The 72,089-nt window shown below is 39.5% G+C and overlaps 1 protein-coding gene across 1 annotated transcript; it reads right to left on the bottom strand.

Annotated features, from left to right (window-relative positions):
- Positions 1-7,601: 7,601 nt before the first annotated feature.
- LOC111548793 (cytochrome P450 4X1) lies at positions 7,602-35,347 on the bottom strand. The gene is made up of 12 exons (XM_023221537.2): positions 34,923-35,347; positions 28,763-28,904; positions 27,218-27,262; positions 25,328-25,455; positions 22,753-22,880; positions 22,515-22,669; positions 19,925-20,031; positions 19,162-19,352; positions 11,753-11,886; positions 9,724-9,788; positions 8,852-8,934; positions 7,602-8,356 (listed from the first exon to the last, which is right to left on the bottom strand). The coding sequence occupies exons 1-12, from the start codon at positions 35,097-35,099 to the stop codon at positions 8,182-8,184; spliced, it is 1,530 nt and encodes a 509-aa protein (XP_023077305.1). The 5' UTR covers positions 35,100-35,347; the 3' UTR covers positions 7,602-8,181.
- Positions 35,348-72,089: the final 36,742 nt, after the last annotated feature.

Here is a 72,089-nt window from a genome sequence, read left to right on the forward strand (position 1 = left end):
CGTCTTTGTCATGAAGTCTTTGCCCATGCCTAGGTCCTGAATGGTATTGCCTAGATTTTTGTCTGGGGTTTTTATAGTTTTGGGTTTTACATTTAGGTCTTTAATCCATCTTGAGTTGATTTTTGCACATAATGTAAGGAAGTTTCAATTTTTTCCACATGACTAGTCAGTTCTCCCGGCATGATTTGTTACATAGGGAATCCTTTTTCCATTGCTTGTTATTGTTGACTTGGCTGAAGATCAGATGATTGTAGGCATGCAGGCTTATTTCTGGGTTCCCTATTCTGTTCCATTGGTCTCTGTGTCTGTTCTTGCACCAGTACCATGTTTTTTAGTTACTGTAGTCTTGTGGTATAACTTGAAGAGGCCTGCAGCTTTGTTTTGTTTGTTTGTTTTCTTAGGATTGTCTTGGCTATTCCGGCTCTTTTTGGTTCCATATGAATTTTTTTTTCTTTTTTCTTTTTTCTTTTTTTTTCTTTGAGACTGACTGTCACTCTGTCGCCCAGGCTGGAGTGCAGTGGTGTGCTCCCGGCTCACTGCAATCTCCACCTCCCAGGTTCAGGTGATTCTTGTGTCTCAGCCTCCTGAGTAGCTGGGATTACAGAAGCCAGTCATCATGCCTGGCTAATTTTTGTATTTTTAGTAGAGGTGGGGTTTCATCATGTTGGCCAGGCTGGTCTTGAACTCCTGACCTCAAGTGATCCTCCCGCCTCGGCCTTCCAAAGTGCTGGGATTACAGGTGTGAGCCACTGCACCCAGTCCTATATGAATTTTAAAAGATTTTCTAATTCTATGAAGAATCTCAATAGTACTTTAAGGGGAATAGCATTGAATCTATAAATTGCTTTGGGCAATATGGCCATTTTCATGATATTGATTCTTCTTACTCAAGAGCATGGAATGTTTTCCCACTTGTTTGTGTCATCCCAGATTTCTTTGAGCAGTGGTTTGTAGTTCTTCTCGAAAAGGTCCTTCACTTCCCCTGTTAGATATATTCCTAGATATTTTATTCTTTTGTAGCAGTTTTGAATGGGAGCTCATTCATGATTTGGCTCTTGGCTTGCCTGTTGTTGGTGGAAAAATAGTACACATTAATTGTTAAACAAAATTAAACAGACAGTAAAGGAAATTAAAACTGCCTGCAATCCCATTTGGTAATACTACTATTTTCCTTCAATATTTTGTCTATTCAACTTGTATATTTTTAAATTACTATTATCTCACATATACCTATGTAACACATTTCTAATACTTCTCTTTTCACCTAATATTAAATCATGAGCTTTTCCCTTATCATTAAGAAGTTATTCAAAGACATAATTTTAGTTACCACATAATGTCCCATTTTATGGGTGGTCCATACTTTATTTTACCTTTCCCTATTTTTGGCCACTTACAGTCTTCCCTTCTTTTGACTATGGTATTAAACATTCTTGTACATAAATCTCTTGTGCAATTTTTAAACATTTTCTTAGAGTTTATTCCTTTAAGTAGAATTAATAAATCAAAAAATATGAATGTCAGTGGGACTCTTGATTTATTCTGGCCAGTGGAATTCTGTTCAGTCATTTCTTTTTACATCGCCTGGTGTTCTGTTAAGGTTTGAAAAAAAGTAAAATAGAAAAATATATTCCAAATTAGTTGTATTAATTTTGAATTTAAAACACTTTTTGTATCATCATTGCTACAATTGAAAAAGATAACAATCCATAGCCAGCTTTGGATAAAGATCATCACTATAATTTTTTAGAGCGAAAACACCAAAGACTTCTCTGAAGTTGGATCTCCAGGCTGAAGTGAAAACGTTCACGATTGCAGGACATGACACCACATCCAGTGCTATCTCCTGGATCCTTTACTGCTTGGCAAAGTACCTGAGCATCAGCAGAGATGCCGAGATGAAATCAGGGAACTCCTAGGGGATAGATCTTCTATTACCTGGTAAGATCCGTATGCCTATTTCATCCTGAATTTTCTCCTTATACATTTGATTATTTCTCTCTTCTGGTATCAGTGAGTTATTGTGCATTGAGATAGTCTGTATGCATTTGGAAGGGTAAGGGTGCAGGCTAGAGTCCTATGTTATTTAAAGATTATCACTAGTTTTTATATAGAAAAACATTGTGTCAATCACACAGTATTCAGTATGCCCTATTTTATTCCTTTCCTCACTTCAGGCAATGGTACAATTGCAGAAGGAATAGTCTGCCTGCCTTCATTATGTCACGGAAGGCAGGAATATAACAAACCCCTCTTTCTCCAAGATGCAAATGGACTTCTTAGGACTCCAGCTTTTACCACCTTAGATTGCAAGTAAGATGTTCAACCACTTGACATGAAAGAGAATTCACACCCCTCTTCCTTATCACCATCTCTGAACCTTAAACACTGCCACCCCACAATTATGATTATCCTTGAGCTGCTGTGTATTTCATGGTGTTAATAAAACCAAACTGATCATGTTTTAAAAACTTTTAAAATGGTGAAACATAGAACACATTCAAAAAGTACAGGGAACAGATGTACAGCTTAAAATGTTGTCTAACAAACAGCCATATAGTTGCAACCCTGGTTTAAAAGAAAAATTGCATATTACCGGCACTGCTAAAAACCTCATGCCTGCCTTCCCATCACAAACCCCCTCTTTTTCCAAGATGTGAATGTTTCCCTGACTTTAATAACATTCATTCTTTGTTTTTGTTTATGGTTTTGTTGCTGCCATGCAGGGTGCCCTCCTTAGATAGCTGAGCACAGTTGCTTTTTTTTTTTTTTCTTTTTCAGTCTTCCAACACTTACAGAAACAATTCCTTGTGTTATATTCCTGTGTTTGAACTACCTACTGCAGTTTCCATTTTCCTCATTGATCCTTAAATGTAAGAGTTGCATTCATATAAATTACCACTACAGACCCTACAGTGAATGTCATGTAAAGAAGACAAAACTCATCTTCTTTTAAAAAATACATAAAATAACCTGTGCCTACCAATCACTAGCAGCTCGTCCTGTTCTTTCCCCATCCCAGCCCTGCATTTCGGAAATGCACATGAATGAAATCTTTGAAAATTAAATATTGATTTCCCATTTACTGACACACTTTCTAGATTATTTTATATTCCTATTGAATGATTTCCATTAAAATGTTTTATAATATTATGTTAAGCATTCAAATGTATGCTAATCCAGAGACTTAAAATTTCTTTAAGGAATTGAAAAAAATAGGTAGACTGGACAAAAGATTGCATCAAGGCAATGCCTTCTGGTAAGGGATACCGTCTTGCCTCTGTGGATGCAGAAAAGAGCACAGTTGTCCATGATACCTTCTAAACCAATAGAAAGATAAATGATATCTTCTAAACCAATAGAAAGATAAATTTCCCTGGCCCCCAAAGATATCAGAACAGTAAAGATGCTGTTTTCAAATAGCAAACAACACAGGAAACCACAAATATGGAAATAAAGCCAGAAGGATATGTCTCAGACTCCCATAAGGAAACAAAACTTTATTGAATGTCTATAACAGACACTATACTATGCCTTTACGTAAGAACTCTCCTTTCATCTTCTCGATAACATTATGAAGGAAGTGTTGCTATGGTCAATTTGATAGGAGAAAACTACAGCTCATGGAGATTATTCAGCTACTAGGAAGTGGAGCCAGGATTTGAAATCAAATGTGACTTGAACCCTAAAACCCAAATTTTCTAAAATGTAGCTTGTGGGAATAGCTGCAGAAGACAGTTGGTTCCAGGGTGACTGCCATGAACACCCTCAGGTCTCTGCATGTTGACTGTGGTAGTGGATGTTAGTGAAGGCCTTCATCTGATTTGCCAACACCATAGACCCAAAACACTGGGGACTTAGAAAGACATGAGAACTGTCTCTAAATACATAAATAGTTGCCAAGGCTTCAAGAGTTTTGGGTCTGCTATTCAATGACTGAGAGATCTTGGGTATGTCACCTGATCTTGCTGAACTCCTCTTTACTCATCTGGAATTGAGTGTAATAATAATACTACCTACATCACAAGGCGGGTGGTACAGATTCAATTATATAAACGTAATAAAAGAACTCTGAAAACTATCACTTTGTGAAGAAATTTTAAGTGTGCCAATGGGCGAAAGTCATAAGAAAGGGTTGGGTTCAGTATTCTGAAACACTTTTGTGAATGGTAGCTGCCTAAGGATGAAATGACTTGCTTCCTGAGCTAATGGGTGCCTCCATTACTAGACAGGGACATTGCCAAAGTTCTTAATACTTAGGCTGAGGAAGGGCTCTCAATTGGGTCTAGACATGGGTTCATGGTTGACCAATGCCATGAAATCATAGACACACTGTTGGTGCTAGCAGCATGTACAAGTTTCTGGAGAAGATCCATGATATTCTTCCTATTTGGGAAAATATCTATGATTCAGAAAAGGTAAAAAATAAAAACGACACTTGATATAACTGGCAACTTGGTTGGACATATTATACTTTACAGAAAAAGTTTAAGTTACTGCTCAAGAAACTGAGCACTCTTTTTTGCTTGTGTGTCACCTCCCAGTTGAGGGAACAAGAAGAGAGAGTCACAGTATTTTGTCCAAGCCTATGTGGCTCCTTCAGGATGCTTGCCCACCCCCTCCATTCCTGGTTTACAACTGGATATTTGGTAATGAAAACTACTCCTTTCTTTTCTCATGAACCTCTTAACGGTTTTTATAAAAAGTAACAGAATGGGAAAAAAAACACAAAGAAGAGTTATAACCAAGGATTATTATCCACAATATATAAAGAACTCATAAAAATCAATAAGAAAAAGACAACTCTATAGAAAAACAAACATAGACAGTATATAGACAAATCACAGAGAACAATACAAAGATAAACATAAATGGCCAACAAATGTTTTTAAAATTTTAAATAACTTAAATATTAAATAAGGAAAATAGTTAAATAAATTATAGTACATTCACATTACAGAATACCATGAAACCATGATAAGGAATGAGGTAACTTTTATTAAGTGAAAAAAATCAATAACAATATAGGTATTGTCCAGCAATTTTCCATTGTTATTATAAACAGCCCTGAAACAAACAGTAGAAATATACTGTTTGTACCAAGTAAAAGCAAACTGATCTTGATTATCAGGATAGACAGGAAATGAAAAGAAAGCACTGATCACACCAGTAACAGCTGACAGCTTACTTTAACAAAAAGGTCCTGTATAGAGGAGTTTCAACAAGATAATAATTCATTTGTCTCCTACATAAATGTCTTTCGAAGTTAGGTGGTCCAGAGGTAGTCAAGTAGTTTGCTCCACAAGGTCATCCTCGCACCTAGGCTCCTTCTACACTATTTCAACATATGGCTTTCAGTGAAAGATCTAAGATAGCTGCTCTAGCTCCTGCCACCAGTCGCCTTTACGAAAGTGGGAAGGAGATAAAAGGGAAAGGGAAGGCATGCATTTTTCCTTTTGAAGATATTAGCTTGCTGTTGTACACATCACTTCTGCTCACAGTTCTGCTCAAAATCTAGTCACATGACACATATTATTGAAAGACAGGCCGGGAATTATGGCAACCACGTGCTCAGCTAACATTTCTATTTCTGTAGGAGTGGAGAAAGGATGTTCAAGGGACGTTGAGTCATCTTTGCCACAAATAGCTTATGTTTTAAACATGGACTGGGATGTGTCCTTTAAAATAGAAGCAGTATAAAGGGTAGGATTGACTAGGAAGGGTGTCACATCATTTACTGTTCAGCAATTAAGAGTCATTCAAATTTCCCCCAGGCCATCTGAGTTAATTTATAAAGAAAATGGCAAGGCTCACCACAAATATAATTACTGCTGTAAGTTCCAGAATGCACCAAGCACACATGACCATAGGGGCTGTAGGCTTCCACTTACCCTTACTCCATGCTAAAGCACTGGACATAGTTACAAATTAAAATGGTGGTCAGGGAAAGCTGCTCCCAATTATTGGTGATTGATATGGTTTGGCTCTGTATCCCCACCCAAATCTCACTGTAATCCCCATGTGTTGAGGGAAGGACCTGTAATCTCCACATGTGGAGGGAGGGAGGTGACTGGATCATGGAGGTGGTTTCCTCCATGCTGTGCTTGTGATAGTGAGTACCCAGAGACCTGAGGGTTTTATAAGTGTTTGATGGTTCCTTCTTCAAATGCTAGTTCTGTCACCTACTGCCATGTAAAACGTTCCTGCTTCCCCTTTTCCCATGGTTGTAAGATTCCTGAGGCCTCCCCAGCCATGCCGAACTGTGAGTCAAACCTCTTTTCTTATAAATAACCCAGTCTTTGGTAGTATCTCTATAGTGGTGTGAAAATAGGCTAATACAGTTATCTTCCCAAATAGTGCATATGGACACAGAGAAAGCAACAGGAAAATAGGATCTATATTAGTTATTTGAACCTTGCCAGATATTTTTATATGGGGTATTTGAGGCCATTACCTTTGAGAACTGAATCCTCTCTATCCCCTTATAAACTCTTGGCAGGATATGAGTTTTGTCATACTAAGCATGGTGACTCTTCTATGTGGTTAAGGGAATTCTTGGTCTCACAAGCTACCTTCTTTCTCATACTTAGCCTCTCCTTATTAGATGCCTCAGGGGCCTACACCACTTTTACTATAGGATTTAGTCATAATCAAAATGTCCAGCAAGGCAAAGTATTGATGACTGCATAGCGAGAGCAAACCAGTCACAAGTACTGTCAAAACTGTTCCTATAATCAAATAGGATATCTTTGGTTAGTTTTCCTAATCTTAGATTTCCCCCAGTCCCTAACCACCTATTTCCAATCAATTCCAATCAAAAGTCCTAGCTTCTTTACCAAATGCCACCCAAATCCATTTCACATTCATTTCTCTTCAACTTCACCCTTGCCAAGCCACCACCTTCTTTCCTCTGTACATTGCAACAGCTTCCTAACTGGTTTCCCTGTTTCCCCACTCTTGCCCCTTCTAATGCACTTACTTAATCTCCATATAATGGATGTAAAACTTACTTAAAATGTAATCTGATGAAAGTATCTCACCTCTGATGAAAGCCCTTCAAAGGCCTCCTCCTGCACTTAAAGACAAGTCTAAATTTCTGATTAGGCTCAAATGAGTGATGAATCTGGAAATTATGAAGACATTTCCCTTTAGACTGTATAAGATTACCACCAGGAAAACATGCAGAATATATAATATTCCAGATAAAGGCTTTCTTATCCAGGGCTCAAAACCCAGAAATCTTAAAAAATGTAAGTATCTTACTTCATGAAAATTTAAAAGGTTCTATATAGTAAAAGACATCATAAATACAGTTTTTTATAAAAAGTGACAGAATGGGAAAAATTACAAAAAATAGTTATAATCAAGGATTATTATCCACAATATATAAAGAACTCATAAAAATCAATAAGAAAAAGACAATTCCACAGAAAAACAAGCATAAACAGTGTACAGACAAATCACAGAGAACAAAACAAATATAAACATAAATGGCCAACAAACATGTTTTTAAAAAACTAGAAATAACTTAAATGCCCAATAAGGAAAATAGTTAAATAAATTATAGTACATTCATACTACAGAATACCATAAAGCCATGATAAGGGATAAGGTGAATATTTATTAAGTGAAAAAATCAATAACAATATAGGAATAATCACATCTATATGAACACATTGCTATATTTTACATATAAAATGTATAGGAAACAGCCTGAAAGAATGCACACCAAATTATTCTGTTTTCAGGAAAAGCAGTAGGATTGGTCAGGGCATGGAATCTAGGCTACGTGAAGTGAGATCTAAAATTTTTATTCTACATGCTTTTCTAGTGTTGGGAATTTTTGACAGTGAGCATACATGCACTTATTACTTGCATAATTCTGAAAACTATTTTAAAAACAACAGAAAATATAGGAAAGTCTATTGGCGTATATAGCATTAACAGTAATGAAAATTTAACAGAAAAGATCTGAAGATCTCCCAAAGTCATATAGAAACAGATCTAGCTGACACACTGTGTACCTAGAAATGATTTTGGATCATGTGTAGCTTCACAGAGACCCCTATCCCACCAACCTCCAATCCTCCCACCATACACTGATCCCTTTCTATCTGCTTGGATCATTAGCTGTAAATTTAACTTAAAAACAAAGTAAATTTAATCATTGTACCCTGAGATCTAACATTCAGAGAGCTTCTTCAGGTGCAAATACATCCCATTCTTGGGCTTGAGGATAAAATGGTTGGAGAAAGTAGGAGGCCTGGTGGGGTCTGGAGTCACTCTAAAGTGGAGCAGAATCAAAGCAATGGTCACCTTTAACTGAATCATGGCAAACTGCTGCCCAATGCAGTTCCTGAAGACAAGAGGGAAAGAAAGTGATACGTGAAAAAATGATGTTTCTTCTGACTATATTAAAATACTAGCACAAGAAGTCTGAAGTACATGGTAAAGCGACATTTTTCCACCAAATGCCATTGAAACTTTTGAACTTTAGACTTAAATTGTTTACTGTGAGAATGTGAGCTGGGAGCCTCCAACATGATGCCTTCCCTATAACAAGGTGGCAGTTGGAGTTACTCATGAAATTATTTCTCTCGCTTTGAAGGTGGACTGCATTAAGCCTATGAGCAGTAGCTTACATTGTGGGACTGCTTTCGAGGCATAGCCAAAAAGGATGTGACAGAGAATAGGACTGTCCTTTGTAAAACTAACTGATCCTTTGGGACTCAAATAGGCACCAAGATCTATGGTTCCCTGGAAGAATTTATAGAGCTGAGGAGCTGAAAGGAATAAACTACTCTCAAGTAAACATCTTTGGGTACTTTGAGCAACCTCAAATTGTTCTCACCTTGATCCAGCTGAGAATGGTAAGTAGGCATAGGGGTGTCTCTGATCAGAATTCTCCTGAGAGAACCTCAAGGGGTCAAAGACCTGAAATGAGAGGACAACCCCACCACCATCCCCAAAACAACATGAACACATTTCTTCACCTACTACCTAGCACGGATCAAGAGAAATGTAACGTGAACTGCATGTGTAATTTAAAATGTTCTGGTGGCCACATTTTTAAAATGTGAAATTAATCTTAATAGAGTTTATTTAATCAAAAATTTTCATTCCAACCTGTAATCAATATAAATAATTACTAAAAGGAAATGTTTCACATTTTTTTAGGGTACTACATCTTCAAAATCCAGCGCATATTTTACACTTACAGCACAACTCAATTCCAACTGGCCACATTTCATGTGCTCAGTAGCCGTATGTGGCCCGTGGCTACTACACTGGGCAGTGCACCTTCATACCTGTAGACCTTACAGCCTCCCAGTTGATTTGTCTGATACCCAGGGAAACAAAAATACTATGGCAAGTGGTATTATTTTCACTATGGAGATACATCCATTTAGAAATGGATGTGCATCCACTTAGAAATCAAGCCTAAATGATTATGTGGCCAATTGTTACAGAGACATATACTCCAGCTTCCTATTACATGTAATAGATCTTAAACCTTAGTGGCTTTTGTGAAAGAAATCACTGATACGCGTCGAGTGTTTCAAGAACATAGAATAGTTTTACATTTCTTTTGGCTTTTACGTTTATTTTGTTTACTTTGTGTCATTTCCCTTAATTATATAGCCACTTCTGTGCTTAGCTACCAAAAAGTGACTTGCACAGCATTAGTTCTTGGAAGTATTTATGTACAAGAGAGAATCATACCTTTGGGTTTTTCCAGACAGCAGGGTTGTGGTGAAGACCCCAAATACTAAGAACCACGGTGATCCCTGAGAAAGGAGGGAAATAAAAGAGTTTGCAGGAGAAACAGCAAGTTGTGGGCTACTGTTATACTGCTCTTAAACAAGACTTTGGTTCTTGAAGGGAAGAGCTAGCTCCTGGCAATGCTCTGCCTGCTATAGCTGATGACACCAGTGAGGAACACCTAAGAAGATGCGGCTTGGGTTGGCACCTTAGCTTTCCACACAATTTACTTAATTCATGATTCTATCTTAAGTAGCTGTTAGTGTCATATCAAAGTGATAAACCATGCTTATGTTTTCTGCTATGTTTGGAAATTACTTAAATATTTGTTTTTTGTTTTTGTTTAGAGTCAGGGTCTGGCTCTGTCTCACGTCAGGCTGGAGAGCAATGGCGTGAGCATTGCTCACAGTAACCTTGACTTCTGAGCTCAAGTGATCCTCTTGCCTCAGCCCCCCAAGGCAGGAATACACGCATGCAACACCATGCCTGGTGATTTTTTGTTTGTAAAGACAGGGTCTCCCTACATTGCCCAGACTAATCTCAGACTCCCAACCTCAAGGAATCTTCCCACCTTGGCCTCACAAAATATTGGGATTATATACGTCAGCCACTGTGCCTGGCCTAAATGCCTATTAATGGACTATTAAGCTCCTCCTGGAGACAGTTTGGGTATTAAAGCACAGAACTGGCTGGGCGCAGTGGCTCACGCCTGTAATCCCACTTTGGGAGGCTGAGGAGGGCTGGTCTCAAGGTCAGGAGCTTGAGACCAGCCTGGCCAACATGGTGAAATCCCATCCCTAATAAAAATACAAAAATTATCCAGGCGTGGTGGTATGCACCTATAATCCCAGCTACTTGGGAGGCTGAGGCAGGAGAATTGCCTAAACCTGGGAGGCAGAGGTAGAAGTGAGCAGAGATGACGCCACTATCTTCCATTCTGGGCTATATAGCAAGAGTCCATCTCGAGAGAAAAAAAAAAAGAAAAAAAAGCACAGAACTCTGATTCCATCATGCAGATCCAGTGACAAATTTCTACTGGTGCTGTTCACATATGGAAAGTAGAGAGAATTTTGGCAAATATCCATGTGGTTTGGGGAGAAACAGAGTATAAAACAAAGGAGAGAGAATTTGAGGGTTAATTGGTTTCCAGAAATAATTCTAGTTTCCAGAAATTAATTCTGGGTCTGTCAGCAAAGTTACAGTAACAGGCTGTAGGTGTTTGCCACAAGCAATCCTGTTGGCTTGCTTCCTAAGACATGAATTAATAGAACACTGAATCAGATAAGCGAAAATATATCTCACATGACCCCTCTGCTTCCTATAAGCCCTGCTCCGAAACTTGTGTTGTTCCGAAGAGCTCTAGGCTCCAGACTCAGGGCCTCTGCACAAGTTCTAGCTCTGCTCACATCAGTTAACCTCATCTATACACTGGGGCTCCCTCTGGATTTCTGGCCACATCAAAAGTATTTAAATGTGTTCAGCAAACTGTAAGTCATTGTATAAGCATCTATTAACACTGGAATCCAAGGGGAAAAATGAGATAATGGGTTTGAAGGCTCTATATGAACTATTAAATGTTGCACATTTATAAAGGTGATATGATGATGAGGTCAAAGATCCCCCTTGGTCTTTCAGATAAAGATACTGGTGCTATTTTCCATGAAATTTCAGCTGGGTTTCAAACTCAGTCAAACAAAGGTTATCTTAGAAATGATGTCCCACAATGGAAGAGACCCTGGATTGGATTCCAGAGACATGGATTCTGGGCTTAGCTTTGCTGCAACTGGCTATGTGCCTTTGGGAAAGTCATTGAAATTCACATCTGATCAAAGCATTATCCTCTGAGCTCCTCATAGGTGATTAAACCTAAGCCACTTGTTAGCATTATCTTTTGATTTCTCCAAGTGTTAAGAGACTCACTAATCTTTGTCACTGTGGTCTCCAGGATCCCACAGCCTCTAGGAACTGCTTAGGAAAAGAACGTAAAGACCTGCAGGCAATGTGCATCCATCTGGGAAAGTAAGTGGCTTGCTGAGATCTCTGAAAATGGATGGGACTGCAGGAATCAATCGGCATGTCTCCTTGATGCACATTGTGGTATACGACATCTCATCCAGCTGGTCCCTGTGAGGATGAGGGAGGGAAGGGACTCAGATATCATATCCAGTTTAATTTTTTTTGTTTTATGTTTGTTCCTGGTAATTATTACCCTCAGGTTAAAGCCAATTTGCCACTGGTCTATGTAACAGAATTTTAAAATGAGACTCTCTGCCTTAGGATGAGCTGAGGCCCCAGAGACAGAGGAACCAAATAAATATATCATATATCTTTATTATAAAGTGAGCTGCTAAACTACTAGTAAAACATTTGCTAAGGAGATTTCTGAAAACCAGTTTTGCAACTCTTAGTTCATCATATAAAGTAATAATGCAAAAAAATGGCGAAAGATTGAAGAGGAGACGCTTAAGAATTTTGAGAGAAAAAATTCTTTAAAGTGTTGTTGGAATGCCAGAGTGCCATGGAAAAGGAAGGGTGCTTCCCCCATCTTAAACAAGAGGCTTCAAGAGAATCACTTAGATGATCTGACTTGTGGTCCTTGGAGATTGGGGAGTACAGGACTAATGTGAAAGGCTGTAACTCAGAACAGACAGAAAGGCAGAGGACAGCAGCAGAGGCGAGGCAAGGATGTGCAACTGTGTCTTTGAACCAATTAACTGGCAAGAGGGAGAGCTCTGGGACCAGCTTGAAAAAGACTCTGCCTAAGGACAAAGATTCTCTTGTATCCTGAATCACCACTGGAAAGTTCTAGTGAGACAGTCTCCAAGAAAGGGAGTTTCTCCTGGAGAGAAAGGGAAGCATGGAATATCCACCAAGCCCTTTGGTATGATCACAATATTACCAGCCCTTTAGTCCTTATCCCCTTTCCTCCTAAAACCATTCCTGGAAGGGCCAGAAACAGCAGCTACTGGGTATTGGGGAGCTGGTCAGTAAGAATAAGTCAATGATAAACCCCTTGCCCACTGCTGGCTTCTAGGCCCAAAGAAGTACCAAGCCGGGATGGAAAGAAAAGCTCAAGTGGATAAGCATTTGAAAGTTTCATTACCATACTGGGCCAGACAGTTTAATTACTGACATAAGACTGTTCTTGTGATTTAAATGAATGAGAACTCTATGAGACCCACTCAGGAATCTTCCCCAGAGATAAAGAACTTTCTCCACAAAGCAAGTTTAAAGTTTGTAAGTGGGAGAAGAATAAAGTTTTTTTTTTGTTTTGTTTTGTTTTAATTTGCATCCTACCTAGTCAGATTGGTTCAATAAAATGACTGCATATAGTCTGTTTACCTTACTGTGTTTTTATATGTTTTTCTGATTACTTATTTTGAATGTAGGCTTTGGCCATTAGATAATGTGAAATTCTAATTTTGAATTCTTTCTTCCTCACTTGAGCTCAGGATAAATAAAAGTAATTCTGGCTGGGCGCAGTAGCTCACACCTGTAATCCCAGCACTTTGGGAGGCCTAGGTGGGTGGATCATGTAAGGTCAGGTGTTTGAGACCAGCCTGGCCAACACAGTGAAACCACGTCTCTACTGAAAATACAAAATTAGCCGGGCATGGTGGCGCATGCCTGTAATCCCAGCTACTCAGGAAGGCTGAGGCAGGAGAATTGCTTGAACCCGGGAGGCAGAGGTTGCAGTGAGCCGAGATCGTGCCACCGCACTCCAGCCTGGGCAACAAGAGCGAAACTTGGTCTCAAAAAAAAAGAGTAATTCTGCTTACCCTGGCACTTTGCATAATTAAAAAAACAATTTTGTCCATTTCAATCATGGAACAAAAGTTATCTTTCAAAATGTAGGAAAGATAGCTATCTCCAGATAAACAAAAGTTAAGGGTGTTCACCACTACTAGATCCACCTTACAAAAAACACTAATATGAATTCTCCAAGTTCAAATGAAAGAATACTAATTGACAACATGAAAACTGAAAACAAAAATCTCACTGGTAAAGGTAAATACATAGTCAATTTAGAATACCCTAATAATGTACTGGTGGTATGTTAATTACTTCTATCTCTAGTATAAAGATAAAAGCCAAAACTATAAAAATAACTGTTGCTACAATAATTTGTTAAGGGATACAAAATAAGGGGACACATCTCCAAAACTAGGTAAATTATGACATCAAAGACCTAAAATGGAGGGCAGTTGGCAGAGTAAAAGTGTATAGGTTTTTTTAAGTGTGGAAAGTTAAGCTGTTATCAGTTTAAAATAGCCTTTTATAACTATGCTCCATGTAAGCCTCATAGTAACCACAAAGCAAAAACCTATAGTAGAGCAACCAAAGATAAAAAGTAAAAATCAAAGTACATCACCAGAGAAAAGCACCTAATCACAAAGGAAAAGAGTAAGAGAGGAAGAAAGGAACAAAAGATCTATAAAACAATAAGAAAACAATTAACAAAATGGCAGTAGTAAGTCCTTGTCTGTCAATAATTACCTTGAATACAAATGAATTAAATTCTCTAATCAAAAGGGTGGCTGAATGAATGAATGAAAAAAAAAAAAAAAAAAACAAGACCCAAGCATATGCCTCTACAGATTCTCATTTCATCTTTAAGAACACACATAGAATGAATGTGAAGGGTTGGAAAAAATATTCCATGCAAATAGAAACCAAAAGAGAGCAAAGGTAGCTTAACTTTTATCAGAAAAATTAGGCTTTAAGACAAAAACTGTAAAAAGAGACACGAAGACCATTATATAATGAGAAAGGGGTCAATCAATCAGGAGGATATGATAGTTGTAAATAAATATGTACCCAAAATAGGAACACTTAAATATATAAAGCAAATATTAACCCTATTCAACAAACTGTGCTGGGATAATTGGCTAACCACATGTAGAAGCATGAAACTCGATTCTCATCTCTCACCTTATACAAAAATCAACTCAAGATGGATCAAAGACTTAAATCTAAGACCTTAACTGTAAAAATTCTAGAAGATCAGAAAAACTCTTCTGGATATTGGCTTAGGCAAAGATTTCATGACCAAAACCCAAAAGCAGATGGAAAACCAAGCTAAAACAAAACAAAACAAAACAACCCCAAACAACTAAAACAACAAAAAGATAAATAGTGGGACTTAATTAAACTAAAACGTTTCTGCACAGCAAAAGAAATAATCAGCAGAGTAAACAGAAAACCCAAAGAGTAGGAGAAAATCTTCACAACCTATACATCCAACAAAGGTCTACTATCCGGAATCTACAGGGAACTCAAACAAATTAGCAAGAAAAAAAAAATCCCATCAAAAAATGGACAAAGGACATGAATAGATAATTCTCAAAAGAAGATGTACAAATGGCCAAAAAATATATGAAAAAATGCTCAACATCACTAATGATCAGGGAAATGCAAATCAAAACCACAGTGCAATACCACCTTACTCCTGCAAGAATGGCCATAACCAAAAAATCAAATAATAATAGATGTTGGTGTGGATATAGTGAACAGGGAACACTTCCACACTGCTGGTGGAAATGTAAACTAGTACAACCACTATGGAAAACAGTGTGGGGATTCCTTAAAGAACTAAAAGTAGAACTACCATTTGATCCAGCAATCCCACTACTGGGTATCTACCCAAAGGAAAAGAAGTCATTATATGAAAAAGACACTTGCACCTGCATGTTTGTAGCAGCACAATTCACAATTGTAAAAATATGGAACCAGCCCAAATGCCCATCAATCAATAGTGGATAAAGAAATTGTAGGATGTATATACAATGGAATACTGTTCAGCCATGAAAAGGAACAAAATAAAGGTATTTGCAGCAACCTGGGTGGAAATGGAAACCAATATTCTAAGTGAAGTAACTTAGGAATGGAGAACCAAACATTAGATGTTCTCACTCCTAAGTGGGAGCTAAGCTATGAGGATGCAAAGGCATAAGAATGATACAATGGACTTTGGGGACTTGGGGGAAATGGTGGGAGGGAGGTGAGGGATACAAGACTGACTACAAATTGGGTACAGTGTATACTGCTTGGGTGACGGGTACACCAAAATCTCATAAATCACCACTAAAGAACTTACTCATTACCAAACACCACTTGTTACCCCAAAGTCTAGGGAAATAAAGCAATTAAATTAAGACAAAAACACTGGTGAAAGAAATTGAAGAAAACACAAATTGAAAAATACCCTGTGTTCAAGAATTGGAAGCATTAATACTGTTAAAATATCCACACTACCCAAAGATTCAGTGCAATCTCCATCAAAATTCCAATGGCATTATTCATAGTAATTGAAAAAAAAACCCTAAAATTTGATGGAATCATAAAAACTCAAATAGCCAAAGCAATTTTGAGCAAAAAGAGCAAAGCTGGAGGCATCATACTACCTGATCTGAAATTGACTACAGAGCTCTAGTCACCAAAACAGCATAGTGCTTCTAAAAAAAGAGACATATAAACTAATAAAACAGGATGAAGAGCCCAGAAATACACCCACACATTTACTGTCAACTGATCTACAAAGGTGCCAAGAACATACAGTGGTGAAAGGACAGTATCTTCAATAAATGCTGTTGAGAAAACTGGATATGCACTAGTGGAAGAATAAAAGTGGACCTTTATCTCACTCCATATACAAAAATCAACTCAAAATGGATTAAAGATTTAAACAAATGACTTGAAACTATAAAACTACTGGAAATAAAAAACATAGGGAAAGCTTCTTGATATTATTCTTGGCAATGATTTTTTGGATACCACTCTGGAAGTATAGTCAACAGAAAAAAAAATAGATAATAGTTTTGCAGCAAACTAAAAAGCTTCTGCACAACAAAGGAAACAATCAACATAGTGAAGAGACAATTTAAAGGATGGGAGAACATGTTTGCAAATGATATATCTGATAAGGGGTTAATATTCAAAATATATGAGGAACTCACACAATTCAATAGCAAGAAAACAAATAACTCGATTTAAAAATCAGAAAAACCTAAAATAACATTTCTAAAAAGAAGACATATGAGTGGCCAGCGGGTATATAAAAGAATGCTCAACATCGCTAATCATCAGGGAAATGTAAATTAAAACCATAATGAGACATCACCTCATGCTCATTACAATGGTTATTACCAAAAAGACAAATGTGGGTGAGGATGTGGAGAAAAAAGAACCCTTATACACTTTTGGTGGCAATGTAAATTAGTACAGCCATATGGAAAATGGTATGGAGTTTCCTCAAAAAATTAAAAATAGAACTACCATATGATGCAGCAATTCCACTTCTGTATATACAACCAAACAAAACAAAATCAGTGTGTTGAGGAGACATCTACATTCCCATGTTCACTGCAGCATTATTCACAATAGCCCAGATACAGAATCAACTTAAGTGTCCATCATTGGATAAATGAATAAAGAAAATGTGGTATATACATAAACAATGGAATATTCATTAGCCATAGAAAAGATGGTATCTTGTCATTTATGACAACAGAGATGAATTTGGAGGACATTATGCTAAGTGAAATAAGCCAGGCACAGAAAGACAAATTCCACATGATCTCACATGTGGAAATCTAAAACATGGAACTCACAGAAGCAGAGAGTAGAACAGTGGTTACCAGGGGCTGTGGGAGAATGGGGAATTACAGGGATGTTAGTCAAAGGATACAAAATTTCAGTCAGACAGGAGGAATACGTTTAGGAGATGCATGGTATAATATGTGACTGGAGTTAATAAAAATTTGTATACTTGAAAATTGCTAAGAGGGTAGATTTTAAATGTCCTCATCACAAAAAATAAGTATGAGTTAATGAACACGTCCACTGATAGATTTAGTCATTCCACAATGTGTACATATATCAAAATATCATGTTGTATATCATATATATATACCTACATATATATAACATGTATATGCACAATTTTTGTCAGTTAAAAAATTAAAAATGATTACTTAACATTGTATTTTGTGCTATATAGATTAAACCTTTAGTTTATGGTAGGAAAGGGCTTCTATTTCCTTATAAAATGAGATCTCTAATATACTTTTATAATGTCAAATTTGGTTTTACAAATGTTCCAATTGAGTTGACTTTTGCATATGAAATATGGTGTTTTTAATCTGGTCATGCTGCTGAGTTGTCCTTAGCATTTCCATCTTCCTGTCCCTTTGACCAGATTATGTCAGGAACATATTTTATCTTTGCAAACAGCATAACCTGGGCTTTATTAACAGCAAGATATGCTTAAAGTCTAGCAAAATAGAGATGACAGTTTCCATCTGGTAACTCCTACTTACCCTGTAATAGTCAGCTTAAGTGTCGTATACCCAAGGAAATCTCCTTGAGCTCCCATGCCAGGGTAGGTACCTGTCTTCTGTGTCTTTGTGCTAGCCAGCACATATCTCTATCATTGCCCTCATCATGCTACACTGCAATCTGGAGGTCTGTCTCCTGTCTCCTGTATTAGACCATGAGCTCATCGAAGACAGGGCCCACAATAAATCATAGTCATAAAAAAAGTCTCAGTATTTAAAATGTCCTCAGTCCATATTTGCTAAACTCGGCTATAGTATATATCATCTAATATTATGTTTGAAGTCTAAAATCAATCCAAAGGAATAAAATTGGTGACAAGCAGATAGGAGATGTCGAGAATGAGCCTTAGATAATGTAGCTAATCATTCAGCTCTCTCAGAAGAGGAACTCCATTTGAACCCTACTGTTTAAGTTCTAAGTGTCAGCATAGGGATCAAGTCCTCATTTCCAATGCATCCCAGCCAAGGTGAAATAAAGAAATAAGACATTTCACACACCATTGATTAGAAAAACAATGACAGAGAATTTATGGATAAACTTTTTCCCCCTCCAAAAGACAAGAGAATAATTGGGAGCTCTCTTTAGAAAGAACAGAAAAGGGCCGGGCGCGGTGGCTCAAGCCTGTAATCCCAGCACTCTGGGAGACGGGCGGATCACGAGGTCAGGAGATCGAGACCATCCTGGCTAACACGGTGAAACCCCGTCTCTACTAAAAATACAAAAACTAGCTGGGCGAGGTGGCGGGCGCCTGTGGTCCCAGCTACTTGGGAGGCTGAGGCAGGAGAATGGCGTAAACCCGGGAGGCGGAGCTTGCAGTGAGCTGAGATCCGGCCATTGCACTCCAGCCTGGGCGACAGAGCGAGACTCCGCCTCAAACAAAACAAAACAAGAAAAAGAAAGAAAGAAAGAAAGGAAAGAAAGGAAAGAAAGAACAGAAAAGTAGCCTACTTCTTCTGTTTCACCTATACATATCCTGAGGCACTAGGGTCACTAAGGTACCAGGGCAAAAAATAAAGCAAAATCTCAGGGGGAAAATGAAAAATTTAGGGGTGCAGATCTTACCAGGTTATAGAACACCCATCCCCCAGGAGGCCCCTGACCTCCTCCCGGCATCTCTCTTGATGTTCAGGGTTCAGAGCCAGGCAGTAAAGGATCCAGGAGATGCTTGCTGCTAAGGAGTCATGTCCTTCCAACAAGAACATGCTCACTTCGGAGTGTACATCAGTATCTGAGAAGCTGCTACCATTTTCATCCTAGAAAGTACAATACAGATATTTTAAATAAAATACCAGTTTATAAATGTTTGGATATACGACCACAATCACGATTTTAGGAGAAAAATCAGTTGTAAATAGGGGTTTAAATTTTAATTCAGTTCGACAAATACGTGGTATAAACCATATTCTACACAAAGAATAAAGGAGAACCAAGGTTAGATAAGAAAAGCAGGCCTTACAAAGAGGGCCCTCAATCAGTAGGCCCTAGAAATTCTCTTCAACTCCCAGATTCCCCAGGACCTTATCATCACAATTTTGTATGTTTATCCATGTGACCATTTTTCATGATCCCCTAAAATCCACGTATCCATATGACAATCCCCAAAACTTGTCAAATCCTTCGTTTAGTCTTTACTAATCCTCCTCTAGTGACAGAGTTGCAGAATTCTCTCTTTGTCTCAAATTGCATGAAGCCACTCATCAATTCAAAGTATGGTTAAATTTAGTCAATCGGTTTTATTCTTGTCTTCCCATCCCATTCTCACTTACCCACCTATTTACATAATTAACTGGCCACTTGAGCAGGCTTAGAAATTCAGAAGATTCACCTTGGCAGAAAGGACAATATCCAGAAAATCCTGGTACTTCCTCTTCTGGGTGTTATCCTGCGTTACCCCAGCCTGGAGGGATTTTTTTCTTTCCTGGATTATCGCATCTGGGTAGAAAAATAGTTTCCAATTACCAAAGTGACAGCAAAGTCAAATAAATCATAAAGCAAGCCATGGCTAATGAATAGCTCCAAATCTTGCCTGATTTCCAGATGTTTAAATAGATCTCATTTTCACAGATGGTTTATTTTCCCATCAAAGGGACTTTTGATCAAAGCTCCAAAGATAAACAACACAGATCAAAAACATAGTTTCTATCAGTATGTGGGCAATAAAATTAAGATGATTTCAAGTTTAGATGCAAGTGACCAATCATTCTTTTCTTCCTCAGTCTAGTATTTTATCTTCATGGAAAAGTTATTAAATAAAATAGAATGAAATAGAAGGCAGGAAATGAAATGCCAATATATTTATAATTGAAGGAGTTGACAGAAAAAAACGAAACAAAATATGGAACAGAGGTAATATTTATTTACTATTTAAAAAATTTCAAATTTTATTTTAGATATAGGGGTACATGTACAGGTTTGTTACATGGGTAATATGAGAACTCTCTGTACTTTCTGCTGAACTTTTTTGCAAACCTAAAACTTTTCTAAACATAAGGTCTATTAATGTTGAAAAAACCCACAAAATCTCCTTAATTAAAACAGTGTGATTCTAGTACATTGGTAGATACATCAATGGAATACAAGAGAACATCCAAATATACTCTCATCCAAAATAGATACAAGTACATGTATCTGTTTAGAATGTGATAAAGATGGTTATCTCAAATCACTTGAAAAGATAAACTTTTAAATAATGGTGATGGGAAAACCAGATAAACATTTGGAAAAATTAGATCAATACCTCATACCATATATAGGAATAAATTCTAAATGGAGTTTAGATCTCTGATTTAAATATGAAAAGAATGAAATTATACAAGTACCACAAGAAAATATAAATAATTTTCTCTACAACCTGGGTATAGGGCAGTGGTTCTCAACTGGGGGCAATTTTGGCCCTGGGAACATTTAATAATGTCCAGAGTTATTTATGGTTGCCACAGCTATCAGAGCTCTACTACATCAAGTGGGTAGATGTCAGGGATGTAGCTAAACATCCTATAATGTACATGTCTTGACAACAAGGACTCATCTAATCCAAGAGGCCATTAGTGCTGAGGGTTGAGAAACCCTGGAATAGAGAATGGCTTTTTGTGATTACTGAAAATCCAGATGCAATAAAATAAAATATTGATAAATTTGACTAAATAAAAATAAATAATTTTCAAAAATTAGCCAGGTGTGGTGGCGGGTGCCTGTAATCCCAGCTACTCAGAAGGCTAAGGTAGGAGAATTGCTTGAACCCGGGAGGTAGAGGTTGCAGTGAGCTGAGATCGCACCACTGCACTCCAGCCTGAGTGACAGAGAGAGACTCTAGCTCAAAAAAAAAAAAAAAAAAAAAATTGAAAAGGTTTTAAGTTTTGAATTAACATTTAATATTTTCTCGAATACTTTGCATTTTACTTTTTCATCATAATTGTATAATATTTAAAAAGTAAAGATTTTTTTTTTACAAAGTTCTGTATAGCTTCCCCCAGATCCATTCCTCTTTACTCCAATGAAGCACACAAACATTAACATTTTCTGTGTGCGCCATGATGCAGAAAGACTTGGGAACGGTTGCTATTTATAATGCCCATTTATGCTTTAAATTGTCAATAATCTGCTTCTCTGAGTGTCCTCTTTATAATATCTATGCACATGTGTGCATATATGTATGTGTAAATGTGCATATGCTGGTGTGTCTTGCAAAATTCCTGGAAGCAAAGACATTTGACATAATTATACTTTATATTTAACATCTATTCAGTGCCAGGCACTGTCCTAAATGCTTTATATATATTAACCCACTCATCGTAACAAACCTGTGAGATCGGTTGCTTTTTAATCTCCATTTTCTAGATGACACTGAAACAAAGCAGTAAGTAACTAACTACTAAGTGGTGGAGCTGATGAAGGATTAATTCACTGTTTGATAAGTATTTTCCACTATGGCATTCATGACAAGTAATGTTGAATTGCTTAAAAAGCTTAATCTATTTCAACTTTTGTGTTTATGCTTGCTAAAACTGTTTTTGAATCAAGACTCTTTCAGGTCCATGTCCATGTTTACGCTGTTCCTCTCTCCATTCCTATGTTGCATGGTTTTAGCCTGTCGTTATTATTACTGCAATCGCTGTGCAAAAAGCCATATTCCATGTATGTTTTCAACTCTTAGTGCCTACCTATATTTGTATTAATAATAATTATCCACAGTAAAAATAGTATATATATATGAAAATTCTGATAAGACTTAATGCTATGGTTGAAGCAAAGCCTTATAAAGGACTCAAGTCAAATTTCTTTGGAGCAGTGTCTATATAAAAGCTCCACTAATAACAAAGATTCTTTCTCTTGTTATATTAAGGTTTATCCCTCTAGACAGATACAGTACAATCATGATAGCACATGGATGTGGGTAACCCAAACCCAGCAAATACCTGTGTACTGATTCAACACTCGGCTTAACTTCTGGAAGCGGTAGCCCTGAGGGCTGAGTTTGAAAATTATGTCACTGTGATACAAGAAACTGTACAAGCGGTGAAATATGATTTTGCTGAGTTCAAATATGGCTTTTACATAAGGATCATGGGTGCTAGAAGAGAAAGTTGGGATAATGCGTTAATAAACAACTTAGAAAATGTGTAGAAATACCTTTTTTGCTCTCCCACCACTGACCTGTTTGTCTGGCAGTTGGTCTCCTTGCTGAAAGCGCATTTCATGATTATATCCAGAGACATCAAGTTGATGTGCTCATAGACCTCCAGGCTTGTGTCCTGAGTGCTGCAAATCTTCTCCCACTTATCCTGGCACAGGAGGTCAAGGTCAGCATCATCACCACCACCATGACCAAACTGCCTGCATTTGAAGGCTCCTGCCTGGCCCTGCTTTTATGATTTAAGGGAGACAAACCTGACCCAGCAGGAACCAAAGGTCACATGAGTAAATAAGCTATGTTCCTCGGGACAAGAGGAAGGGAAAAATACACCCAGCGGAGTGAGAAGGAGCACGGAGAAACCTGCATATATGGTAAATGGCTGAGTTAAAGATCTGTGGCTTTTCAATTATTACCAAAACTCTGCTTTCAAACAGACCAGAGTTCCATTAAAACAATCATTGACACAAGACCCATAATTCCAAGGGGTTTACCCCAGGGCTTCCTCCATCTTCAATTCCAAACTTGCTAGATGCCCTGCCACTGCTCTCAACCACCATAGCCACAATTAAAATAAACTCAGAACATTTTCAAAAACATTTTGGATTCAAAAGTGGGAAATGGAGCAAGTATGGAGAGGAGCTGCTACAGGGAGCTGCCCCCAGCGAAGCCTGACCTGGCTTAACTTCCCCACAAAGAGACCTACTCATACTGCTTGAAATGCTTTGCCTGACATTTTAAAACTGTCACAAGGTCCCTGGTTGAAAATGTATTTGTGTAATAAGCATACTTTTTGTAAAAATTCAAATAAATTGATATTTTAAACGTTCAAGTTGACTGATAGGTCTTAAGCACCTAGCCCCTAGCTTAAGACCTATCGGTCAACCTGAACTTTTAAAATTTCAGAGACGTGGCAACCACAAAGGTAGAGATAATTTTAAAAACTTTTCCCTAAAAAAAAAATTGTCTAGTCAAAGAGCTTTTATCTCAACTATGTAAGTTTTACTGAGAGCAAATGGTGAATTTAGAAGAAATGAGAACAGGAGGGAGGCTTCCAAGCTTGAGAAACTCTGGAATGATTCAGCAGGGGAAGGAAGTGTGAGAAAAATCCCACAGAAATATGTGGCCGAGAAATGAGGAGGGGAGGAAGCGCTCCAAGAAATAGAGAGAAAACTCCAATGCAGCTCCAGTGCAGTCACTGGAGGATCTGAAATTGTGCTGCAGCTGAACAGCACTAGAATCAGAAAAGGATGCTCTCCTCTCTCATTAGCGTGCGCCGCAGTCTCTGGGTCTCTGCGTCGAGAACTCACACTGATGTTTTTACCACAATCCTGGCTGACTTGGGGTTCAAACTGCTTCTGTGAGTTTGGCTGAGAACCCAATCATTGAGCTGGTAATAGTAGTTTGTATGGGAACAGGGATGGGTTTGCACATGAAGTGAGAGGAAAACTTTGCCTTTGTTTGCGGTATTTGAAGTATCTATGATGAAAGTGTATTAGTGAATTACTTGTCTGATTTCAAAATAAATATGATTTAAAAGTCAAAGCCATTGTACAAATGGAGTTTTGGAGTAGAACTCATTTGTGAATCTGAGACCACTCACAGGAATGTTTCCCTACAATGTTCTTCTGCCCCTTTGAAAAGTGTAGGTCAGGGCCTAGTGATCCTCCACCAATTACAAGAGGAAATTCACATCTGCAACTTTAATACAGACATTCTCTTTTGCTTGGTCCTTTATAGCCACTGCAAGTCTATGCCAATCTCCAAACCTTTGTTCATGCTCCCTCATTCTGCCTTGAATACTCTCATCCACATTACCTACATATTCAAGTCCAGCTTATATTTCATGGCAAATTTGAGTTTCCGCTGAATCTGAAGCTGTTATAGCTGCTCCTGCCATCCTTACCTGTCACCTTGTGGAGGTTAACACAATTCCATCTTGGAAGCTAATCTGCCTTCTTGACTTCCAATTAACTTTAGTTCCAGGAATGCTCTGAGATTTCCAGTTTATCTATTGTTCCTTGTGTAAGAGCATGTACTTACAATAAATTTTGCCCTTAGGGCAAGTTCTTACTATTAATAATTTCCTCTAAAGCATGTGTGCCCCTCCCCATGGTCTATAATTCCTGGGTCTGGAGGGTAATGGCACAGGGATCCAACATCTTGTGTCACCACTGTGTGAAACAGCCATGGTTTCTGTTTGAAAGCCTCTATTGAATGTTTCTTTTTAATAATCTGTCAGTCTTTTTCTTCAGCCTCTCAGTTTCCTCAGACTTTGGGGTAAGTTTGTACAGACCTGCCGTCCATGAAACACATCTATAGCACTTACTATCTAACCGTCACCATTTGGTACCTGGTTTGCTGCCATAAAATCTCAAAATATATTTAAGACAGAGGACCAGATCTTCTTTTTATTAATATTATCACCCAAAGAACATAACAAATTTTTAGACACCTATTGTTCAATGAGTACTTGTACATTTGTTAAATTTTTAGAAACTGAATTTTAATTTTCATGGCCCACGAAACATTAACCTAATACTGTCCATTGCTGGGAGCATTTTGCAATGCAACAGAGCACTTTTCCCCTTCACTTACCAGCATCGTTTTCACAGAATGAGCCATCACCTCGATGTATGCTTTCAGGATGTTAAAATGGAATCCAGGAGTTAGTAGGCGACGATGCTGGAACCACTTGGGTCCATCTAAAGCCAGCAGTCCTTTCCCTTGAGAAATAAAAGGCAGAAAACCTTATGCCATTTAATCAGATGAGATGGAGAGATGAGGAACACAGGCAGCGTGGAGTAACCATGACCTACAGGCAGTCATGAAATAGTGGAATATCAAAGTAGCACTTGTATTAATATACAACGTAATTTAATAGATGAAGGTGAATTTAGAAGCTTACTTCTGGGATGGATGTACTTAATACTGTGAGAAAAAGTTTCAAAGTCTAATAAATTTCAAAGCTTTATAAGATGAGCGTGCTAATCCTGAAATCACCAGTTGCTACCTGTGTAGTAACTGAATAAGTGACTTAAACTTCGTGAGGTTTAGTTTTCTCAACAACGAACTATGATACTAAATACCTTTTTCCCTGTGTTGCTGGGGAGGTTAACTGAAAGTGAATACCTAAGGTAGCCAACCTTCTCCCTAGCTCACACTAGTAACACAGCAAGTAAATTGTTTTCCTTTCTACTCCAAACCAATCCATAAACTATATGATGAACATAAATTCACAAGGAAATAGACAAGAGTGTCCACTCTGTCTTCTGATATTCCCTCCTTGAGCGCAGGTCTGGGAATGATACTATGTGGAAATACTTATTAAGGCTAATGCTTCACAATCTTCTACTGCCAGACTGGTCATTAGGATTTGACTTTAAAAGGACTTTAAAGTTTATTAATACATAATTGAGTATGTAATTGTAAGCACACTGAGTGCTTACAACATGCCAGGCTCATGATGCCTGATCTGTCACTCATACAATGGTGGCCATTACATTTAGTGCTAAAAATATGTATTTCATTTATTCCTCATAACAGCCCAGCAAAGTGACTCTCAACCTTATTATCAAAGATGAGGAAACTGAGATAGGGAGAGATTAAATGGCTTCCCCAAGATCATATTTAACTAGTCAGTGCAGGAGGGGGCAAGATTCAAATCTAAGTGGTTCCTAATACAAGCCTATATTCTTTTCTTTAATTCGTGTCTTGTTTAACATAAATACCAATTATGTAATTAAAGAGCTTAATTTGTCAGCTGACAGAATACTGCCAAACTCTAGAGCAAAATTTTACTGATTTACATGTGGAAATAAAGGAACTCCAAAAAGAAAGGAAAACATCCAAGAAAACAAGAGAGAAGGATAAAGAAAACAAGAATGGGGTGGTGAGACTGCAGTTTGGGTAGATTTTTTTTGGTGGGGGTTGTGGACAGAGTTTTGCTCTGTCACCTAGTCTGGAGTGCAGTGGCACGATCTCAGTTCACTGCAAACTCCACCTCCTGAGTTCAAGCGATTCTCATGCCTCAGCCTCCTGAGTTGTGGGACTACAGGCATGTGCTACTGTGCCTGGCTATTTTTGTATTTTTAGTAGAGATGGGATTTCACCATGTTGGCCCGGCTGGTCTCGAAATCCTGACCTCACGTGATCCTCCCACCTCGGCCTCCCAAAGTGCTGGGGTTACAGGCATGAGTCACTATGCCCGGCCGAGGCTGCAGTTTTAAAGGGAGAGGGGACAGATTCACATATTTGCTGCCTTGAGAAGAAGACTTTGTGGGAGAGAAATGGATAAAGAAGTTTTCTGGGGAGTGGTGTTGTGTTGACCTTAGAGCTCTCCTTCAATCTTTCCCCTAGATAACAGTATAGCTCTACCTGACACTCTTCATGCTTTTGAATTCAGATTTCAGTTCCTTTGGCATGCTCTACTATGGAAAGGGGACTCTGAATGAGAGTGGGCTATACCTCTCATTTGCACATACATACCAATAAGTGGAGGTAAGAATTTTTGCAGGTACTGGGACTTGGGATCTGCAGAGTCAAGCAGAGGAAACAAAAGACATCATTAGAGGGAGCTTTCATTATCAGTTCAAGGTGGTGACGGTTTTCTGGTTTTCTGCGTTTCCCTGCACCAACCACAAATAGTGAGCAAAAGAGAGCCCAGGGCTTACTTCCTGCTGCCTTTGGCAGCCTAGGGAAAGACCTGTGTTAGTCCTGGCTCAGTTTTAAAGAACAGCCCTATGAGGCAGGCGAGTACAGAAACCCTGATTCTTCCCTCGTTTACACTTCCTCCAACAGAAAGAGAGTTTGCCTGAGGGTTGCAAAGTTTCCATAACCATAGTTGGGACAACATATATCCTTTACAGAAGGCAAATTAAGGATCAGAGCGGAGGCCGGCAGACACCAGGTACTGAGGTGCCAATGCCTCTTGGTGTTTTTGTGAACCCCAAAGTGGAGGTGTTCTACTGTTCTTGTCCTTAACAGGTGAACATGAGACAAATCAGAGCAGGGGGATTGGAAACATGGAGATAGTCAGGACAATGCTCTTCTTTTACTAGGTTTTATTAGGAGTGGTGGATACAATGCACAGGAAAGATTGGAAGATAAAAACCTTCATTTTACGAAGTTGACAGGGCAAAAACTGGACATTTTAGTATTACGCTATGAAATAATCCACAATGAAAGCCTTAAAAAAGGATTGGGTGGGGAAGGTAGATGGCGCATACCTGAAAAGGGGACATAGTTCAGAAATATGTGGAGAGGAAAGCTAAAATTTGGATCATAATCAAAAGGTTTGATGGGTAAATTAAGGATCTAACATTCAGGCTTACATACTGAACCACCAGAGGTAGAGTTACTGCTGATTTCCCACCCTCTTGAGACTCATGCTGGAAACCAGCGGTAGGAATGGGAAGTGTTGCTGACAGTGAAGTCATTAAATCCACAGAGGCTGCCGGGCGCGGTGGCTCAAGCCTGTAATCCTAGCACTTTGGGACGCCGAGGCAGGCGGATCACAAGGTCAGGAGACTGAGACCATCCTGGCTAACATGGTGAAACCCCGTCTCTATTAAAAATACAAAAAATTGGCTAGGCATGGTGGCAGGCGCCTGTAGTCCCAGCTACTGGGGAGGCTGAGGCAGGAGAATGGTGTGAACCCGGGAGGCGGAGCTTGCAGTGAGCCGAGATCGTGCCACTGAACTCCAGCCTGGGCGACAGAGTGAGACTCCATCTCAAAACAAAACAAAACAAACCCAGAGAAGGCAAGGGAAGCCTTGCCTGGCAAGTCTGGTAATGCCAGCTGGGTTTTAAGTTACACTGACCTCAACATGCCCATGCAGTCCTGAGTAAGACAAGGGACTGGGGAGGACATGGGAATCCCCTTCAGTATTGGTAGGAAACCTGTCACCTCCCCATACTTGCTCCTGGATCTCTTAAAGACCTCAAACCAATCTGCTTTGGAATCTTGCCTATGGGTTTTATGCATTTCACTTCTAGGAGGAATAGGTCCCAGAGATTTCCCCCTCTTCTTACCTGTTCTGCTCAGAAATGTCTTTGCATAGTCTGGGTCATAGATATAGAAAAATGCCTGAAAGGGCCCAATCCAGAAAGGGAAGGCACGAGGGTATTTTTCAATAATTTCCTCAAGCTTCTCCATGTTATCATCCTGAATAAACTGCAGTGAAAAAAGGAAAAGTAATTAGACAGCCAGCCAGGCTGGACCTGTACCCTCTTACAGACACAAGCTGAATTCAAGTGACAAGGTCACACAAGCAGAGGAGCCTGAGACTTTTCTGGAAGTGACATAACATGCTTTCTTTGGAACTTCTAAACTTGGGGGATAATTCTCTAAACAAAGTTAAGTGTATTTATCTTCTCAATATTAATATAACCTGTACCCCCAGACCAAGTCACTGTTGAATGACATTTACTGTGAACTCTTGTCCCAGTAGAGGGTGAGCCGAGTCACACTCTCTGCCTCACTTGCCAACATCACACACTCAGACTGGAGTGGGATCTGGAAGCTAAAAGATGTATTTCCTAAGTGGGAAACTAACAGTTACTAAATGGGGCATGACCCTACATCCAGCTCACCATTTCTTCTCCCTGTTCCTCTCTCTAATTATGCACCACTGATTGTTTCTCATGACTTAGTAGTAAACGCTTCTCTCTAAAAAATTGTCAACTCTATCTACAAAGAAAATCCAAATTCTCCTCCCAACAACAGAAGGTCCATTTACACAGATGTGTGAAGCTTAAAGCCAACTCAAATACAAAACTTTCAGCTTCCAACATTTACAAATGAGAGTGCAAATACTACCACTGGAGAAGGACTTTTTGCTTTTAGAAGCAGATGAGTAATGGGTCACTTAAATTGTTTCTCTAAATCACTGAAAACAAGATTCATTTACATTTGCTTCTTGTGTAAAATGGAGGGCACCTGCACGTGTGTGTTTTGGTGTGCCCACCTATACACTTGAGCATGATGATGGGAGTCCCCAGCTGCAAAGTAATCTGAAGGCTGCCAGATTTTTCCTCATGTGACCAATCACACGGTATCTGCTGCAGGATTGTTTGTTCTCATCCTCAGGAGAGGTGGACAACTCTGGCTCCCATTTTTCTCTGTTATCATTTCGCAATTTTAACCCATAAAGTGCTCTCTGGATAGTTCAGGGCCACTGAAAGGTTGAGACTCTTGAAATCTAGTTTCTAAAATACTGCACTCTTTTTTGCTAATGTTGCCATAATCAAGCCAGTGATAAGCGCCCACTATCCAGAGTAGTGGTTTTCAACAATGTGAATATTTTTTCATTTATTCATTCACAAACAATAAACACACAAGTATTTACTGAGTGTCTATCACATGTACCAGGTGGTAGAGATACAGAGAAATATAAGAAAGACAAGGCCTTTGCCCTCATGGAAATTATAAACTAATATGACAATTGTTTGTTTAGGTAAAAAACTTTCATAAATACCCCAGCCACATGGAAGTATTTCATTATACTTTTTAAACTCCTGACTAGACAAAAAGGACAGAAAACTATTGTGAATCCTGTACTATATTTAATTTATATTTTTTCATCCCCAGAGAAGCATCTAAATATACTTGAAAATGGGTACTACATATATTTAGTAAACATTGTTCAGAAATGTTCAGAAAATGCACAGTGCCCCCAAATAGCAACAGCTAACATTTATCAAGCACTGCTATGAACTAGGTGCTGCTAAATGCTTTCCATGTTTTATGTTATTTAATATTTACATCAAGAATCCTATGAAGTAGATATAATTACAATCCCTATTTTACAGATGAGGAAATTGAGCCCTACAGACTAGGTTAAATGATCTGTCCAAGTGTGTACAGCTGGCAACCAGTAATGAGGATTCAAACTCCAGTTTAACTCTGGAGCCCAAGTGCTTTATACTACTTAGCTACAAAGATGCTCTCTGCAGTACATCCAAGTACACATACAGACACACACACATACAAACACACACACTTGCATATATACATCGTAGGTCCCATATGTTGGCTGAGATTCAGTGACCTATTGAATAAATGTCAAACCTTACCTGGCCTACTCTATGTAGTAAATTGATCTTTGAATAAATAAATTTTCTCAGCACCTAATACGTTTATGCATTCAACAAAGGATTTACTGAGCACCTATTATGCACCAGGAACTGTACCTTGCACTAGGTTTATAGTGGCAAACAAAGACCCTCCCTCTTACAGATTTTATACTGTAGTTAGTGGTGGATAATAAACGAACAAGCAAAAGAGTACACGGTATAGTGTCAGAGACTGATAAGGGCCAAGATAATAATAACAGGATTGGAGATAGAGAGTACTAGAGGTCCTATTTTAGTCTGAATGGTCAGGACAAGCATCTTTTAGGAGGTAACATTTGTTCAAAAGCCTGAATAACTTGCAGGGAGAGCAATACAACCACAGACATGCATGTTCAAAGCTCTGAGGGAGGAATATCCTTGGCATGTTTGCAGAATAGTGAGAAGACCTGTATTACTAAGAGTAAGGAATGAAATTTCTCATCTTGTATGGAATTTTCCCTACACACACTTTATCCTTCTGTAACCTTACAACTATACTTAAAATGTTACTGTCTTGAGACAGAAGGAATAAGTTGGTTGCGGTGTTCAATAGCACTGTTAACAATAATTTATTGCATATTTCTGAAGAGCTTGAAGAGAAGATGTGAAATGTTCCAAACACAAATAAATAATAAATGTTAGAAGTGATGAATACCCTAAACACCCTGATTTGATCACTGCACATTATATGCATGTATCAAAATATCACAGGTACTCCATAAATACGTACAGTTATTATGTAGCAATAAAATGCTACTGACTATGTAAAATAGTTTCACCTTTTGAGCCTTAGAGACTAGATTTCCTTGTGACTTAGGTGAATCACCACAAGGACCCAGATCTGAGTAAATGGGGAGGGTTGGTAATATTAGTTTGATAGGTCCGTCACCTCTAATCTGCAAAATTCTGATAGAAACCTCTCGACAACAGAAAAAATAACTTAGTGACAGTCAAGAGGGAATATGGACTCTAAAACACTATGAATGCAATAAATAATCTGAAATGAAATTAAGACACAAGAGCTTCAAAAAGAACGAAACAGAAATAAATTTAACAAAAGAAATGCAAAATGTATACTTTGAAAAATACAAAAACATCGGTAAAAAAATTAAAGAAAGCCGGGCGTGGTGGCTCACCCCTGTAATCCATTCACTTTGGGAGGCCGAGGTGGGTATCATGAGGTCAGGAGTTCGAGACCAGCCTGGTCAATATGGTGAAACCCTATCTCTACTAAAAATACAAAAATTAGCTGGTGTGGTGGCGTGTGCCTGTAGTCCCAGCTGCTCAGGAGGCTGAGGCAGGAGAATCGCTTGAACCCAGGAGGCAGAGGTTGCAGTGAGCCGAGATTGTACCACAGCACTCCAGCCTGGGTGACAGAGCAAGCCTCTGTCTCAAAAAAAAAAAAAAAAAAAAGACCTACATAAATGGAAAGGCTCTCTGTGTTCATGGATCAGAAGACCTAATATTGTTAAGATGGCAATAATCCCCAAACTGATCTACAGATTCAATGTAATCCCTAGCAGAACCCTAGCTGGTTCCTTGTAGAAATTGATAGGCTAATTCTAAAATTTACATAGAAACCCAAGGATTCCAAATAGCCAAAATAATCTTGGAAAATAACAAAGTAGGGGGACTCATACTTTCTGATTTCAAAGCTTACTACAAAGCAACAGTAAGGCAGTGTGGTATTAGCATAAGGATAGACATATAATTTATTTATAATTTTTAATTTTTGTGGATACATAGGTGTATATATTTATGGAGTAAATGAGATGTTTTTGATACAGACATGCAATGTGAAATAGGCACATCATGAAGAATGGGGTACCCATCCCCTCCCTTCAAGCATTTATCCATTGAGTTGCAAACAATCCTATTACACTCTTTATTTAAAAATGTATAGTTATTATTGACCACAGCCTCCCTGCTGTGCTATCAATTAGTAGGTGTTATTCACTCCTTCTATTTTTTTTGTACCCATTAACCATCCCTACCTCCTCCCCTAGCTCCCCACTACCCTTCCCAGCCTTTGGTAACCATCCTTCTACTCTCTATGTCTGTGAGTTAGGACAGACATACAGATCAATGGATTAAAATTGAAGATTCAGAAATAGACCTTGACATTTATGGTCAATAGATTTTTGGCAAGGATGCCAAAACAATTCAATGGAAACAACAGACGACATAGTATCCATGGGACAGTAGAGATACACAACACCAGCTCTCCACACCAAGCTCAAAGAACGACCAGTCCAGACTGGAAAAGGAGGAGAGGTCTGTGGGAAAAACATCTCCAGAAAAACGAACAGATTATTTGGCATGTTTGCATTCTTGGAAATATTATTTAGATGTGTTTGACAGATCTATTAGAGCATTTGGAAAAAAATACTGACAGATATTGAAAAATGAAGCAGATTAGAAAAGGAAGAAGTTAACAATATTGTGGGGGTGGGGGAAAGTTCTATGAGAAAATAAATAAAATGCAAGAGGACCATTTAGATCAGCAGTAAATAACATTTGCATAATAAAAATAATACAAATAGAGGTTTTTCTATTTAACTAACAAATACAATACAATATAGTTATTGAGACAGTGGAAGATGGTGTAAGTGATTGCCTGTTATAAAGAAGTTCATAGATGGATGTTGTCTTAGTACATTTGCGTTGCTGTAAAGGAACACCTGAGGCTGGATAATTCATAAAGATGATTATATGCGTTACAATTCTGCAGGCTGTACAGGAAGCATGGCATTGGCATCTGCATCTGAGGAGGACCTCAGACTGCTTCCACTCATAGTGGAAGTGAACAGGAGCAGTTGTGTGCAGAAATCACATGGTGAGACAGAGGAAGAGAGAGGGGGGAGTAGGTGGCAGGTGCTTTTCAACAATCAGTTCTGGGGGGTGAAGAGGGACTGAGAGAGTGAAAACTTATGAAGGAGACAGCTGCACCAAGACATTCATGAGGGATTCATCCCAATGACCCAAAGATCTCCCATCAGATCCCACCTCCAACATTGGCAATCAAATTTCAACATGAGGCTTGGTGGGGACGAACAAACCGTATCTAAACCACAGCAGATGTCTAAACTTATTAAAGTAATAGATGCAATATAGTAATATTATTTTACAAGTAAAGATTTAAATACCAGAAAAAAACGATGAAAGGGTTGAAAGTGGTTGCTTTAGGTAAGAAAGACTAGAAAGTGGGGGAAACCAAAGGATCGTGCAGTAGCTCTGCTGGAATGCCTTCCCCACACCACCCAACCATCCCTTAAGACTCTGCTCAGTCCTTCACAGACTTTCCTTCCTCCTCTAGGCGGAGATGTATACTTTCCTGTGATGGATATTCCCCTTGTCTCTGGGCCTCTAGTAAAGCACACATTGCCTTAAATTTTCATTTTCTCTCTGTGGCCTAAGTCTGCACCTGACTTGGGAGGTGCAGGGAAGGCATTTAGCTTCTCTTTGTAATCTTAGTACCTACTACACAATTGCCACTCAGAGTCGGTTGAATGAATGAAAACCTCAATTAGGGGTACGAGTGGATTGAAAAGACAGGAGAGACCAAAAGCTAACAGTCTCCCTTTACAAATTTCCATCAATCAGTATTTCCTGAGCGGCTGGCTGGGGCTGCTCCTTACTTCACAAGAATCTTAGGAAAAGAAAATTGTCTCTGGTTAAAATGGACTAAGGGTGCCAACAATTGGGATCGATTTTGCATATTTTCTGCAATTAATAAGTTATTTAGGATAACATGCTATTTTTAAAGCAACACATGTGGAAGGCTTGGTGAAGCAGGGAGAGACAGACCTGAGTTACACCTCGCTTTCTTTTTCCATATTCAGGTTCTTTAAATAGGTCTCTCCCATCCCCCAAAGCTTCCTCTTTAGTGACCTTTCCCTGTGGGGCTGCGGGAAAGCAAGTCTCCAGAGCAAGGAAAAATGATGCCGAGAGCCACGGGCCGAGCTGGAAAGGCCAGTGCAAGCCGGAGGGTCCCCAGGGATGGAAGGAAGCAGTCTCTCTGCAGGCCGGGCTCCTCTGCCGCATCCTCCTCCGCCCATCCCTCCTCCCTCCCATCTACCTTCTGGTGCCCAAGGAACCAGTGGGTGGGGGGCGCTGGGAAGGCGCGCAGGTCCCGCAGCAGCCTCTGCCTCCGCAGGTAGAGCTTAATGGTCTGCAGCAGCCCCAGGGCCAGGCAGAACACGAACGCCAGGTAAAAGGGCCGCGCCCAGCGCGTCTCCAACCAGGAGAATTCCATGGCTCTGCGCAGCGCCGAACGCCGGCGGTTTCCGGGGGCGCGGGAAAGGATGCGCTTTCTCCCGCCGGGGGCTGGCGTAGGGTCGCGCAGCCCACCGCCTCTCTGGGCTCTCGCGAAGCTTCCCACTCGCGGGAGGGGAAGGGCAGTGGGAGGGGCAGCTCAGACCTGGGGAGAGGAGGCAGGCTAGAGTGCGGGATTTCTAGCCGGTTACCAAAGCGCGCACGCTTGGTTCAGCCCAACTGCTTTTGCGTTCCTGGAGCTTTCTCTTTTAAGTCGAACAGTTTTCAGTCACGGGATATGAATTTATATGTAAAATAATGCCAAAGCTGAGGTCATTGTTTTTCTTCCTTATCAAAATTAATAAATGGCTGTGCAAGAGATTTTCTTTCCAATTCTCGCATTCTACCAAAATTCCCAGGGGGTAGAGGTAGCGGGAGGTGTACGATCATTATTCCTTTATCCTGTGGCCTGCCTAGTGGTGTTCCAGTAAATAGTTTACAACTAGTTTCCACCCCGATTCCCAGCGTGTACCAACATGCACCATGAGCTAGTTCAAGCTGCCGATACGAGGGCACCGATCACTGAACGGGGAAGATATGCACAGTAGCATACCGTTATCTACTAATTCCACCATACAGGCAGAGTCAGGGCCTGCTACATAATTTATGAATCCCAGTGCAAAATGAAAATGTGGGATGAAAACTTTATTAACAATTCTAAGATGACAGAGCATTAAACCGAGCATATGCCCTTCTGGGTTCAGAGCCTCGTGTGGCTGCTTGGGTCCCTTGCCCATGAAGGGCTGCCTCTAGATGCCAGAGACATAAACTCGAGTACAGATAACAGAAAAATGTAGTAAAAATAATTTGGAAGTGATGGTTTTAGTATTTATAATCTATCAGGTGATGAAGTAGGATCTAACAGGCCTGACTTCCCAAGCTGCTGTCTCTCCCCACCTCCCTGTCCCAGCAATCTTTATAGGCATTGCCCACATTTGATTCATTTACTCATTGATTTAGGCTAAGACAGGCATATGTTAGGTGTTGATTGACAGCCCTGAACAATAAACCCAATCTCTGCTACAATTCCCTGTTCTCCCTATCACTGCCTCTCCCCCACCTCCCCACCCCCCACCCCCCTTTCCTTAAGCCTATGCTCCACTCTCTGGAGTCAGATTATATTTGTCAGGTAAGTGATTAACGCAGGCTCCAGGGGTGGTGACTTCATCCGGACCAAGTTTGTCCTGGCCCCTTGCATGTTCCATTAAGCCACACACAACAAGTGTTTCTGCTCCTTCTTTCCCAGACTTCCCTACTTCCTACCTAATTCCAACCCTCAACTAGATGTTGTTATTTGACAGGGTCTCAGAATCCTCTGGCTTACACAGCTTCTTCTGGGTAACTCACGGCGTTTCGGCTTTGCATATTGTTCCTTTATGCCCTATTCCTTCCCCAAATTATGATGGTTGTATGGTGGCCCTCATATGATCTCATGGTGATAGGGCTGAAGACCTCAGATCCATGCTCTGCCCCAGAGCTGGTTTCAGCTTTGTGATATCTTGCCTGGTCTGGTCCTTGGGTTCTTCATGCAACTGAGGAATAGTATGTGTGGTTGGTGACCTTCTAGTGAGTTCTCTTGGCAGATTCAGAGCTTGGGGACCCATTGGCTCACCTATTCCCACCCAGGTTCTTGCTGGTGGTGTGACTCCCTCTGAGGCTTGGACAGTTCCATGCAGTTACTCTTCTGCTCCAGGGCCAGTTGCCCTTCCAAGTCCAGCACCATTCCATGTGCTTCCAGGGGTAACAAAGGAACTCTAGAACTTGTGCACTATATTTAGGAGCCTAAGAGAGGCTTGAAGGTGTTGAAGAGGCTTGAAGTTCAGGCCTTCTCTGCTTCACTGCCATTTTCACTCTGGTTTCTCCAAAAAAAAGACGCAAGGTAAAATCCCCTGTGCTCTCAAGTTGCCCTTCACTCTATCTAAACCCCAATCCCAGGATTTTAGCCTACAGGGGAAAAATTAGTTACTCTCTTGACCACCCAGCCTCTGCCACTTTTTGCTTCAGTCCACCAGGCTGCAAGAGGTGGGTTTTCCCCACAACCTGCATTTCATGTGGTAGAAAATATCCTTATGTTATTGCTTGTGTTTTTGCTATCCCTGGTGGAGAATAAAGTTCTGTAATCTAATCCAACAGGGCATGCTAATGGGAGAGAAAGGAATTTAGAAAATTATTTATTCTGGCAAAAGACTGACTTTTGATACTTGCTACAACTCAAAGTTATGATTCTGGAGACCAAAAACAAAGCAGTGCCTCCTTCCTTTTTTGGCATTCCTGCACAAATATCTACTGAATTGAATTTTCTTGGCTACAGTACAGGGAATTGGAGATACCAAAAAAATCCCATCAACATGGATAGTGGTGCCTCTAGATGGAAATAAGCCCCATGAGACTCCCAGAAGGAGGCCTGTGCCTCTACCAATGCTCCTCTGATGGCTACTTCCACGTCAGACACAAGAGACAAGAAATGAAGGTCATTGAGGAGCTGCTTCAATCCTACACACAGCCCAAAGAAAACCATACATTTGTCTACAAACAGGGCAGTGCAAGGTAACCTTTGACTGAAATTATGATAATTCAGTATGGCAACCTATGTCTTTGATCCATTAAAATGTGGAAGTATATTATTACTTAATAATGAATGAATTTTAAGACAATGGAACCATGGCGATAAAAGTCTAGAAGTTTGTGGAACTGTATCCCAGGACAGCAATGCAGCCCACCAATGTGGGATTCCAGAGATTTACTGCTCTCTGATTTGCTCATGTGCTCAGTTAGTAAACATGGGCTGAACATTTACTGTGTCCCAGGCCCTGTGCTGGGCACATGCTGGGAGCTCAATGCACAGGGGAGACAAGGGTCACTTAAGTACTTTTAAGGTAGCTATCACAGAAAGTGACGCTGATATCCTTGCCAGACAGAGGAGAGAGTAACGAAATCTGTCCACGCTAGGGGAGATGCAGGTGAGGAGAAAATGTGAAAAAAGTTTTATAACTGAGGAGATGCTTTTATCCGTTCATTCATTTACTGAGTGAATATTTATTGAGAACTGACCATGTGCCATGTATCGCCCTGAGCCCTGGAGATGTGGCCTTGAACAAAATCAACCTGGCCCTGCCTTCATGTGGCTTAGGGTCTAGTGGAGCTGTGTCTTAAAGTGTCAGAAAGTGTCTTCTACATGGACAAAGTGGGAAAGGGCATTCTACATTGTGGAAAAGTGCATGAACGGAATGTAAAATGGCCTGAGCTAACTGGATTGTGGGAGCTCTTTAGCATGGCTAGAGCTTCAAGTCTCAGAGAGAAGGATGGGTGCTAAGACCACATATAGGGTGAAAGTCAGACCATGGGAGCTTGGCAGGCCCAGTAAAGAAATTCACACTTTACTTAAGGCCATGGGAATCCACTGAAAGGATTTAAGGTGGAAAATGACATAGCTAACCAGTAGATTATTCTGAAAGCTACTTGAAATATAATAAGGACAGTTACATAGTTACTGTATCCTCACTAAGTGCCAAGTACAATTCTAAAGTGATTTATTTGTACTCAGTTATTTCTTCATAATAATCAAGGTAGATGTTACCATTGTTCCATTTTACCTGTATGAAAACTGAGACACAGATTGTGCAACTTGTCCAAGGACATCAGAGAGTAAAAAATGGTGTCAGGATTTGAATCTAGGCAGTCTAACTCTAGGTCCTGAGACCTTAACATTTATGAGAATAAATTGGGATGTGGAAGGTAATGGTAAGACTAGAACTAGGGAGATCAGTTCTGATGCTATTGCAATATTCAGATAAGATATGATGGTGGCCTGGACTGGGGTGTTGCAGTGGTGTGGCCGGCCAGGTTTCACTAACACAGGCCTCCATAACAACTGTTTCAGCATTGGCTGAATGGTTAAGTTAAATATTAAGAAACTGATAGAGCCAGTGCCCTTATACAAAGGCTGGAATGTAACAAAAGCCCACCAAGAGTTTTGCCTAGGCATTTCCTGGGCTTTGAAGCATGACAAGATAATGGAAGAATTCTTATCAGGACCCATTTAGGATTAAACAAGTTTTATTGGGAATCTGAAGAAACTCCCCAGGCCTCCACAAACAAGTTTATTGGGGGTCTAAAGGAACTCCACAAACCTCCATGATTTAGCAGGAGACAAGATAAGTGTAATCACCCCAGCACCTGGGCCCATTTACATTAAGTAAATTTACAGAGGCTCCAGAGGAAGGTCTTCAGGACTCAGATCTCAGTTACAGATTAAAAGAAGTTAATCACATATGTCTTTAGATGAATGCATGCTTACACATAGACATATAGCTTAGAAGGTATATAATCTCTGAAAAAACTTTGTAATTTTGAGTTTGGTGATATTCCCCAGGCTTTCTTCCTGTAACCAGTTACAGAAATAAAAACTCTCTTCCTCCTCAGTTCATCTGAATCTCGTTATTGGGCTGCAAGAATAAGCAACTTGACTCTTGGTTTGGTCTGGGAACAAATTTGGTGAGGCAGCCAGGAGCCACTGGGACAGTGCTGTTTTCAACCGTCAGCAGCTTGTGATGAAACAGTCTTCAGGAGGATCCCAGCAGCTGCTGGGTGAGAGTTTCCCAAGGATCCCTCCTGAGGGCTGTCCCATGTGCAAAATTGCATGTCCCTCCCACTATTGGGAAAGAATGGAGATCAGGGGTGAAGGTGCTGGAAGGGTTAGTTAATTGGATTGTATGCCAGGAGTCTGTTGCTTTCCTATCTGGGCTTGTTAAGCCACTTGTCTGGTACCGCCAGGGGAGCAATAAGGCTTGCTCATACACCCACTTTGCATTTTGTTTAAGATCAGGTTTTGTGTTGGTTTTGAGTCTGTTCTGCCTGAATGCACTCCCCCTGGTGTTTGTCTGAATTCTGTCTCCACTTGTTTGTGTATCTGTCTTGTCTCTTTTGATACCATGTAAGCTTGAATATAAGAGGTGTCAGGTCCATCCCTGCTTGGGAGCCCTCTGGGAAGGAAAAAGGTTTTTTTAAAGGAGCTCAATGATTAAAAGTCAGCTTAATTAAAAGGTAACTTCTAAGATGTGTATATGTGTGTGTGCATGTGCGTGTGTTTGTATTAAAAGGCCTTCATATTTTTATTTTTTCTCTTCTGGGACCTTGTCTTTGTTGAGCAAAAGTTTTTTTCTTCTCAGTTGTCTGAATTGTGTTTTTCTTATTAATAGCTGTTGCAACAGAGGCTACTCTTGTTTTTTTTTTTTTTTTTTTAAAAAGGTGTCATTTAGACACTTAGAAATGTCTTTGTTTGAAAAAAAAGTTTAGTGCACTATAAAAGCATCACATGGTCTAGTCTGATAGTAATTCTCCCTTTTTGAAAACCCAAGATTCAGTGTGGGCTCTGGCCAGAGCTCAAAGATCCAGTTAAAAGATAGGCAGTCCCTGTCTAAATAAAATTGGTCTCCTAATATAGTCCTATAATACATTTCTATAATTTTATGTTTGATCTGGCATCCATCTTTAATCTCCCTCTAGCACCAGCAGGCTTTTTCTCATTGTACTTTGAGATGTAAATCTTGCCATCTGATTTTTCACCTAAAAGTTGTTTCCCTCAATATGCAGATTTAGGGCATCTATAAAATGTACTTCTATTGTCATGCCTAATATGTCTATGTATTTATGTGTTGTATACACAATGTTTCACTACTGAAAATATAAAAAAGCTCTAATTAATTGGATTAAGGAAAATTAAAGGTGCTTAAATCAAATACTTTAACAGAAAAAAGACTAGTCTAATGCTTTTTTAAGATTATGTGACTTAAGTAAAATCTTTAATAAATAAGCTGACTTTAAAGTATTGGTAAAGTAATAATAGAAATGTCTTAGGAATTGCCAGCATACATTTTTGTTTGCATTTGTTGATCGAGAAACTTCATACTTATCCCTGCCAAATACTATAAGTTGTCAAAAGTTGCCATAGAGGTTACAAAACTATAAACTCAGCCTCAAACAGAATGATCTTTGCTTTTGTAATTTTTAATAGATGAAACATTAATATTGTTTTAAAAAATATAGATACATCTTAAATTCTTTGGTAAAATGCCATAACTCCTAATCTTGTGGCTTTAGGCAGTCTAGTCCACAGGCATGAAGGAGGTTTGTTCTGGGAAAGGACTGTTACCATATTTGTTTCAAAGATAAATATAAACTAAGTTAATGAACAAGAACTTCTCAGAGGTTAGAAGCAAGATGAAGTCAGTTAGGTCAGAACCTTTTCACTGTCTCAGTTATAATTTTGCAGTGGCAGTTTCATAACTTTAAATAATGGCTATCACAGTTTTCATAAATAATCTAAGTAAACAAATTAATGAGGTAAATGCAATGGAATAAATACTCACAAATAAACTTGTCATAATTCAGAATCTAAACATATTAAATTACATAATAGATATTTATTTGGATATTTTCCAATAAAATATATTGTGAGAAAACATTCTTTCTAAGATGGTGTCCCTTTTTAAAGGTGAATAATTTTTGTCTAATTCAAAGCTTATTTAAAGGTTATCTAGAAAACAAGGCAAAAGGAACCAGGAAATAAGAGAGATATAAAGAAAGTTATAAAAAATAAAAAGGTATTTTTTAGTAAAAAAGCTTAAAGAAAAATAATTTTATATGAAAGAGAATCTTGTGTGGTAAATTTAGTGCTAGAATAAAATGATACGTTGCTTTAGAAAGAGGGATGGTTAGAACAAGTCAAGAAGTCCAAGCATGTCATAGATGGTCTGTGTAAGTCATGAACGAATTTATGAAAGGGAATTTATGTAAAATTGTTGTACAATTTAAAGGTAATTAGGCCTCCTAAATGCTTCAAAGAATGCCACTATGATTTTTTAACTGCACAGTTTGCCTGGTTTATGGCTAGGTAAGACCTGGGACACATTGAATTTGATGCTGGAAAGAGTTGGACCTTATCTGCACTCCTGTCTGGGTCCTAGGCTCCACATCTAGTACATAATTAAAATCCCAAACTTATCAAAGTTTTCACCAAAAATAAAGGTTGCTGAGAGTTAACAGTGTAACATGTGTCTGAGACTACTAAAACAATAATTTTACATACAAGATGTGTAAGAAAGGAAAACATACTTTTGGTAAAAAGATTATAAGAAGGTGTGGGAATGTGGATTTTTTGCCTAAATTAAAAGGTTAAAGGATTGTTTTAAGTTAGATAAAACAAAGCTAAGGGTTTAAGCAAGTTGCAGAAGGTTTATGAGAAAATTAATTGTAAAAGAAATTCTATGTGTAAACATATTGGCTAATGTTAAAGTGTTATTTTTCAATTTTTCCATAAATTGAACATTAAAATAAATGCACAGCAGGTTTCTCTTAGAGCATTAACCTGCTCTTTAACAAGAATCTTTTGTAAAGGATTACAAAAGATTTATGAAATTCTTACCTTATGGTCAAACATCAAAATTGGGTAAATATGTCTATAAGGTTTTATTAAAAATTCAGCTTAACATTTAATAGTACCCAAATGTAAACGTAAAATTCGGCTTATTTGGTACAAATTTTATGGGAAGCATTGTCAAATATAAAATGGTGTTTGGCTTTTTTGGGCTATATTTGTATAAATGTGTTATTGGTATGTGTTCCAAATTATGGGAAACTTCTATAATTCTGCTATATCTTAGTGTAAATTATCAGTAATAATTATAATTGTTATGATAAATTATTTTGTGTCACAGAGGTAACAGATTTCCTTGTCAATTGTGTTTTTAACTATGGCTACCCTAAAACGTTTTGTCATCCATAAACAATTGTTGTCTTGTCTTAGTCCTCTTTAGAAGGTGGTTTTGCAATCAGCTATAAAGCTCTAACAGGTGCTCTTGAATGCAGGTTTCTGATAACTTTGGAGATTGTAACATCTGAATAGAGGAAAATGTTCAGAACTCTTGAAGAAATAAAATATTCATTGATATCAAGCAGAACAAGAATTAACTGCATAAACTAATAAAAAACGAAGTGATCTTTTTGACTTTTTGCTTAAAATGTTGTTGATCTTTTGTTTTCCTTTTCAGAGTCAAGGAAACTTTTCTTTTGAGCTATGAACAGCTTTTAACAATTAAGCAAAGTATACCAAGTATACTGCTATGAGCAAAATTTGGAACATATTTGTTTCTCTCTACTTGATTTCTCCAGAATCTGAAAACCATTTGTGAATACTCTTAATTATAGTTATTTGCATAAGGGCAATAAGAATCTGTTTTCTTTTGCAACAGACACAACTGGAGAAACTAGTTATTTTACCAAGGCTTTGATTGTAATAACCTGCTTTCCTTTAAGAAATCAAATTTGACTTGTAAAGCCAATAAAATTCCCTAGAGGAAATGCCTCATACCTTGTCTCCATAGTCCCTGTACTGGATTTCTGACCTGTGGTAAGTAAAGAATGTCACTTTCTAACAGGTTCCAAGTTATCTTGGAACCCCAAGAGGAGAGAAATTTACTCAACTCATAGGTATTTAAGGGTACAAATCAATAGCACAGCTTGGTGCTAAAAAAGTCTTATCTAAGATTCCTTGTATGGAACAGAGTTCCATCAAAGCCAATTTCAAAAGAGCTTTTGTGAAAAAAATAATCCTTCTTTCTGCACTTTCTACAAATAAGCAGGTCAAGTACAATAAAGCAAACCAGTCTTACCATGATTTGTCTTTAGTAAAAATGGGAGACTGGAAAGAGGAAAATTATGTTTCAAAACTATAGTGCACTTGTTGTTAGATTCTAGTCTTGTCTAATGTTTTTCAGTTTTTATTATTTTCTACAGTTTGGGTTGAATTCTGATTTTTCTGGCTACAAGTCTCCAAAATAATATTTTCAATTTTTTCCTTTTTCCCCATTTTTCCTAACTGGAACTCACTGAAACCTAAACCTTGCTTTATTAAAGCCCTGCAAACTGAAGACTAGACAACTTAAACTTCAGAAGAAAACAGCAGCAACCTATTTATATGTGTTGCTGTTGCATATTGTTATGTTTCAGCAGGTATTGACTTTAAGCCCCTGAAACAGGGAGTGCTACTGGGAACAGGTCAACCTTTTCCACTCCAACGCTGCATTCAGTGCTCCATAATGTTGACTCCCTCTCAGCAGGATGTAGCCAGAAAGATTACTACACCCCATCTCACTAAAATTCTCATGATGACTAAATATACAAGCATGATAGAAATCTTGCAGAAATTGACAGTGGAGATTGTGGCAAGTCAGGTCTTACTAACATAGGCCTTTGTAACAACTCTTTCAGCACTGACTGGTTAAGTTACATATTAAAAACTGATAGAGCCAGTGCCCTTATACAAATGCTGGAATGTAACAAAAGCCCACCAAGAATTCTATAGAAGGCATATAAGCTCTGAAAAATCTTTGTAATTTTGAGTTTTTCTGGTGATATTTCCTAGGCCTTCTCCCTGTAACCAGTTACAGAAATAAAAACTCTCTTCCTCCCCAGTTCATCTGCATCTCATTATTGGGCCACAAGAATAAGCAGCCTGACCCTCAATTTGGTCCAGGGACAGTGGTACAGACAAACAAGAATGAATGAGAGAGACATTGGGGTGTGTTTTTGATGGGAGCTGATGACTGGATGTCGGCATAGTAGGAAAGTCTAGGACAATCCCTATGTTACGTGAACCCCCAACATTTGAGACAGGTCTCAGTTAACTTAGAAAGTTTATTTTGCCAAAGTTGAGGATGCGCACCCATGACACAGCCTCAGGAGGTACTGATGACTGTGCCCAAGGTCGTCAGAGCACAGCTTGGTTTTATACACTTTAGTGAGACATGAGACATCAATCAACATATCTAAAATTGAACATTGGCTCAATCTGGAAAGGTGGGACAACTTGCCAGAGGGAGGGGGCTTCTAGGTCACAGGTAGGTGAGAGACAAGTGGTTGCATTCTTCTGAGTTTCTGATTAGCCTTTCAGAAGAGGGCAATCAGATATGCATTTATCTCACTGAGCAGAGGGATGATGTTGAATATATTGGGTGGCAGGTTTGCTCTAAACAGTTCGCAGCTTGAATTTTCCCTTCAGCTTAGTGCTTTGGGGGCCAAGGATATTTTCCTTTCACAGTTTCTGTTCACTGAGATAGAAAAGGCAAGAAGAATATATCTTCCGCAATCCCACCCCCATCACCATCCCCTGCCCTATGTGTCTTTTGCTCTTCTCAAAGTGTTCCTCAAAAACACTTTTTGCCTGTTTCTCACATATTTCTTTAACCACCAGCCTACAGGAATCTATTTTATGAACAATTAAAGCCTTGGTTTTTATGCCTCTCATTTGATACTTCACCCTGTTTTCATTTGTCATTCATTCCACAGTCAGAAATTCTAGGAGAACGGTTTGGAGATTCCTCAAAAAACTAAAAATAGAGCTACCATATGATCCAGCAATTCCACTGCAGGATATACACCCCAAAGAAAGGAAATCAGGGAGTGCAAAGAGATATCTGCACTCCCATGTTTGTTGCAGCACTGTTTGCAATAGCCAAAATTTGGAAGCAACCTAAGTATCCATTAACAGATGAATGGATAAAGAAAATGTGGTGTAAATACACAATGGAGTACTATCAGCCATAAAAAAGAATGAGATCCTGTCATTTGCAACAATGTGGATAGAACTGGACATCATTATGTTAAGTGAAATAAGTCAGGCACAGAAAGACAAACATCACATGTTCCCACTTACTTGTGGGATCTAAAAATCAAAACAATGGAACTCATGGAGATAGAGAATAGAAGGATGATTACCAGTTGGGGGTGTAGAGGAACAAAAAAATAGGAAGAATGAATTAAGACCTAGTATTTAATAGCATAACAGGGTGACTGTAGTCAATAACAATTTCATTGTACTTTTAAAAATAACAAAAGGGTATAATTGGATTATTTGTAACACAATAAATCCAATTTACATGATGTGATTATTATACATTGCATGCCCATGTCAAAACATCTCATGTACTCCATAAATACATACACCTACCACGTGGCCAGAGGCTCACGCCTGTAATCCCAGCACTTTGGGAGGACAAGGTGGGTGGATCACAAGGTCAGGAAATCAAGACCATTCTGGCTAACATGGTGAAACCCCGTCTCTACTAAAAATACAAAAAATCAGCCGGGCGTGGTGGCGGGCACCTGAGTCCCAGCTAATCAGGAGGCTGAGGCAGGAGAATGACATGAACCCTGGAGGCAGAGCTTGCAGTGAGCCGAGATTGTGCCACTGCACTCCAACCTGGGTGACAGAGTAAGACTCTGTCTCAAAAAAAAAAAAAAAATTAACAAAAAATCCTGTACAGCTTCCTACCTTATCTCTTTGCATATTCAGCGTATCTTCCTAATTAGTCTTTAAAACACCATGATGGTTTAAACATTTTTGTTTTTTTTTTTATTTCTTGAATTCTGCCTGGTGCCCATCTTTGAGCTGGGCACACAATAAATGTTTTATAAACATTTATTTCACTTGAACTAAGGAGACATACCAGGGGTCAGGGAGGTTGGAGAAACAGCAGGGTGAGAAATGTAGAGCAATGACCTACAAAGCAAGTGGGCAATGAAGAAATGGAGATATCCCAGGTCAAGAATTTTGTCTATTAAGAGAATAAGTTTTAAGCTAGAGGGTGGGAAAGTTGGTAAATAGAAGATGAGTAAAGTAAAATGATGGTTATTCTCAAGAGAGAGAGCCTGGTTCTTGTTCCTCATGGAGGTGGCACTAATAGGAAGAATAGAAGGTTCTGAGAGAGGGGCAGTAAGAGAGAAAACACATGGCCGGGGAGGCTGAAGGGGATGAATGGGGCATTGAATAGAATGGATGAGCCAGAAGGGAGGAGGCACAGAAACTTCATAGATGGTCAGTCCTAGCTATTTTTTTTAGACAGTCTTGTTATATCTCCCAGGTTGGAGTGTAGTGTTGCTATCACAGCTTATTGAAGTCTTGACCTCTTGGGTTCAAGCGATCCTCCCACCTCAGCCTCCTGAGTAGTCCTAGATATTTTTATGGAAGCATCAAGGTTGGAAAGTGATCACTTCATTCTGCCCCTAATTAACACAGTAGTTTTTGTTTTGAAGGGGTTCAACTGGGAACACAAACACATAATCATAAGAGAAAGAATGGGAGGAGGAAACAGGCAGATTATATCTCCGATGCTGGATAACCTGAGGTTGTTTTAGACAATCCTAAGGCCTCTTCTGCCATGGCAGGGGCAAGGATTCAGAACAGCTGCTATGGTTATTGCCAGGGGCATTGACAAGCAAGCTGTTAAAAGACTTTGGAACCAGTAGAATTTACATAGTAAGTTCCATGCAAAAGGCCACTGGCACATGGTTCCATCATTTTCTCCAGTCAACAGCCTGGAGGTAAGAGAATGGAAAGTTTCAGTAAGGAAGCACAGAGCCAGTTCTTACTCTCACTGTGCTGCACTGTCCCTCCGCCAATGCTGGGAAATACCAGGATACAAAAATGTATCAAAGGTACGCCAACACACAATCTGGTGGAGAGGACAGATAGATGTGGAAAGCAGTGTTATGGTAAAACGGATTCATGCTACAACTGCACAGACCCACAAGGGTTATCTGGATCTAGTCCTATCATACAGATAAGGAAATGAAGTCCAAAAGTAAAAACAAAAAACAAAAAAAGGCTACCCCTAACCTCCTTCTCTCCAGACTGAGAATTCCAAGGTCACCTTTCCTTTCCCCACGTGACCTGTGAGCTATACCACTTGTGCTGGTCTTTCTAGTTCCTTTGAAGGACGGGGCAGTGAAACCTTAAATGTATCCAACAGTGTTACTCTGTTTCATCTCCTCTGAAGACTCATACTTCTCCACCCAGTTTTTAAAATGTTGGGTGGAGAAGTGTGAACCTCCAGAGGAGATGGAAAAGAGGCAAGCAGAGAGGTGTGAAGGAAACCAGGATCATCCAGTGTGAGATACAAAGAGAGAGGCTGAGACACTTGAAACGAAAGATGAATGATGAGTTACAAAACAAAGATAAAGTTTAAAATGTGTTTATTGGAATTCATATCATGGAAGTCAGTAGTAAACTTGGGAAGAGATGTTGAAATGATAGAAACAGAAATCAAAATAGGTTGAGAAGAAATTAGGAGGGAAGTAAGGAGCTGTGGAGAAGTGTCAACCACTTTGAAGAGTTTGACTGTGAAAGGAGAGTTGGAATGCTTCCGGATGGGGATCTCAGGGATTTGAGAGTGAAAGAAGGTTAAAGTCTCTCTTCCTCTCTCTATTTCCTATCCCAACCTCACCCCCAATTCCTAGTAAGTGAGGTTGGGATTCATAGTGCAGTCACTGGCCTTGAAGGTAGGAGGAAGAAGAAAAGGTTGGGGCAGATGTAGAGTTTCATATTTTGTAGTACATTAAGCCACAATACAGTATAACACAAAATGCAAATCGCATAAAATCCCATTAAAAATCTCCAGTCATAGACAGTTTTTAATGATACTAATATTTAATTTTACAATGTTAATATGCAGTATCTATTTTCCTTATTAAATATAAATAGGCCAACTCAAACTTATTAAATTTAAGAGTACATTGAGGGCCGGGTGGAGTGGCTCACACCGGTAATCCCAGCACTTTGGGAGGCTGAGGTGGGCAGATCACCTGAGGTCAGAAGTTTGAGACCAGCCTGGCCAACTTGACAAACAAAACCCCATCTCTACTAAAAATACAAAAATTAGCCAGACATGGGGGTAGGTACCTGTAATCCCAGCTACTTGGGAGGCTGAGGCAGGAGAATTGCTTGAACCTGGGAGGCAGAGATTGCAGTGAACTGAGATTGTGCCACTGCACTGTAGCCTGAGCGACAGAGCAAGACTCCATCTCAGAAAAAAAAAAAAAAAAAGAGCATATTGAGGTCAACTAAAGTCATTTAAACTTAACCTTCCACATCTGATGAAAGAGTTTATTTGCTTAACATCAAATTAAATAAATTGCTATTTTGGATAATAAGCTAAACAATTAACTTACTTAATAGTAAGTCAAATGTCTTAAGCAATTCTCGTATTTGTCCAACTTGGGCGTATTTCAAAAATAATAATATTGTTTGAACATCACATAAGTAATGTAATGTATGGTGTAACCGACACATCACCTTCTGCCAAGTTAGACTCTTATCTGTAATAATAATAATAATATCAAATAACACTGAACTCTTACTATGTGCCGGGCATCTTACATATGTTCTCCCAAGTAGGCCTCACTATTTTCACTTTACAAATGAGCAAGTTGAAGCCTAAGAAATGAAATAACTTGACCTTAGTCATATGTGGCTCTTGAAGTCTGTCTTCTGTATCACATCGTGCCTGCAATGCATCCTAAGACCTCTCCCCTACCACTTTTTGACATTATGCAGACTTATATAGTGAGTCATAAATTTGCCAAAATTTATGGCAACCAGCAGCTCTTGGGGCTGCTTTGCCTATTTAGTAGCCATTCTTTATTCCTTTACCTTCCCAATAAACTTGCTTTCACTTTAAAAATAAACAGCCGGGCGCGGTGGCTAATGCCTGTAATCCCAGCACTTTGGGAGGCCGAGGCGGGTGGATCAGGAGGTCAGGAGATCGAGACCATCCTGGCTAACATGGTGAAACCCCGTCTCTACTAAAAATACAAAAAATTAGCCGGGCGTGGTGGTGTGCGCCTGTAGTCCCAGCTACTCGGAGACTGAGGCAGGAGAATGGTGTGAACCTGGGAGGCGGAGCTTGCAGTGAGCCGAGATTGCGCCACTGCACTCCAGCCTGGGTGACAAAGCAAGACTCTGTCTCAAAAAAATAAAAAATAAAAAATAAAATAAATAAAAATAAACAAACACCACCAACAACAAACTCTGAGTAAACCAGCCACAACAGCCTACCATTGAGAAGATGGCATGGTGCCCTTCCCCTAGAATGAAACTGAGAGCTGGTAACTACTTATTTATGTGCTGATACAGAACAACAGCAGCAAAATGTAGGAAAAAAATGTTTAAATGTATAGAAACAAGTTAACTAGGAAGGCTAAGCAAAGGACTTTATTTTTTGTTAGAGACAATGGGACTTTGGGCAAACTGATTCTTCGACTTGTAATTTTTCAAACATTCACTCCCAAGTACCAGGAAGTGGAAACTATAAGAGCTTACCTACTATGTCACTTTTACATATATTTTATCTTTCAGTCCTCCAGACCACTCTGTGAAATGCAGAACAGTATAAGCCTCATTGCACAAATAAGGACAAATAAGCTAAAAAAAACCCTGGTCCCTGGTTCAGTGGGCTCTTGGGTGCTGTTGCAAAGGGACTGGGATGTGTATTATTTCATATCTATGCCAGAACTTTTTTATTTTTCTAGTCTGTTTTTTTTAAATATCGATAGTTTTTTTTATTATTATTATACTTTAAGTTCTAGGGTACATGTGCACAACCTGCAGGTTTGTTACATATGTATACATGTGCCATGTTGGTGTGCTGCACCCATTAACTCATTTACCTTACGTATTTCTCCTAATACTATCCCTCCCTGCTCCTCCCACCCCACGACAGGCCCCAGTGTGTGATGTTCCCCACCCTGAGTCTAAGTGTTCTCGTTGTTCAATTCCCACCTACGAGTGAGAACACACAGTGTTTGGTTTTCTGTCATTGCGATAGTTTACTCTAAATTCCTAGGTATTTTATTCTCTTTGTAGCAATTGTGAATGGGTGTTCACTCATGATTTGGCTCTCTGTTTGCGATTATTGGTATATAGAAATGCTTGTGATTTTTGCACATTGATTTTGTATCCTGAGACTTTGCTGAAGTTTTTTATCAACGTAAGGAGAGTTTTGGGTTGAGACAATGGGGTTTTCTAAATATATGGTCATGTCATCTGCAAACAGAGACAATTTGACTTCCTCTCCTCCTGCTTGAATACCTTTTATTTCTTTCTCTTGCATGATTGTCCTGGCCAGAACTGCCAATACTACGTTGAATAGGAGTGGTGAGAGAGGGCACCCTTGTCTTGTGCCAGTTTTCCAAGGGAATACTTCCAGCTTTTGCCCATTTAGTAAAATATTGGCTGTGGGTTTGTCATAAATAGCTCTTATTTTGAGATATGTTCCATCAATACTTAGTTTACTGAGAGTTTTTAGCATGAAGGGGTGTCAAATTTTATCATAGGCCTTTTCCTGCATCTATTGAGATAATCTATTGAGATAATCATGTGGTTTCTGTCATTGGTTCTGTTTATGTGATGGATTACGTTTATTGATTTGCATATGTTAAACCAGCCTTGCATCCCAGTGAGGAAGCCAAATTGAACATGGTGGATAAGGTTTTTGATGTGCTGCTGGATTCAATTTGCCAGCATTTTATTGAGGATTTTCCCATTGATGTTCATCAGGGATATTGGCCTGAAATTTTCTTTTTTTGTTGTGTCTCTGCCAGGTTTTGATATCAGGATGATACTGATCTCATAAAAAGACTTACCAAGGAGTCCCTGTTTTTCTGTTGTTGGGAATAGTTTCAGAAGGAATGGGACCATTCCTGTTTGTACCTCCGGTAGAATTTGGCTGTGAATCCATCTGGTCTTGGACTTTTTTTGGTTGGTAGGCTATTAATTACTGCCTCAATTTCTGAACTTGTTATTGGTCCATTCAGATATTTGACTTCCTCCTGGTTTAGACTTGGGAGGGTGTATGTGTCCAGGAATTTATCCATTTCTTCTATATTTTCTAGTTTATTTGTGTAGAGGTGTTTATAGTACTCTCTGATGGTATCTTGTATTCCTGTGGGATCAGTGGTGATATCTCCTTTATCATTTTTTATTGTATCTGTTTGATTCTTCTCTCTTTTCTTCTTTATTAGTCTGGCTAGTGGTCTATATATTGTATTGATCTTTTCAAAAACCCAGCTCCTGGATTCATCAATTTTTGAAGCGCTTTTTAATGTCTCTATCACCTTCAGTTCTGCTCTGATCTTAGTTATTTCTTGCCTTCTGCTAGCTTTTGAATGTGTTTGCTCTTGCTTCTCTAGATCTTTTAATTGCAAAGTTAGAGTGTCAATTTTAGATCTTTCCTCCTTCCTCTTGTGGACATCTAGTGCTATAAATTTCCCTCTAAACACTGCTTTAGCTGTGTTTCAGCTATTCTGGTACATTGTGTATTTATTCTCATTGGTTTCAAAGAACTTTTTTGTTTCTGCATTAATTTTATTATGTACCTAGTAGTCATTCAGGAGCAGTTTTTTCCGTTTCCATGTAGTTTTGTGGTTTTGAGTGAGTTTCTTAACCCCGAGTTCTAATTTGATTGCACTGTGGTCTGAGAGACTGTTTGTTATGATTTCCATTCTTTTGCATTTGCTGAGGAGTGTTTTATTTCCAATTATGTGGTCAATTTTAGAATAAGTGCGATGTGGTGCTGAGAAGAATGTATATTCTGTTGATTTGGGGTGGAGAGTTCTGTAGATGTCTATTAGGTCTGCTTGGTGCAGAGCTGAGTTCAAGTCCTGAATATCCTTGCTAACTTTCTGTCTAGATGATCTGTCTAATATTGATGGTGAGGTGTTAAAGTCTACCACTGTTATTGTGTGGGAGTCTAAGTCTCTTTATAGGTCTCTAAGAACTTGCTTTATGAAGCTGGGTGCTCCTGTATTGGGTGCATATATATTTAGGATAGTTAACTCTTCTTGATGCATTGATCCCTTTGCCATTATGTAACGGCCTTTCTTTGTATCTTTTGATCTTTGTTGGCTTAAAGTCTATTTTATCAGAGGCCAGGATTGTGACCCCTGCTTTTTGTTTTTTCTTTTTTGCTTTCCATTTGTTTGGTAAATATTCCTCCATCCCTTTATTTATTTTGAGCCTATGTGTGTCTTTGCACGTGTGATGGGTCTCCTGAATACAGCACACCAATGGATCTTGACTCTTTATCCAATTTGCCAGTCTGTGTCTTTTAATGGGGCATTTGGCCCATTTACATTTAAGATTAATATCGTTATGTGTGAATTTGATATTTTCATTATGATGCTATCTGGTTATTTTTCCCATTAGTTGATGCAGTTTCTTCATAGTGTCAATGGTCTTTACAATTTGGTATGTTTTTGCAGTGGCTGGTACTGGTTGTTTTTTTTCCATGTGTAGTGCTTCCTTCAGGAGCTCTTGTCAGGCAGACCTGGTGGTGACAAAATCTCTCAGCATTTGCTTGTCTGTAAAGAATTTTATTTCTCCTTCACTTCTGAAGCTTAGTTTGGCTGGAGATGACATTCTGGGTTAAAAATTCTTTTCTTTAAGAATGTTGAATATTGGCCCCCACTTTCTTCTAGCTTGTAAGATTTCTACAGAGAGATACACTGTTAGTCTGTTAGGTTTCCCTTTGTGGATAACCCGACCTTTCTCTCTAGCTGCCCTTAACATTTTTCCTTCATTTCAACCTTGGCGAATCTGATGATTATGTGTCTTTGAGTTGCTCTTCCCAAGGAGTATCTTTGTGGTGTTCTCTGTTTTTCTTGAATATGAGTGTTGGCTCAAAATAAAGGGATAGAGGAAGATCTACCAAGCAAATGGAAAACAAAAAAAAAGCAGGGGTTGCAATCCTAGCCTCTGATAAAACAGACTTTAAACCATCAAAGATTAAAAGAGACAAGGAAGGCCGTTACATAATGGTAAAGAAATCAATTCATCAGGAAGAGCTAACTATCCTAAATATATATGCACCCAGTACAGGAGCACCCAGATGCATAAAGCAAGTCCTTAGAGACTTACAAAGAGACTTAGATTCCCATACAATAATAATGGGAGACTTTAACACCCCACTGTCAACATTAGACAGATCAACAAGACAGAAACTTAACAAAGATACCTAGGAATTGAACTCAACTCTGCACCAAGCAGACCTAATAGACATCTACAGAACTCTCCACCCCAAATCAACAGAAAATACATTTTTCTCAGCACCACATCACACTTATTCCAAAATTGACCAATAGTTGAAAGTAAAGCACTCCTCAGCAAATGTAAAACAACAGAAATTATAGCAAACTGTCTCGCAGACCACAGTGCAATCAAACTAGAACCCACAACTAACAAACTCAATCAAAACCACTCAACTACATGGAAACGGCACAACCTGCTCCTGAATGACTACTGGGTACATAACAAAATGAAGGCAGAAATAAAGATGTTCTTTGAAACCAATGAGAACAAAGATACAACATATCAGAATCTCTGGAACACATTTAAAGCAGTGTGTAGAGGGAAATTATAGCACTAAATGCCCACAAGAGAAAGCAGGAAAGATGTAACATTGACACCGTAGCATCACAATTAAAAGAACTAGAGAAGCAAGAGCAAACACATTCAAAAGCTAGCAGAAGGCAAGAAATAACTAAGATCAGAGCAGAACTGAAGGAGATAGAGACACAAAAATCCCTCCAAAAACTCAGTGAATCCAGGAGCTGGTTTCTTGAAAAGATCAACAAAATTGATAGACTGCTAGCAAGACTAATAAAGAAGAAAAGAGAGAAGAATCGAATAGACGCAATAAAAAATGATTAAGGGGATATCACCACCGACCCCACAGAAATACAAACTACCATCACGGAATACTACAAACACCTCTATGCAAATAAACTAGAAAACCTAGAAGAAAAAGATAATTTCCTGGACACTTACACTCTCCCAAGACTAAACCAGGAAGAAGTTGAATCCCTGAATAGACCAATAACAGGCTCTGAAATTGAGGCAAAAATTAATAGCCTACTAACCAAAAAATGTCTAGGACCAGACAGATTCACAGCCAAATTCTACCACAGGTACAAGGAGCAGCTGGTACCATTCCTTCTGAAAATATTCCAATCAATAGTAAAAGAGGGAATACTCCCTAACTCATTTCATGAGGCCAACATCATCCTGATACCAAAGCCTGACAGAGATACAACAAAAACAGAGAATTTTAGACCAATATCTCTGATGAACATCGATGCAAAAATCCTCAATAAAATATTGGCAAACCGAATCCAGCAGCACATCAAAAAGCTTATCCACCATGATCAAATGGGATTCATCCCTGGGATGCAAGGCTGGTTCAACATATGCAAATCAATAAACGTAATCCAGCATATAAACAGTACCAAAGACAAAAACCACATGATGATCTCAATAGATGCAGAAAAGGCCTTTGAAAAAATTCAACAACCTTCATGCTAAAAACTCAATAAATTCGGTATTGATGGAATGTATCTCAAAATATTAAGAGCTATTTATGAGAAACCCACAGCCAATATCATACTGAATGGGCAAAAACTGGAAGCGTTCCCTTTGAAAACTGGCACAAGACAGGGATGCAGTCTCTCACCACTCCTATTCAACATGGTGTTAGAAGTTTTGGCCAGGGCAATCAGGCAAGAGAAAGAAATAAAGGGTATTCAGTTAGGAAAAGAAGTCAAATTGTCCCTGTTTGCAGATGATGTGATTGTATATTTAGAAAACCCCATTGTCTCAGCCCAAAATCTCCTTAAGCTGATAAGCAACTTCAGCAAAGTCTCAAGATACAAAATCAATGTGCAAAAATCACAAGCATTCTTATACACCAATAACAGACAAACAGAGAGCCAAATCATGAATGAACTCCCATCACAATTGCTTCAAAGAGAATAAAATATCTAGGAATCCAAACTTACAAGGGATGTAAAGTATCTCTTCAGGGAGAACTACAAACCACTGCTCAGTGAAATAAAAGAGGACACAAACAAATGGAAGAACATACCATGCTCATGGATAGGAAGAATCAATATTGTGAAAATGGCCATACTGCTCAAGGTAATTTATAGATTCAATGCCATCCCCATTAAGCTACCAATGACTTTCTTCACAGAATTGGAAAAAACTGCTTTAAAGTTCGTACAGAACCAAAAAAGAGCCCACATTGCCACGACAATCCTAAGCCAAAAGAACAAAGCTGGAGGCACATGTGACTTCAAACTATACTACAAGGCTACAGTAACCAAAACAGCATGGTACTGGTACCAAAACAGAGATATAGACCAATGGAACAGAACAGAGCCCTCAGAAATAATACCACACATCTACAGCCATCTGATCTTTGACAAATCAGACAAAAACAAGAAATGGGGAAATGATTCCCTATTTAATAAATGGTGCTGGGAAAATTGGCTAGCCATAAGTAGAAAGCTGAAACTGGATCCTTTCCTTACTCCTTATATGAAAATTAATTGAAGATGGATTAGAGACTTAAATGTTAGATGTAAAACCATAAAAACCCTAGAAGAAAACCTAGGTAATACCATTCAGGACATAGGCATGGGCAAGGACTTCATGTCTAAAACACCAAAAGCAATGGCAACAAAAGCAAAAATTGACAAATGGGATCTAATTAAACTAAAGAGCTTCTGCACAGCAAAAGAAACTACCATCAGAGTGAACAGGCAACCTACAGAATGGGAGAAAATGTTTGCAATCTACTCATCTGACAAAGGGCTAATATCCAGAACCTACAAAGAACTCAATCAAATTTACAAGAAAAAAAAAAAAAAAACCCCATCAAAAAGTGGGCAAAGGATATGAACAGACACTACTCAAAAGAAGACATTCATACAGCCAACAGACACATGAAAAAATGCTCATCATCACTCGCCATCAGAGAAATGCAAATCAAAACCACAATGAGATACCATCTCACACCAGTTAGAATGGCAATCATTAAAAAATCAGGAAACAACAGGTGCTGGAGAGGATGTGGAGAAATAGGAACACTTTTACACTGTGGGTGGGACTGTAAACTAGTTCAACCATTGTGGAAAACAGTGTGGCAATTCCTCAAGGATCTAGAACTAGAAATACCATTTGACCCAGCCATCCCATTACTGGGTATATACCCAAAGGATTATAAGTCATGCTGCTATAAAGACACATTGACATGTATGTTTATTGTGGCACTATTCACAATAGCAAAGACTTAGAATCAACCCAAATGTCCATCAGTGACAGACTGGATTAAGAAAATGTGGCACATATACACCATGGAATACTATGCAGCCATAAAAAAGGATGAGTTCATGTCCTTTGTAGGGATATGGATGCAGCTGGAAACCATCATTCTCAGCAAACTATCGCAAGAACAGAAAACCAAATACTGCATGTTCTCACTCATAGGTGGGAATTGAACAATGAGATCACTTGGACACAGGAAGGGAAACATCACACACGGGGTCCTATTGTGGGGGGGGGGGGAACGGGTTGGGATAGCATCAGGAGATATACCTAATGTGAATGACGAGTTAATGGGTGCAGCACACCAACATGGCTCATGTATACATATGTAACAAACCTGCACGTTGTGCACATGTACCCTAGAACTTAAAGTATAATAATAATAAAAAAAGTCTCAATACACTAGGTATTGAAGGAACATACCTCATAATAATAAAAGCTATACGTGACAAACACACAGCAAATATCGTACTGAATGGGGAAAAGCTGGAAGCATTACCCTTGAAAACCAGCACAAGACAAGAATGCTCTCTCTCACCACTCCCATTCAACATAGTATTGGAAATTCTGGCTATGGCAATCAGGCAAGAGGAAGAAATAAAGCTTATTTGAATAGGAAGAGAGGAAGTCCAATTATCGTTGTTTGCAGATGACATGATCCTATATCTAGAAAACCCCATTGTCTCAGCCCAAAAGCTTTTCCAGCTGATAAACAACATTAGCAAAGTCTCAGAGTATAAAATTCACATACGAAAATAGCTAGCATTCCTATACACCAACAACAGGCAAGCAGAGAGCCAAATCATGAATGAACTCTCATTCACAATTATTAAAAAAAAAAAAAAAAGAGACAACCTAGGAATACAGCTAACAAAGGAAGTGAAGAACCTCTTCAACGAGAAATAAAAACCACTACTCAAAGAAATCAGAGTCCATGTTCATGGATAGAAAGAATAAATATTATAAAAATGGCCATACTTTCCAAAGTAATTCATTGATTCAATGCTGTTCCCATTAATCCATCATTGACCTTCTTCATGAAACTAGAAAAAAAAAAAAAAACTATTTAAAATTTCATATGGAACCAAGAAAGGACCCAAATAGCCAAGACTATTATAACAAAGAACAAAGATGGAGACATCATGCTCCCCAACTTCAAACTATACCATAAGGCTACAGTAATCAAAACAGCAGGGTACTAGTACAAGAATAGACACATTGACTAATGGAACGGAATAGAGAATCAGAAATAAGACCACACACCTACAATGATCTGATCTTTGACAAACCTGAGAAAAGTAAGCAATGGGGAAAGGACTTTCTATTTAATAATGATGCTGGGAGAGCTGGCTAGCCATATGAAGAACATTGAAACTGGACCCCTTCCTTACACCATATACAAAAATTAAATCAAGATAGATTAAAGGGCTTAAATATAAAACCCAAAACTGTAAAAACCCTAAAAGAAAATCTATGCAATGCCAATCAGGACATAGTCAGGAGCAAAGGTTTCATGATGAAATTACAAAAAGCAATGGCAAAAAAGGCAAAAATTGACAACTGGGATCTAATTAAAGAGCATCTGCACAGCAAAATAAACTATCATCAGAGTGAACAGGCAACCTACAGAACAGGAAAAAATGTTTGCAATCTATCCATCTGACAAAGATCTAATATCTGGAGTCTACAAGGAACTTAAGTTTACAAGAAAAAAACAAACAACCCCATTAAAAAGTGAGCAAAGGACACGAACAGATACTTCTCAAAAAAGGACATACATGCACCTAACAAACATATTTTTTAAAAAAGCTCAACATCATTAGAGATATGCAAATCATAATCACAATGAGATACCATCTCATGCCAATCAGAATAGCTATTATTAAAAAGTTAAAAAAACAGCAGATGCTGGCAAAGTTGTAAAGAAAGAATGAATGTTTTTACTCTGTTTGTGGGAGTATAAATTAGTTCAACGATTGTAAAAGACAGTGGCAATTCCTCAAAGATCTAGAGGCAAAAATGCCATTTGACCCAGGATTCTCATTACTGAATATATACCCAAAGGAATATAAATCATTCTATTATAAAGATACATGCACAGGTATATTCATTGCAGTGCTATTTTACAATAGCAAAGACCTGGAATCAACCTAAATGTCCATCAGTGATAGACTGGATAAAGTAAATGTAGTGATGGCAGTGGTGGCTCATCTGGAGTTGCCACTGCAAAAACACCAGCTGCAGTGTGGGAGGCATGGCTGGGGTTGTAAGCTCTGCCAGTCTGGTGGGACTCAGGAACAGGTGGGAGCCCCAACCTTTGCCAAGCTAGTGGGGCGGGAGCCCCAGGCTCCCAGATGCAACTGCAGCCACCTAACCATGACCCTAGACCTGAGAATCCCTGTGCTCTCAGGGGCCCAGAAAACCCCTGTGCCCGCAGGCTTGGAAGGGCCTGCTCCCACTGTCTGGCCTCTCCCCACTCCTGGTGCCCACTCTGGTGCAGAGCAAAGTTGTGGCCAAGCCTAAGTGCTGTTGCAACCCAGTCAGGTGTGCAAGCACTGAGGGGGCACTGACATGTTAGCCCCCTGCTGCCTTGGCCCCCTCTGGACTTTGGGTGCCAAGGGTGCCAATGAATATCGGGGGGAGGCTGAAGGGTGAGTAAGGGTGGCTCAGTGCAGGCCTCCAGGCACACCTTGGCACAAATAACCTGGGCTCCATGAACAGCATGTTGATGATGGCAGGAGGCCAACAGGCTCTTGCACACAAAGGGGTGGGTCCTGGTGAAACCCTACCTTCAAGCCAGGAGGCCAGGCTCCCAATTCTACGTTGAGTTCATGGCCCAGACTTAGAACTTATGGTGCATTTTTTTGGGCCCACCCATGGCCACCCATGGACCAATCAGCATGCACTTTCTCTTTTCTGAGTCCATAAAAACCTTGAAGTCAGCCAGGCTCAGACAAATGTTGAGACTACCAGCTATGTGAAGGAGATACCCATTTCGGGTCTCCTCAACTCATAGGGATGACTTGCCTGTGGAAAGGAGTTATATGCACTGTGGGTCTCCTCTCTGTTGAGAGCTGGACACTGGTCAGATGGCCTGCCTGTGGAAAGGAGCTATCCACTACAAGTCTCCTCTCCACTGACAGCTGGACACTCATTGGGACAACCTGCCTGCAGAAAGGAGCTTCCCACTTTGGGTCTCCTGAGAGCTGTTCTGTTGCTCAATGAAGCTCCTCTCTGCCTTGCTCACCCTCTAGTTGTAAGCATACCTCATTCTTCCTGGACTTGGAACAAGAACTTGGGATCCACCAAATGGTGGGACTGAAAGAACTGTAACACAACAGGGCTGAAACATGCCCCCCACTTGCCACATTGCAGGTGATGGGGAGAGATGAGCTGTAGTCCTTTGGGAAGCCCAGACCTAGGGCCTCTCTGAGCCAGGGCTGTGACACCCTCTTTGGGGCTCTGCGATTCCTGACATCCCCAAGCTTCCAGGCACCACTGCATTCCCCAATGCCTGCAGGGGAAGCTGCTTGTAGTATGCCTGGTCCAGCTACAGCCTTGCATGGAGCCAGTGCCTGTACTGGTGCCTGGAGCTGCTCACCCCGCCACAGCCACCATACCCAGCAGCTATGTGCAGTTGCCAGACCCCATGCTCACTCACACACCCCTCACCACTCTGCATCTGGCTTGCCCTTGACAGGCATGAACCCAGGCTGGTAGCATAAGCGGAGCACAGCCTGCCAGGCCAAGTGGGCAGAACAAGCCCAGTGGGCCCATGCAAAACTCGGGCCAAGGTGCCACTGGCCATAGAGATTTCCAGCTGGAAAAATGACACCCCAAGGATCCTGCTACAGTGGTATGTGCACATCATGGAATACTATGCAGCCATAAAAAGGAATGATCTCATGTCCTTTTCAGGAACATGAACGGAGTTGGAAGCCATTATCCTCAGCAAGCTAATTCAGGAACAGAAAAACAAAAACTGCATGTTCTCACTTATAAGTGGGAGCTGAATGATGAGAACACATGTTGGGAGAACAACACATACTGGGCCCTGTTGGGGGTGGGTTAGGAGGAGGGAGAGCATCAGGAAGAATAGTTAACTGATGTTGGGCTTAATACCTAGGTGATGGGATGATCTGCGCAGCAAAGCACCATGGCACACATTTACCTATGTAACAAACCTGCACATTCTGCACATGTACTCCTGAACTTAAAAGTTGAAGAAAAAATATAAAAACAATAAAAAATAAAAATCGTAAATGGGATAAAAAAGAGAAGAAAAAAATCAATACAAACACAAACATATTCATAACAAAATAATTAAGAAATAATCATAATAATTACAGTCCTTGTTTGTATCAATGATCTCATGGTCACAGCTCTCATTTATAACTATCTTGCACCATGATACATTCCATATGCCCTTTGCCTTCAGCAAGTGCCTTAATCGGTTATGCTTTTTTTGCCTGCTATAGTGATCCAAACCTTCATTGCTGCAGGATTTAGGTCATTAGTAGTCCTGCCTCAATTGGATTGTTATATTTTTCCATTTGCTTTAATTACAGGGCACTACACTACTAAGACTTGCTTGTGGTATCTCCTATATTCCAGGCACACTATTCCTTAAGTTCATTGGTAAAAGACCTACCAATTTCACATAGATAATCAATGTCAATCACCTCAGTTAGACTCAAAACTCTCTTTGATTCAGAGACATGAGAAGCCCAAAGTGGTTAGAGAGCCATCTTAACTTCAAGTTCAAAAGTATAATTGGTGTGTCTCTGGGTGGAAACATTCCTCTCTTTAGAACTGAGACCTCTAGGCACACAGTGGACAATTTTGTAAGGCAGAAAATTTTTTTTTGCTATTAAAGCAGTAGTGGCAATGGTGAGTTGTTCCATTCCTATTTCCATCCCTGGATTGCTGAATCCATGAATTTTGGCTATGAAAGAAACAATACCAGATATTGGACATTAATTGATAGCATATACAGCCTGCTGAAGAACCTTATGCCAGTCTTACAAGGTATTGCCACCAAACTGCAGTTGTTTCTGAAGTTATTTCTCTGGATCTGAAATGCATAAATGGAAAAGATAGACTCAGCAATTGACAAAAAAGATTAAACAGAATTTAGAAGTTTGATATCCCCCGCTTCATTCGAATCTTCCCATATGTCCTCATTCCAATTTTCAAGATCCTATTACTTTCATCAATGCTCTCATTTTAATAGAAGACACCCTCCAAGGTTTAGAATTTAATTTGCATTTTAATTCAGGCACTGGTAGGATTAGAGACTGCATTTAGTTTTCAGATACTTCAGTCTGCAGTTACATAACATAAGGGTTTCTTTCATGACAAACACAGAAACTTTCAGGTCATTTGCACTGGAAATTTGAATGCTGATCTCATCTTTTTCTTTTCCCCACTTTATCTAGTGAAGTTAAAAGAAACCAGACAACCTTTTTTTTTTTTTTCAGTGAGTTGAAGCTCACAACCAGCCAATCTTAATATGTTCCTTAATTTTACTAAAATGTTATAAGGTATCAAATATGTGGTTACCCAGAACCTTCCCTTCTATGAGGTTGCCTTTTATAAGGCATTTGATGCGTAGTATCCCATGATATTTTGCTAATCTCTATTGAGACATCATGCCATGGACTACCAGTGTCCTCTTTACCACTGAAACCAGTAATCGGTTACTTTTTAACTAGTCAGATTAGGGAACAAACTCCAGGAAACCCAGAATCAATCCAGAAAACACATGCTTGACCAGGCACAGTGGGTCACACCTGTAATTCCAACACTTTGGGAGGCTGAGCTGGGCAGATCACTTGAGGTCAGGAATTTGAGACCAGCCTGACCAAAATGGTGAAACCCCTTCTCTACTAAAAATACAAAAAATTATCTAGGCATAGTGGTGTGCACCTGTAATCCCAGCTACTCGGGAGGCTGAGGCAGGAGAATCACTTGAACCTGGGAGGTGAAGGTTGCAGTGAGCTGAGATCAGGCCATTGCACTCCAGCCTGGGAAAAAAAGAGTGAAACTCCATCTCAAAAAAAAAAAAAAAAAGAAAGCTCATACTTAAGATTCAGTGTCTCCAGAATCAGTCCTTAGACCAAAATGTGTCTTAATCAGGGATATACCAGAGAAACATGACCAGTGGAAGAGATGTCTATCCAGGGTAGAAGACAACCTGGCAAGAGAAAGTGCCTGGGTCCATGTCCCCTGCCAGCCAGCCAGAAGCTCTCCTGCACCCTTCTCTGACTCCCCCAAAAGCAGCTGATCCTAAGACAGTCACAAAGAGGCCAGGCTGCCTGTTTGATGGGATAACCAACTCAATAGGGCAGAGCAGAGTCCTGGTCACTCAGCACCAAGGGTCTGGGGTGGGCAAGGCAAGAAAGGCAGGTGCTCATTCACCAATCCACTGGAGGAAGAATTCATACACATTGGGGCCTGAGGCTCTGCAGGTGAAGAAGTTCATTGGGTCAAATAGAAACTAGGGGGTTCCCAGAAGAGGCACCTTGATAAGTAAAGTGGGAACCTCAGATGCCTAGGCATAGAACGCAGGTCCAGGCCTCCTCCCCACATCATAGCCTGAGCTCTTTGTTCTCAGGAAGATCAACTCTCCCAAGAACACCTCACTCCTGGGGCTACACACAGCTTTGACATAGTTGGGCTCATAAATGTTCTGGAAGCCAGTGAACTGTTTAAACCAGAGTAGGTGAGTATAGAAAAACTGGTGGGCCCACGATACCACTTTGTTCAGGTTCCCCATCTGCTGGATCTGAAATGACAGAAGGCCAAGGCCACTTAGGAATCCAGTATCACCAGTAAGGCCCGAAGTCTCTAGGAGGGCAGGGGAGGAGACTGCCCAGGCATTCTGTGGGAGCTTCCCTCCCTCCTCCTATACCCCCCTCTCCTAAACATCTCTGGTTTCAGTGCCCACTCCAGCCCCATATCCACTGTTCTAAGTCCAAGCCACCCTCTTCTCACACTGGGGTTAGCTCAGCAACCTCCAAATTAGCCAACTTGCTTCCACCTCACACCTGCCACCAACTCTGTACTGCGCTGCAGCCAGGAAGCACTTTCTTGTCCACATTAAAGCATTTTCATTATAAAAGTAATAGTTGCTTGTTGTGCAATAGAGAAATCACCTCGATTCCACCCTTGTTGTATCATTCAACACATTTTAAAAATATTTTTCAAATTGACACATAATAATTGTACATATTTAGAGGTACTTTGTGATGTTTTCATACATACAATGTATAGTGATCATTGGCAATTAGCATAGCCATCATCTCAAACATTTGTCATTTCTTTGTGTTAAGAACATTCAATATGCTCTCTTCTATCTGAAAATATATGTTGTTTTTAGTCATCATATAGTGCTATACACATGAAAACTTATTCCTCCTGTCTAGCTGTAATTTTGTGTCCTTTAAAAAAAATCTCTCACTACTCCTCCTTTCCCAGACTCTAGTAACCTTTGTTCTACCTTTTACATCTATGAGATCAACTATTTTTAGCCTCTGCATAAGGGTGACAATATGTAGTTTCTGTTCCTGGCTTATTTCAATTAATATAATGTCATCCACTACCTTCCATGTTGCCACCAATGACAACATTTTTTTAATGGCTGAACAGTAGTCCATTGTGTGTATATATTACACTTTCTTCATCCAGTCATCTGTTGTTGAACATTGGATTGATTTCATAGTTGACTATTGTGAATCATGCTGCAATAAGCATGCAATAAGCATGAAGGTACAGATATCCTTTCAGTACACTGATTTTCCTTCCTTTTCTTTCCTTTTCTTTTGATAAATACCCAGTAGGAAAATTGCTGGATCATGTGTGAGTTCTATTTGTAGGTTTTTGAGAAACCTCCATGTCATTCTCCATAGTAGTTGTACTACTGTACATTCCCACCAACAGTGTATATGAGTTTCCTTTTTTTTGGCATCCTTCCCAGTGTTGTTTTTGTCGTTGTTGTTTTGTCTTGTTGATAACGACTATACTAACTGGGATATGGTATGTCATTGTGGTTTTGATTTACATTTCCTTAATGATTAGTGATGTTGAACATGTTTTCACATGCCTGTTGACCATTTGTATGTCCTCTTTTGAGAAATATCTGTTCAGATCATTTGCTTATTTTTAATCAGATTTTTTTCTGAGGTGACACGTTTGAGTTTCTTGTATACTGTGGATATTAATCTGCTGTCTGATTAATAATTTGCAAATCTTTTCTCCTGGCTATCTTTTCACTTTATTGATTATTTTCTTTGATATGCAGAAACTTCTTAGTTTGATATAATCTCATTTGTTCATTTTTCCTTTGGTTGCCATTGCTTTTGAGGTGTTATTCATAAAATTTTTTTCCCAGACCAGTGTCCTGAAGCATTTCCACCATGTTTTATTCTAGTAGTTTTATGGTTTCAGGGTCTCAAATTTGTGTCATGAATCCATTTTGAGTTGATTTTTACATGAAAAATAGGGGTGAGAAATAGGAGTCTAGTTTCATTCAACTACTTATGGATATCCAGTTTGCCCAGCACCATCTATTAAAGAGACTGTACTTTCGCGATGACTGTTCTTGGCACCTTTGTCAAAAATCAGCTGACAATGGATATGTAAATTAATTTCTGTGTTTTCTATTCTCTTGCATTGTTTTATGTCTGTTTTATGCCAGGACTATTCTGTTTTGGTTATTATAGCTTTGTATATATTTTGAAGTCTGATAGTGTGATACCTCCAGTTTTGTTCTTTTTCTCAGCATTGCTTTGACTTTTGGGGTCTTTTGTGGTTCTCTATGAATGTTTGAAATTTTTTCTATTTCTGTGAAGAATGTCGCTGATATTTTGATAAGGATTGTATTGACCCTGTAGATTGCTTTGTGCAGTATGCTTATTTTAACAATATTAATTGTTCAAGTTCATGAACATGGGATGCCTTTCCGTTTTTAATGTGTGCCCTCTTTAATTTCTTTTATCAATGTTTTATAGTTCTCAGTATATATATTTTTCACCTCCTTGGTTAAATTTATTCTTAGGTATTTTTTGTAGCTATTTTAAATGGGATTCCTTTCTTAGTTTTATTTTCAACTAATTTATTATTCATGTATGTAAATGTTACAGGTTTTTGTATTTTGATTTGTATTGTGCAACTTCACTGAATTTGTTTATTGGTTGTAACAGGATTTTTGTTTTTTGGTAGAGCTTTTTTTTTTTTTTTTTTTTTTTTTTTTTTTTTTCAGTTGTGAGATTTAATAGAGGGAAAACACAGCTCCCATAAAATGGGAGGTGACCCAACGGGGATTGCCATTGCTGGCTCAAATACCTGGGTTTATAAATTCTGATCATTGTGCCTCCCACTGTGCTCTCAGACAATAGATGATTAGCTATTTCTTTACCTCCTGTTTTAGCCTAATTAGCATTTTAGTGAACTCTCTTTACTAAAGTTAACACACTTTAGTATGTTAACTTGCAAGCTCCGTGTTTAAAGGTGGATGTGGTCACCTTCCCAGCTAGGCTTAGGGATTCTTAGTTGGCCTAGGAAATCCAGCTAGTCCTGTCTCTCAGTCCCCTTTCTCTACAGAAAAACCCAAGTGCTATTGGGGAGGTTGGCCAATGACCACTGTAACTGCTTCCTGCTGAATTGGGGCATAGTAGGGGTCATGCAGTCAAGATTTCCTCAGGAGGGGTGCCTTTGATGTCATCAACATCGGAGCATGGGCTAGCAGGCTGGTCTAGGGGTCTGTGGTAGATCTTAGTCATGGACTGCATCTGGGGCTCCATTTGAAGAAATATTTGTAGTTTTACAGCTTTGATTATGGAAGAGACAAACTTAACAAGGAGGTTAAAGATACAGGGATTGAAATGTGTGGCCTGCAGTGTAGGGGATTATTTCTTTGGCACACTTCACAGGCCCTGACTATCTGCTTGATAGTTTTGAAAAAGCCTGGTCTAGTAAATAGTAATTTGGCCATCTGATGGGTGCTATCAATGCCTAAGTGAAAGGTTTGGTGAAGGGTTTTAAGTAATTTCCACTGGTTAGCTGCAGGCAAAAGTATATTTCCTTCTTCAGTGGCTAGCCATCCTGAGGAGAGGAAACTATGTCCTTGTGAGGTTCCCCATTCTACTTTTGCTGAGTACTGGGGCTTAGTTTCCGGAGGGGATTATCCCATGCTATGGGTCCTTCTATAAGCATTTCTAATGGAGGGTCCCACCTTGTGGCTCTTTTGGCTTCAATATCCACTTGGTTGTTCCCTTCTATCTCCCTTTCCTTTCCTTTTCTTTCCTTTACTTTCTAATGACCCCGGCAGTGTAAGACTGCCACCTCTTTAGGTTTCTGTACAGCCAATAATAATCTCCTAATGGTTTCCTGATATTTGATAGGTGATCCCTTGGAAGTTAGGGATTCCCTTTCTCTCCATATTGCTGCATGGGCATGGAGGACTAGGTAAGCAGACTTAGAGTCTGTGTATATATTTATCCTTTTTCCTTCTCCTAATTCTAGCCCGAGTGAGGGCTATTAGTTCTGCCAGCTGAGTGCTAGTTCCCGGAGTGAGGGGATTACTTTCAAGTATTCCATTATCACTAACCACTGCATACTCCACTTTTCAAAGTCCTTTTTCTACAAAGGAACTCCCATCAGTATACAAGCTGAGGTCGGGATCTAGAAGGTCCCCTCGACTGGCATAGTTTTGAGCAATTACTTGTTGACAGTTGTGTTCTATTTTTTCTTCATTGTCTGGAAGAAATGTGGCTGAATTGAGTTGCACAGTGCACAGTTACGACACTGGTCCTTCAAGTAATAGAGCCTGATATTTAAGCAAATGGTTGTCTGACAGCCACAAGTCTCCTTTAGCAGTGAGTAAGCTGTTCACATCATGAGATGTCCACACAGTAAGATCTCTTCCCTGTATCATTTTAACTGCTTCAGATACTAAGACTGCTACTGCCGCCACTACCCGTAAACAATGAGGCCAACCCTTTGCCACTACATCAGTTTCCTTACTCAGGTATGCCACATGTTGCAAGCTGGTCCCTCAGACCTGTGTAAGGACTCCTAGAGCTATTCCTGTTTTTTTCTGTGACTTATAAGGAAAAGTCTTGCCACTTTGGCAAGCTTAACATTGAGGCTTAGGCTAGGGCCTTTTTTAGGGCCTGGAAAGCCACTTCTGCTTCAGGTGTCCATCTTACTAAATGGACATTGGCTTTCTGAGTTTCCTTAATTAGTGCATATAATGGCCTGGCTATTTCACAGTACCTGGGAATCCATATTCAGCAGAAGCCTGTTATGCCAAGGAGCCCTCTTAGTTGCTTTAAGGTTTTGGGATGAGGATAAGCCAGAATAGGCTGGCTACATTCCTCACTGAGGGCCCTGGTGCCTTTGGATAATTTTAGCACTAAGCATTTAACCTGCTGTGAGCAGAGCTGAGCCTTTGGTTTGGAAATCTTATAGCCACAAGTGGAGAGGAAATTAAAGAACGCTTAGGTGGCTTGATGGCACAAGGTTTCTGGTCAGGCGGCTAAAAGTAAATCATCCACGTGCCGAAGGACAAGAGTGTCCAGGTATGAGAACTGGCTCAAGTCTTGGGCTAATGTCTGGCCAAATAGATGGGGGCTCTCCCTGAACCCTTGGGTAAAACAGTCCAGGTGAGTTGAGACGTTGTGTTCGAAGGATCTTCAAAGGCAAACAAGAATTGAGAGTCAGGATGTACAGGGACACAGAAAAAGACATCCTTAAGGTCCAGGACTATAAAGAACTCTGCTTCATCTGGTATTTGGGAAAGGAGAGTATAAGGGTTACATATAGCTGGGTATAGAGGGACAACGGCCTCATTGATAATCCTGAGATCTTGTACTAACCTCCATTGCCCATTGGGTTTCTGTACTCCTACAATTGGAGTATTGCAGGGGCTATTGCATGGTTTTACTAGGCTTTGGGCTTTTAGGTTCTTAATCCTTTGGAGCCCTTGTTGGGCCTTGGGTCTAAGGGAGTACTGGCTTTGGTAGGAAAAGGAGGTGGAATCTTTTAGTTTAATTTGAACAGAGCAGGCATTCTTTGCTCATCCGTATTGTCTTTCTGTTGCCCAGACTTCAGGATTAATTCCTTCCTCAAGCAGGGGACAACAAATGGGTGTTCCTTCTCCTATGTTCAGGTATATGATGGCCCCTGCTTTTGCAAGAATGTCTCTTCCTAACAAGGGAGTGGGGCTTTCAGGCATAATTGGAAAAGTATGTGAAAAAAGTAAAGTTCCTCAGTCACAACTTAGTGGCTGGGAGAAGTATCTAGTGACTGGCTGTCCTAGGACCCCTCAGATAGTGACAGATCTGGAGGACAGTTGTCTGAGACAGGAGAGCAAGACTGAGAAGGCTGTGCCAGTGTCCAGGAGACAGTTAACCCCCTGGCCCTCAATGGTCAAACATACCCAGGGCTCTGTGAGGGTGATGGCATGGGCTGGTGCTTACCCAGGGCACCCTCAGTCCTGCTGCTGGATCTTCTGGTTAGTGGCTTCTGACTCAGAGGACCTTCATCCCCTGGGGCAGTGGGCCTTCCAGTGATTCCCTTGACATAAGGGGCATGGACAAGGGGGCAGCTTATTTCTATTCGGACAATCTTTTTTAAAGTGTTCTTGTAGAATGCACTAGAAGCAAGCCCTATTAGATATTTGATTTGCCCAGGCTTTCCATGTTCCAGAGCCTCCAAAGTCTGCTTACCTGAGGGCCACGACTAAAGCAGTGGCCTATCTCTTATTTCATTTCTCCCATTCCACCTGCTCTGCCTGATCTCTATTATAAAAAAACAAGGTTGCCATGTTCAATAGTTCTAATAGCTCTATTAGAAGCCATGGATCATGGGGCTATGAAGCCAGTAACTAAGTTTTGCTCCAGGCCTAAGGCAGACTCTTGAAGTTTTTTTCTAATGTCAGCAGTGGACTGAATTATAAACTTATCCTTTAAGATTAGTTGGCCTTCAATAGAGTCAGGTGACAGAGAGGTATGCTTCAATGCCTCCCTTAGTTTCTCCAGAAAGACAGCAGGATTTTCTTCCTTCCCCTGTGTTATAGTGGACATCATAGAATAATTTTTGGGCTTCTTCCTAGTTTTCCTTAGTCCTTCTAGATCACAAGTTAGTAAATGTCGGCGGCACCAATCTTCATGTTCTGATTCTGCATCCCAATGAGGGTCTACACTGGGAACTGCCTGCAGACCTGTTGGGAATTGTTCTCTTTCCTCTGTTGTCATCCTATCATTGACCTGACTGAGATACCAGAGATGACCAAACTCTTGGGCCACAGTTATGGGAGCACTTCTGTCATTTGGGGTTAGTGTCTGATCTAGCAGTAACATTATATCTCTACATGTCAGTTCAAAGGATTGTCCTAACCCTTGTAAAACATCAATACAGATAAGCAAATGCTGAGAGATTTTTGTCAACATCAGACCTGCCCCACAAGAGCTCCTGAAGGAAGCACTAAACATGGAAAGGAACAACCGGTACCAGCCACTACAAAAACATGCAAAAATGTAAAGACCATCGATGCTGGAAAGAAACTGCATCAACTAACTAGCAAAATAACCAGCTAACATGATAATGACAGGATCAAGTTCACATATAACAATATTAACCTTAAATGTAAATGGGCTAAATGCTCCAATTAAAAGACACAGACAGGAAAGTTGGATAGTCAAGACCCATCAGTTTGCTGTATACAGGAGACCAATCTCACATGCAGAGACACACATAGGCTCAAAATAAAGGGATAGAGGAAGATCTACCAAGGAAACGGAAAACAAATAAAAGCAGGGGTTGCAATTCTAGTCTCTGATAAAACAGACTTTAAGCCAACAAAGATCAAAAGAGACAAAGAAGGCCATTACATAATGGTAAAGGGATCAATCCAACAAGAAGAGCTAACTATCCTAAATATATATGCACCCAATACAAGAGCACCTAGATCCATAAAGCAAGCCCTTAGAGACTTAGACTCCCATACAATAATAATGGGAGATTTTAACACCACACTGTCAACATTAGACAGATCAACAAGACAGAAACCTAACAAGGATATCCATGAATTGAACTCAACTCCACACCAAGCAGACCTAATAGACATCTACAAAACTCTCCACCTCAAATCAACATAATATACATTCTTCTCAGCACCACATCGTACTTATTCCAAAATTGACCACATAGTTGGAAGTAAAGCACTCCTCAGCAAATGTAAAAGAATAGAAATTATAACAAACTGTCTCTCAGACCACAGTAAAATCAAACTAGAACTCAGGATTAAGAAACTCAATCAAAACCACACAACTACATGGAAACTGAACAACCTGCTCCTGAATGACTACTGAGTACATAACGAAATGAAGGCAGAAATAAAGATGTTCTTTGAAATCAATGAGAACAAAGATACAACCTACCAGAATCTCTGGGACACATTTAAAGCAGTGTGTAGAGGGAAATTTACAGCACTAAATGCCCACCAGACAAAGAACAAAAGATCTAAAATCAGCACCCTAACATCACAAATAAAAGAACTCAAGAAACAAGAGCAAACACATTCAAAAGCTAGCAGAAGGCAAGAAATAACTAAGATCAGAGCAGAACTGAAGGAGATAGAAACACAAAAAACTCTTCAAAAAATCAATGAATCAAGGAGCTGGTTTTTTGAAGAGATAACAAAATTGACAGACCGCTAGCAAGACTAATAAAGAAGAAAAGAGAGAAGAATCAAATAGATGCAACAAAAAATGATAAAGGGGATATCACCACCGACCCCACAGAAATACAAACTACCATCAGAGAATACTATAAACACCTCTACACGAATGAACTAGAAAACCTAGTAGAAATGGATAAATCCCTGGACATATACACTCTCCCAAGACTAAACCAGGAAGAAGTTGAATCCCT

The sequence above is a fragment of the Piliocolobus tephrosceles genome, chromosome 1, assembly GCF_002776525.5.
Source record: "Piliocolobus tephrosceles isolate RC106 chromosome 1, ASM277652v3, whole genome shotgun sequence".
NCBI lineage: Eukaryota > Metazoa > Chordata > Mammalia > Primates > Cercopithecidae > Piliocolobus > Piliocolobus tephrosceles.

Coding starts and splice junctions, on each gene's coding strand:
- LOC111548793 (XM_023221537.2), bottom strand. CDS start 35,099: ATGGAATTCTCCTGGTTGGAGACGCGCTGGGCGCGGCCCTTTTACCTG. Junction 22,881..25,327: donor ATTCTGTGAAAACGATGCTG/GTAAGTGAAGGG, acceptor CTCCTGTGCCAG/GATAAGTGGGAGAAGATTTG. Junction 8,935..9,723: donor CTGTCTGGAAAAACCCAAAG/GTATGATTCTCT, acceptor CTCTCATTTCAG/GTCTTTGACCCCTTGAGGTT.